General features: G+C 31.0%; 5 protein-coding genes and 1 pseudogene across 12 annotated transcripts in view; 4 read left to right on the top strand and 2 right to left on the bottom strand.

Moving 5' to 3' along the window:
* LOC133678255 (cytochrome P450 71A1-like) overlaps positions 1 to 1,332 on the top strand; it is a 2,571-nt gene extending 1,239 nt beyond the window's left edge. The window contains exons 1-3 of the mRNA XM_062100520.1: positions 1 to 36; positions 118 to 744; positions 995 to 1,332. The exon at positions 1 to 36 is cut by the window's left edge and continues 1,239 nt beyond it. Coding sequence (XP_061956504.1) covers positions 1 to 36; positions 118 to 738 — 657 coding nt within the window. The 3' untranslated portion in view covers positions 739 to 744; positions 995 to 1,332. The remainder of the gene's footprint in view (positions 37 to 117; positions 745 to 994) is intronic.
* Positions 1,333 to 18,995: 17,663 nt separating this feature from the next.
* LOC133678311 (quinolinate synthase, chloroplastic-like) lies at positions 18,996 to 21,747 on the top strand (annotated as a pseudogene).
* Positions 21,748 to 27,491: 5,744 nt separating this feature from the next.
* Positions 27,492 to 31,167, top strand: LOC133678756 (manganese-dependent ADP-ribose/CDP-alcohol diphosphatase-like). Of its 3 annotated transcripts, XM_062101244.1 has the most exons (3): positions 27,492 to 27,744; positions 27,870 to 27,950; positions 30,063 to 31,167. In XM_062101244.1, the coding sequence occupies exons 2-3, from the start codon at positions 27,939 to 27,941 to the stop codon at positions 31,044 to 31,046; spliced, it is 996 nt and encodes a 331-aa protein (XP_061957228.1). In that variant the 5' UTR covers positions 27,492 to 27,744; positions 27,870 to 27,938; the 3' UTR covers positions 31,047 to 31,167. The 3 variants fall into 3 exon arrangements, with proteins under 3 accessions (XP_061957228.1, XP_061957229.1, XP_061957227.1); XM_062101245.1 differs by lacking the exon at positions 27,870 to 27,950 and having other exon boundaries at positions 27,493 to 27,744; XM_062101243.1 differs by lacking the exon at positions 27,492 to 27,744 and having other exon boundaries at positions 27,878 to 28,015.
* Positions 31,168 to 31,720: 553 nt separating this feature from the next.
* Positions 31,721 to 33,244, bottom strand: LOC133678757 (high-affinity nitrate transporter 3.1-like). The gene is made up of 2 exons (XM_062101246.1): positions 32,858 to 33,244; positions 31,721 to 32,438 (listed from the first exon to the last, which is right to left on the bottom strand). The coding sequence occupies exons 1-2, from the start codon at positions 32,985 to 32,987 to the stop codon at positions 31,951 to 31,953; spliced, it is 618 nt and encodes a 205-aa protein (XP_061957230.1). The 5' UTR covers positions 32,988 to 33,244; the 3' UTR covers positions 31,721 to 31,950.
* A 12,959-nt stretch (positions 33,245 to 46,203) lies between these two features.
* Positions 46,204 to 47,988, bottom strand: LOC133678373 (uncharacterized). Its single transcript, XM_062100659.1, has 2 exons — positions 47,850 to 47,988; positions 46,204 to 47,723 (listed from the first exon to the last, which is right to left on the bottom strand). The coding sequence occupies exon 2, from the start codon at positions 47,648 to 47,650 to the stop codon at positions 46,661 to 46,663; it is 990 nt and encodes a 329-aa protein (XP_061956643.1). The 5' UTR covers positions 47,651 to 47,723; positions 47,850 to 47,988; the 3' UTR covers positions 46,204 to 46,660.
* Positions 47,989 to 52,060: 4,072 nt separating this feature from the next.
* Positions 52,061 to 62,830, top strand: LOC133678663 (protein MICRORCHIDIA 6-like). Of its 6 annotated transcripts, none has more exons than XM_062101082.1 (21): positions 52,061 to 52,500; positions 52,832 to 53,167; positions 53,406 to 53,480; positions 53,578 to 53,612; positions 53,808 to 53,864; positions 54,678 to 54,756; positions 54,890 to 54,979; positions 55,060 to 55,135; positions 55,585 to 55,663; positions 56,176 to 56,310; positions 57,051 to 57,149; positions 57,252 to 57,353; positions 57,567 to 57,713; positions 58,255 to 58,347; positions 59,440 to 59,491; positions 59,607 to 59,718; positions 60,237 to 60,580; positions 60,715 to 60,815; positions 61,364 to 61,440; positions 61,994 to 62,036; positions 62,542 to 62,830. In XM_062101082.1, the coding sequence occupies exons 2-21, from the start codon at positions 52,834 to 52,836 to the stop codon at positions 62,650 to 62,652; spliced, it is 2,241 nt and encodes a 746-aa protein (XP_061957066.1). In that variant the 5' UTR covers positions 52,061 to 52,500; positions 52,832 to 52,833; the 3' UTR covers positions 62,653 to 62,830. The 6 variants fall into 6 exon arrangements, with proteins under 6 accessions (XP_061957066.1, XP_061957067.1, XP_061957064.1 ...); XM_062101083.1 differs by having other exon boundaries at positions 52,061 to 52,519; XM_062101080.1 differs by lacking the exon at positions 52,061 to 52,500 and adding an exon at positions 52,529 to 52,655.
* The last annotated feature ends 9,259 nt before the right edge of the window (positions 62,831 to 72,089 follow it).

The following is a 72,089-nucleotide window of genomic DNA, read 5'->3' as shown; positions in this document are numbered from 1 at the left end:
GATCTCAGTCGAGACAACCTCAAAGCAATCCTCATGGTCTCTCCCTCTCTCCTCTCTCTGTGTGTTTTTCTGTGATTGCTCACCTTCTGCTGAAACTTGATTCTTTTTTAAATACAGGATATGTTTCTTGGAGCAACAGATACTACTGCAACCACCATGGAATGGGCAATGGCAGAACTAGTGAATAATCCAAGTGCAATGAAGAAAGTCCAAGAAGAAGTAAGAGGTGTTGTCGGAGAAAAATCCAAGGTCGAAGAAATTGATATCGATCAAATGGACTTCTTAAAGTGTATTGTGAAAGAGACTCTGAGGTTACATCCGCCTCTCTTTATTGGCCGGAGAACATCTGCAAGTCTTGAATTGGAAGGCTATCACATCCCTGCCAATTTGAAAGTGATGATCAATTCGTGGGCGATTCAACGTGACCCCAAATTATGGGATAGTCCTGAAGAGTTTATCCCAGAGAGATTTGCAAATAAATCAGTTGATTTTAAAGGCCAAAACCACCAGTTCATTCCTTTTGGTGCTGGCAGAAGGGGTTGCCCTGGAATTGCATTTGCAGTTGTAGAAGTTGAATATGTTCTAGCAAATATCTTGTATTGGTTTGACTGGGAGTTTCCTGAAGGCATCACCGCAGAGGATTTAGATATGAGTGAGGTGTTTACACCAGTTATTCGTAAGAAATCACCTCTTCGTCTTGTTCCTGTAGCCCACTTTCAAAAAACGATCAGCAACTGATACGAGGTTATGTTCTTATTATCAATCTTTCTTTCCCAATCTATGATGACTGCACAATTTATGAACCATATCGACAACTTGATGTTTTCTCTCCCAAATTTGTAAGAGGATTCTTAATAACCTGGCTGGGAACCAGAAGCCTTGTGAATTTCTCAACATTAGCTTTTAGAACAGGAAGCATTGCTATAAAACTAAGACAAGACTAATTAATCTAGAATAGGATGTTTTTTAATCCTTGCATGTCCCCTTTTTGCAGGTAGAGACATCATTTGCTTCACTGTTCCTTAAGTTTCAGTGTGCTAGTTTCCAACAAAGCGTCAGACGCAACATACGGCTTGACAAACCGATCCTAGGTGATCATTAACAAATACTCTAAATCGTAAGGCGAAAACTCTATGCAATTGCGCTGTGGAGTACATGATTTTACTTACGATGTTAAAGATGGGTGATATGATGCTCAATCCACCAAAGTTCAGGCTGGTAAGTTGAAATTTTATCATGCTGAACTATGAAAAAAATATTAATTTTAAAGTTTGTGTAAAATAATTACGAAGATATTTTATATAGTGCCTATGAACAACAAAATTTCTTGCATTTGTACTTGTGCGTATAGGCTAAGATATTGTTAAATAGTGTGTAATGGGTTAGATGCATCTTGCAAACAAAGGAATGGGGATATATTATTATATGGTGAGACTAAACGCACAAGCAAAAAAAAATAAAAAAAAAATCATGTTATAAGATCCAATAAACTCTTTAAAATCATTTTATACTAACTTCAAAATTAACATATATATAAATATATTCGCCATGATGAAATTCCAGACTTACCAGCACAAACTATGTTTTACTGAACAATGAAAAATAAGAAAAATTCTAAAACAGCAATTTTTTAGAATAATTTGGACACTATTACAACCTCGGCTAGCACTAGCTAGCTAACCTTATAAGATCCATTCAAATCACTACTGAAGCCGCGGCTCCTGCCACCACAAGAACGATTACGACCTTACTTTGAGACCGGTTGGAGGAGTTATTGCCATACGTCTACTGCTGATTTTTCTGCAGCCGAGGAGAAACACACTTGCACTGATTTTTATTTTTATTTTATCATGGATTGGGTTAATTTGCGTATATTTTGATTAATCCAATAGGTTCTGAAATTAAAAACTATATAAATCTCTAATGACCCTGAAGTTTGTCGGACTTGAACTAATAACTTCTAGAAAACAAATTCAAAATCTGATAAGTTGAGTTACATCCCTTAGAGTTACACCAGCACTAAACTTTTTTTTTATTAACATGGGTGTCTGGGTCAGTTTGCGCGTACTTCAACTAATTTCACGGGTCCTGAAATTAACGATCATATAAACCTCCAGTGACCCTGAGATTTGTAAAACTTGAATTGATGATCTCTAGAAACTAAACCTAAAACATGACTAGTTGAGCTACACCCATCAAGATTACAACTCCACTAAAAAAAAATTTTAATTTAATGTGGGTGTCTGGGCCAGTTTGCGCACATCTCGACTAATTCCACGGGCCCTGAAGTTAACGACCATGTAAGCCTTCAGTGGCTATCACATGAGCAATCACATGGCTTGAATCTAAGATCAAAATAAATTTTTTGATCCCAAACTCTTACTACTGTACCACCATATAGATGTTTACAACTCCACTAAACTTAGCAGCAGCAGTAGAAGTGGTGTGAGAAACAAAATTGACAGCCTGCTGAACCGATTATTAAAATTTCTGTGGAGACCCGTGAGTTGTATGATTGTAGAGCTGGCGACACACACTTATCTGATGGGAACTCAAGCCCGTACCCAAAGATCCATTCAAATCACGATTGAAGCCGCGGCTCCGGCCACCACAAGAACGATTGCGACCTCTATTTTGAGACCGATTGGAGGAGTTATTGCCATAGGTCTACTGCTGGTTTTTCTGCAGCCGAGGAGAAGCACACTGCACTAAACTCGCCGCACGCTGAAGATAGGCTGAAAACCTAGCCTGAGAGTCGAAATCCATCATGTCCCAGGATTCGGGTCGATTAGATTTTTTATTATGTATAAATTAAAAATAATATTATTTTGATAAAATAAATAATAACAAAAAAAATTAATAGGTGTTAATATAATTTTTTTTTCTTAACTAATCGTTTAATTTTTTTTGGTTAAAAAGTAAAAGTGGTATTATTTTGATAAAAAATAATAGAAAAAAAATTTCAATTATGATTCTTTTTTTATTGGTCTTTCTTTGATTTGGATTCTTTCTTAGATTTTTTTTTCCGGTTCATTCATTTACATTTAATTTTTTATATATTAAATTTAGTACTTATTTTCTTGATTATTAGTTTTTTTTTTTATCATTTTCTTGGCTTTTTTTCTTTTAATTTTATCCCTCAATATTTTTTTTTAGATTTAGTTCTCATTTGTTTAATTGCTTTTTTTTATTATTTTTTTAATTTTTTAATATTTTTTTAATCAAAATTTTTCTCTCATTCTATTTTTTGATTGAGTCCTTTATTATTATTTTTTTATTTGGTTCTAATTATTTTGATTACTATTTATTTTATTTTAAATTTTTTTGATAATTAAGAATATTGTTCAAGATTTTTTTTAATTTTGATTATTTTGCTTTCATGATCAAAAATACTAATTTTAAAAATTAATTTGATATAATTTGATTTTTTTATTAATTGTTTTTATTCTATCATTTAACCTCCCCCATGGCAGGGGAAGTATACTATGACATCATAGACTGTCTCCTTAGCTGTCAGTGCTTACGTAAAAGCATCAGAAATTGTCATTCAGTAAAGATAGAAATAATAAATAAATAAATAGATAAATATTCGGAAAGTGAGACGCTTTAACTTCTACTGCGAGAGGGACACTGAACATGGCAAGAAACTCAGGCCCACCTGCCCTCCAGTAGGTGCAGCAACACCAGTTTGAAAGATAAATCCAACAAACACCGCTGGGCCTACCCAATCTTAAATTATTTATTCATTAATTATTTATTGCCCTTTCTATTGCTTTCTAGTACATATAAATTATTAGATCATGATCTTAAATTAAGATCTATTTGTGAGTTCCACTAATCTAATAATCAATCTTAAAAAAATCTAACGATATTTTATTAATATCTAGAGTATATTGTTAATTAACATTAGCCACTTCATTCTTTATATTATCAAGTTGATTAAAAAACTATATATTGCTATGTTTATATGTTTACGAGTCCTGAGATATAGCGTGGTCAATGTTGTAAAATACCAGATTAATATTGGTTTTTTTTTTCTTGTTTTTTACATTGTTTTTTTTTAAATATATTAGTAAAATAACACAATTGAAAAAGAATTGATAAAATAACATAAATTTTACATGTTATAATTGAAAAACATGATTTTTATAGCTTATCGCTATTCAGAATAGCGATATCCGTTAAAAATATTAAATGTGCAGGAGAGAGGAGTGAAGAAAGAGAAAATGAAAGAAATAAATAAAGAAAAAGATTCTAGAAACACATCAAAGCTTTGATAACGATACACCGATATCATAAAAAAATCTTAACGAGATAAATCTAACAACACCAATGAAGGTTACCAAAGGTGACTCGAATGAGTCACACTTACCACCAAAGACAAGTGGGTCACCCTCCACTGATAGTGATCTTTCTTGGTGTTGTTGGATTCGTCTTATTGAGATCTTCTTAATGGTATCAGTGTGTCGTATTCGAAGTTTTGATATATATCCAAGATTTTTTTTCTTTCTCTCTCCTCTTTCTATCTTTTAAACAGATGTAATTATTTTAAATAGCAAAAAGCTATAAAAAGTACGTTTCTTAATCACGACATGTACAAACTGTATTATTTCAGTAATTTTTTTAATTGTGTTATTTCATCAATAGTTTTAATTAATTGTTCAATTTTTTTTTAAAAAAAGTTATTAATCTATGGCTAATTTTTAAGATTCGCAATAATTAACAGGAGATTTCGTGTAAGGGCCACAACTCCTCCAAGATGGCCGATGAAGGCAATAGTGGTTGCATGTCGCTTTCCATTCAACTCTCATCTTGAACAAAGAACCTCAATCAATATTGATAACTTCATAGTATCCCTTTTCTTTTGCTTCTCTCTAAGCTTTTTGCATTTGGATTTTTCTTTGATTTTGTGCTCGTTCGTCACTCATTGAAGACAAATAAAAACTTGCAAATCTAAACTTTAACTCCATGACTTATGCTCACACCAACCCAATAATATGACTTTTATATTCAATTCAATGAATCAAGGTAGGCACATGCAATGCTACCTCCAAATATATTTGTGGAGATATATGAGAGCCTTTCCTTGCGCATGAACTTGTGTTTACGAGGAGTTTTACCCATTGACGGATATGACTTTAGCCCAAGGTGTGAATCATTGAGTTAGGGTTTTTTTCCTTTTTATATTTTATAGCATTTAGCATCCACATTTGCTTCTTGCACCAAGAAGGTTAAATACAAGCACTATCGTCAAAATTGCAAGGGCTCGACCTCGATTAGTTGAATCTTGCTCTCTTGATTGGAAAAAGAAATTTGCTTTGTATATTTTTATCAAATTAATTATTTTTAATCAATAAAATTTAATTTTATTGTTCCAAATCAAATATTAACTTAATAATAGAGTGTTTATTTTTTTATATTATGAGAAACACGTATGAAAATAACCGAAACAAATTGTCAAATTTAATTTTAAATAAACTTAATATGAAATAATCAATTAAAAAAATTTTAAAGATTGAAAAAATAAAAGAAAACGAAAAAAAGGAAAACATTATTCAAGCCAAAATGCTCCTCTTCACATTTTACAATGAATCCACAAGGAGATTTAGATTTTTTACTAGATTATTAATCAGGCTACACCATAGGTCAAATCAAGTTTTTTTGGATGTAAAGAAAAATATTCAAATGTTGTTAATATGATTTTTAGTAAAAAAAAAAATTAAAATATATAGGAATTTATCTAATGTAACTTGGTTGACTTGGAAAATTCAAAGATAACTCGGACGACAAATAAAAATATAGTTTGACTAAAAAAATCAAGTGACATCTTTTTTAAAATTTTAAAACAAAAACATATTAGATCATCTCGGGTTAATCTACAAAATTCGCTACCCAGGTAAGACCCTGGTAACCCTATAGAAAACAAATAATAAATAAATAAATATAATTCCCAGTCATCCTAATATTGAAGGATGAAATTAAAAATAAAATTCAACTACAAAAATGAGCCGAGACAACCCGAGTTAATTTGTTAAACCTGGATCATGAGACTAGTATCACCTCATACGCAAATCAAACTACAAATTATGAGGCTTAATTCTCAATCAACCCAATATTAAAAGATAGAAATAAAAAAATCAATTAAAAAAGAACATAAAAAACCACCCAAGTCAACTAACCAAACTTGTGACCTCGGTAATGAGACTAAAATAACCTCATAGAATGCAAACCAAAATAAATTATGAAGGCTAATTCTCAATTAACTCAATATTAAATGATAAAATTAAAAATAATTCAACTAAAAAAAGACAAAAAAAACCTAGTCAACCGGTCTAACCCGCGACTTGAGTTATAAGAATGTGATAACCATATATAAAGAAAATAAAAAATAATTTATGAAACTCATTTCTCAACCAACCTATTGTTGAAAAATTATAAAAAATGATAAATAAAATGATCCAAATCAACCTGGATTAACCTGTTAAATTCAAGTCAGGAGACCAGAATAACTTTATAGAAAATAAACTCAATGTTGAATGATAAAATTAAAAATAAAAATATTCATTTAAAAAAAACAACAAAACCCGAGTCAACCTAGCTAACTTGTAAAACTCACGACCTGAGTCATAAGATTATGATAACCCCATAGAAAATATATAAAAAATAATTATGAAGCTTAATTCCCAATCAACTAAATGTTAAAGGATGAAATTGAGAAAAAAATTAATTAAAACATAACATGAGTTAACATAGCTAACATGTGAAGCGCACGACATAGATCATGAAATCGAGATAATTATGTGAAGAACAAATCAAAATAAATTATAAAACATAACTTCTAATAAATCTAATATTAAAAATTAAATAAAAAAATTTAAAGTTAAAAAAAAAATCCTAAAGACTTTTAAAGATAGAGTTGAAAAAAGCATAGGCATTTATTACTGCATTGAAATGAAATGCCATGGAGGTTTTATTTCAACCAAGGTTGTCAATTCCGTTTCTGTAGGTGTTTTGTTTTTTCAATTGGAACGGAATGTTTCAGTTTCGGAGTGTTTCGGCGTGCCGTTTCGGGGTTGTACTGTTCATATATATATATATATATATATATATATATATATATATATATATTCAACAAACATAATTCAAATTCAAGATAAATTAATTATAAATTATGCAATACAAACACAATGCCAAACAAATATAATTTCAAAATTTAAAATATTTCTAATAGTCAAGATTAAATAGATCTTTAACTTAAAGTAATTCAACTTAAACAAAATATCAAAATATTATGAAAGTAAAATGTTTTAACACAAATATTTTAAATATAAAGTTAGGTCAATGTTATTAAGGCTAATGAAATCTAAAGCATCCCTTGTTTTGCTCAAATTCCTACAAAGTATAAACATGAAAAAAACAACATGAATATAAACCATATATATTAGTGATAAATCTAATTTTAAAAAATTAATATCATTATTAATGAAAATAGTAATAATAATTTTTAATGTTATTATTAATATCATTGTTATAGAAAATTGTAATAAAAAAGAGCTTTTTATAATTGGGTGGTTTAATTAATTAAATTGAATAAGGTTCAATTTGATTCAATGGCTTTTCAAGAGCGGAACGGAACATGTGGAATGGAACAGGAACGTTTCGGGCGGAATTTAGCTGAAAAATCCGGAACGGACCGAGATTTAAAATGAGATGAAATTTGTTCCGTTTTGTTCCGTTTTTTGAATTGGTATGGAATGTTTCGGCCATTCCGGGCGGAACGGAACGGAATTGACAACCTTGATTTCAACTCAGTCTTTGAAAATCTCGAGGACTTTTTATTTTTTATTTTATTTCATCGAAGCATTGTAGCATATGTCAATAATATAATTATAATAATATATGCTTGTTCACGCACTTCCATTTACAAAATAATATTTTTTTCCAGTGATTAATCTTGATTATTTAATTACAGAACTTGAATAACCTAATACATGTGTTTGTCTACTCAAAAGTTGAGCTCAAGTTCAATTTGGTAAGAACTAATATATGAACAGGGTAAGGTTCGATTTTCAAGAAGATTAGGTGCCGGCTACCTACCGTGCCTTGGTCAAATAAAAATACAAGAAAAAGACAATGACTACTTTTGTTCTATTGTTACAGAAAAAGACAAATGTGGTCAAAGGCTCACGAAGGGCTTCGATCAATTGCTTACTTTTCAAAGTGACTAATCACCGTCCAATTTGTAGTTAATATTTTTGTTTTGGGGACCAAAAAAAGAGTAATAAGGAAGAATTGATTGCTACTTCATGTTTTATCGTTATGGCGATATAATTTCTCTTTTTTTTAACAACGGCAAGCATTTCTTCCTTTCAATTATTGTATATTTGAAAACAAGTTTTGACGTTTTCTAGTTGTCCGAGCTAGGTTTACTAGCGTGTGTGGATGTTTGTTTTTGTATTTTAAAAGTGTTTTTAAAATTTTTTAATTTTTTTGTTTTAAATTATTTTTTAAAGATTTTGGATCGTTTTGATATACTGATGTAAAAAATAAATTTTAAAAAATAAAAAATATATTATTTTAATGTATTTCTAAGCAAAAAACACTTTGAAAAACAACAATTACCATTATCTTAATACCATCTAAAACAAGCTCGGAACAGTAAACTATGCAAAAGTAAACAAAAAATACGAAAGGAAAGATTTTAGCATTTTGTTTTCTTTCATGGAAGGTAAAAACAAATAGAAAAAAAAATACCATTATCAAAGCTACTAGATCCATCATTCCACCTTCATTCTAATTTCCAATCTTCAATTCATCTTCACTTCTTTTCATTTTTAGTATAAATCTTCTCTTTACTCCACCTTCACTTCTTTTCATTTTCTAAATCTTTTTAATTTGAAACTATTAGACTAAATCCATCATTCCAATTTCCAATTTCCAATCTTTCTAATCAAATATAGTTTTTCAAGTTTTGTTTTTCCTAATTAAGTTATCCACTAAAGAATAGTAAAAATTATCTCTTCATTCCACCGCCACTTCTTTGCATTTTCTAAATCTTATCAATTTGAAATTATTAGACTAAATCCATCATTCTATTTCTAATCTTTAATTTTTCTAATAAAAAATAAGGCTCATGTTTTTTTTTCTTTTCTTTGTTTTTCTAATTAAGTTATCCTTGAGCAAACTTTATTGTAACAAGATGAAGTCATTACTAGGTCAAGTCTTAAACAGACTATCCATATCCATATTAATTCATTTACGAAAAAAGTTATCTTTTATAGTTTCTGGCATGGAATATATAACTGAAGAGTTCATAGACTAGCTTGACATACAAAAGTCTAAGAAAACATTATAGAAGGGCAAATGCATATTGTTGCTTTAACATATAATTTTTTATTTGGATGTTTGATTGGCACAAATTATACCAATCCAAAAGGCTTATTAAGAGGTCTATGTCATGGAAATATTCTAAAGGCCATTTGAGGATATTTTCGATGTTAAAATTCACTTAGAATGTCTATTTTTAGGCTCTTTTATGATCCGGATCTCCAAAACCACTTTAGATTATTGTTTGATTGGCACAAATTATACCAATCCAAAAGGCTTATTAAGAGGTCTATGTCATGGATATATTCTAAAGGCCATCTGAGGATATTTTCGATGTTAAAATTCACTTAGACTGTCTATTTTTAGGCTCTTTTATGATCCAGATCTCCAAAATCACTTTAGATTATTATTATTTCAGAAATTTAACTTCTCTTTTCCTTTTATTTTAGTATTAGTATTGAATTTTGTGAGTTTTCCCTATATTTTATTATGTGGTTTTTTAAGGGTTTTTGTGTGTAATAAATATCATTCCTTTTTTGTATGGTTTGTCAAGTGGTATTAGAGCCTGGTTTAACCTAACTGGTGGATAGTAATCATAACACCCATTCTAGTGATATTAATCAAGGAATGCAGGCCACAAAAGACATTATGAGAGCATTTTAAGAGGCTTTGAGAACCTAGATGATGCTTAGATTTCTAGAGAAAAGTTTTGGTTTAATGGAGAAGAAACTTAATGAGATAACAAATCGATTTGATCAGTTGCTTATAGATAACACAAATAGGGACTATACTAATGTTAGGGTTGTAGATGGAGATTTATCTTGCAATACATCTAGTGGTATACACTCTTTCATAGAAATAAACCCATATGTTTAAGATTCTTCGATGAAGAATTTTGTTAAAGAATTAGTTAGAAGAGGATATTTTACTAGGAATGATGGAGAAAATAGAGAAAGACATGATAGATTTAACCATGATTCTAATAAGTTCCATCTAAAATTTGACATAGGAACTAGTAGTAGGGATTTGAGAATAGAGAGTTCCATGGATTGGCTTGTTCATTGTGATGGGATGATGAAGTATCTAAGGATGCTAGAAGAAGAGATGGATTGGACTAAAAAGGGGGAGTTTATTCCTAGCAGAAAAGGGTTTAAGATGATTTGATCACATAAGGTAAGCCATTTGTTATATCTTGGTTTTGAATAAAGTAATTATAAAGGATTGATTTCTACACCCAAACTTTGAATAGTACTTATTTCATAAATATAAAAAATATATCAAGAATAGAAAAATAATCATGAATATACTTCTGATTTCATGAATCTAATAAGGCACAACCAATTATGAGAGATTAGGGCTAGATAATAGATAGTTATTTGGATGGTTTAAAGCTTCTTATTTGAGATAAATTAGGCATATAAATGGTATGTATGCTTAATGATGTGCGAACCTAACATTGGAAGAGAGATATTAATGTAGAAATGGTTGTATAGTACCAACATATCTAAGTCAACTTTTAGAAATTGCATAAAGACCAACATGACAAGGAATGAGAAGGGTAAAATTGTTCAATTAAACCAATAAAATTATTAATAATAAGCTATTAAGCTAAAAAGGTTAGTGGCGAGGAAGAAGAATAAAGTAGATAAGCAAGCTGACTCATATGTAACATTAATACCTAGAAATTGTTTTAAGTATGGTGAACTAGAGCATCAATCTAACGACTGTAAGAGGTTGAGATATACTGCTATAGGACTATGATGAGGATGATTATAAGGAGTGACATGTCTTAGTAGAGAAAAAGATAGTTCAAAATGGTGAGAGACCTTTATGGTGAAAAAGCTACTACCATCGTTAAAGGTGTTAGAGGATTCTTAACACCATTAGTTGTTTCATACCATGTCACTATTAATAATGGTTTATATAATTTAATTTTTTATAGTAGTAATTGTGAGAATATAACTAGGAATAAAGTTCTAAATATTGAATTTAATAGTTAAGCCTCATCAAGAACCTTATAAAACTATTTAGATTAAGCTTGTATGAGAAATTAGGTTGACTAAAAGATATAAGGTTTTGTTCCTAATAAAATAATATAAATATGAAATATACTATGATTTAGTGAATATGAATGCATATAGTCTGATTTTTTTATAGGCCTTAATAGTATGACGTAAATGCTAAACATATGGGTAGAGAGAATTTATATAAATTTTGTATATATAACTACATGGAAAAACTCAACTCATAATGTTTAAAAATGAAAGGGAAGGCTTTCTTAACTAAAATCACTTAAGAATAGGAATTGTTTACTGATATAAAGGAAACTAATGAGGTTTATGCATTGATTTTGAAAGCAATAATAATTAAAAAGGAATAATATTTAGTTAATGGTCTTGAGGCAATAAAACCACTACTTATATAATTTTAAGAGATCATGCTAGATGAGTTACTTGATAGCCTTCTACTTATGATAAGGATACAACATTGGATTGACTTTTTGGTTAGAGCTAGTTTACCAAATTTGTCATGTTATAGACTGAGTCCTAAAAATAGGGAGATATTTGGAGAGAAGGTTAAAGAGTTATTGAATAAGAGGTAGATCTAAAAGAGTATCAATTCATAAGCAGTTCCAGTATTATTAACACCCTAGAAAGATAGCAGTTGATGAATATATGTAGACAATCATTCTATTAATAAGATCATGATAGGCTACCATTTTTCTATATCTCATCTAGATGACATATTGGGTTAGTTGCATGGAACACAAGTATTTTCCAAAATTGATTTACATGGTGGATACCATTATATTCATGTATGTTTAGGAAATGAGTGGAAGATGGCTTTCAAGATAAAAGATAGGTTATTTAAGTGGTTAGTGATGTGGTTTGGTTTGTCTGATGTATCCAACACATTTATATGATTGATGAACCAAGATCTTTATTATTTCATTAATAAGTTTGTGGTTGTATACATTAATGATGTTTTGATTTATAATCAAACAAAAAGAGACCATATTAGTCATTTAAGATAGCTGCTAGAGGTGTTGAAAAAGAACAACTTGTATGTGAATTTGAAGAAATATAACTTTATAATTGACAAATCATCTTTCCTAGGATATGTTGTCAACACAAAAGACATCTATATTGATGAGGAAAAAGTTAGAGTCATCTATGATTGGCCAATCTCTAAGAATGTAAGCAAAGTACAGAGTTTCCATAACCTGACTAACTTTTATAGGAGGTTTATCTACAACTTTAGCAGTATAGTTTCTTTAATTACTAAGTTCATGATAAACGGTAAGTTTAATTAGGACGAAGAGGCTAAAAATAGCTATGCTTAATAAAAAGAATTTAAGCATTGCTTCATTTGTATCTCGTTATAAATTTGATAAGTTGTTTCTAGTACAGTATGACATTTATAAAGTGGGCATTAAAGGTGTTTTGTTCCAAGAAAAAAAAAGGTCAATTGCATATTTTAATAAGAATTTAAGTAATGCAAGATTAAAATGATTAACTTATAATAAAGAGCTTTATACATTTATCTAAATTGTTAAGCATTAGAAGCCATACCTAATAAGCAAAGAGTTCATTCTGTAATCAAATTATAAGTCATGAAATTTATTATATATTTAAAGAGATTGATAAAGGCTATTGATGTTGTTTTTTACAATATTATTGGTCATGTTTGAAGAGAAATGTGGATAGATTTGTGCATCTTTTTCTTGACTTTTAAGGTCAAACTTAAAATATAGTTTTAGACATGCACTTACTTGTTCTTGAAAATATTCAAGAGGATCTATTTATAGGTTTATTTTTTAGTTGCCTCATATCTAGTGGGGCATTGATTCTATTTTTGTTATAGTGGTTTATAGATTCTCTAAGATCGCTCACTTCATTCAATGTAAAAAGACTTCAAACGTCTTAAATATTGGTAAACAATTTTTTTATAAGGGTTATTAGATTGCATGGAGTACCAAAGTCTATTACTTCTAATTAAGATAGAAAGTTTCTTAGACACTTTTAAAGGACTTAATAGAGGATTTATGAGTCTTCTTATAAGTTTAGCAGCACAACATATTCGTGGATAAACATGTAGACTAAGTTCACCAACAAAACAAATTCAAGTTATGGGATATCTTATTTGCATAAGGTGACTTCACGTCAAACATAAATCCACTATTAAGTTTATATTTTATATTATGTATACATAAAGTTTAAGACATGTTCTTGTTCTAGATCGTAAAGGGTCTAGGTTATAGTATTGTTATGGAAAAACATATTAAGCATATGTAGACCGTTTAAATAGAGGTTAGACAGAAGTTAGAGGAAATAAATGCAAAGTACAAGGTTGTTATAGATAAACATCATAAGAGCAAAATGTTCAATGAAGGTGATATAACAATTGTGTTTCTATATAAAAAGATGTTTTTATTATGCACTTATAAAAACTTCATTCAAAGAAGTATAGATCTTACTAGATCTTAAAAAGATTAATAAAAATGCTTATATTATTGATATGTCTGATAAAACAGGTACTTCTAAAACTTTTAATGTGTTATTTATTTATTAATATTATGAAGCAGATGTTATATTATTTCTAAAGCTCAATTCTAACTCGAGGTTGAGTTTTTTATAAGTTGATGGGATTAACATAAGGTACGTGGCTAAAAAGTTCATGGACCAGTTTGATAAGAAGAAACCTAAGAAGATATCTTAAAAGTGTAAACATGTATTATTGCTTCAATGAGCCATACTTTTTTATCTGGTATTTGATTGACAAAAATTGTACCAATCTGAAAGTCTTATTCAAAATTCCATATTGAGATGAAGTGACTAAGTCCATTCAGAGCCTTTCTTATAGTCCAAAATCCACTTTGAAAACTTATTTTCAAGCCACTTTATAATCTAGATCTTTAAGACTACCCAAAATTGCTTCTATTTTAGAAGAGTAAGTTCTTTATTCATCTTTTCACTTTATTTCCATATTAGTTTAATATTTTATGATATTTTTATTTGTTATTTAGCCCATGAGTAACTAGGAAAAACTATTTAAACTCTTGTTTTGGGATTTGAAACTCAATTATTAATTTTAAAAATACAAAGACTTGTGAGTTTTCCTTGTAGTTTGTTACCATGTTTTCTTTTTAACCCTTTTTTTATCTTCAATAATTCTTACTATAAGTTGCCTTAGTTTCTCGTAATATTTGAACCCTACATTATAATATAAGAAGTATACTTACTTACCAACCTCGTCAAGACTTTAAGGTGATGTGATGTTTTCTTTTTTTATATGTATATATATATATATATATATATATATATATTAAAATGGATTAGATTTATCATTCATAACAATGCAAATTGAAGCTCATCTAAGATTGATACAATTCATAAAAAAAATCAAATTTAACACATTCAATTTATATATATTAAATAAAATATAATCTTATATACTCATAACAACTTGTCTAAAACTTAAAAACTCAGTGTTGAAAAAATTATTTTCTTGCAGTTTTTTTATTTAACTCTATTGAAGAGTAACGTGCTTATAAATAAAAAGTTAAGTCTATAAGACAATATAATATTTTTTTAATAGGTTGGTTTCATAAATCAAAATTGAATACTTTTAAAGCCTATCTCATGCAAATATAATTAAAAAAGAAAGTCGAATTCAATAAATTTAGGCCCAAACAAGTTAAATATAATACAAACTCATATGCTTAAAGTCGTTTTACTTTAATCCTAGTAACTCTACATAATATTGGAAAAAAAAAAGTTGAAAATGATTGGAACCTATACCAATTTCATCATCATGCTACCATCACAATCTAGGTATGTATATCTTAAAATCATCTCATACTCCTCATTTCATTCCAAACATTTTACTATCCCACCTAATAACAACCAAAGCCACCTCATTCGTGTCAACAATGAAGAATGATAAAATAATCTCTCCATCTCAAGTATACATTCTCTAATAACCCTATGCTACTAACTTTGTTCACATATAATGAGAAGATATTTTGAAATAGCAAAAGTAGATTATGAGCTAGTCTTTTAACATATTATTTAAGAACACTCATGTATATTCCTAACATATTAGGTTTTATTGCTTCAGATGCACACTTTTATCCAAATCACCATCATAACTCACCACTTCATGGGACCCATATATTATCATAAACCTGTTTATAATCATCTCTACCTCAAATTGACATTATCATCTAAGATACATCATCTCTAGACAATGATGACCTTAAGCACTATAAGAGAATTATTTTAAACTGTGTTTGTCAATAAAGGTAGATAGAGAAAATGATATGTAAGATAAAGTGAAATAATGACAAAAGGAAAGGACAGACGAGTAGCCATCCATCTAGTATTTTGACTAACAAAGAAGGAAGACAAGTTCATTAATCTATATTAAAAATGTGAAACTTTTTTTTTAAAAAAAAGGATAAGAATCAATCCTTCATTTCTCATTCAACTTCCCTCATATATTCTATTTTTATTACCTCTTAATACAAACACCCCCAGTCTTCAAGCAAAAGCTCTTAAAATTCAAAAACCATTTTAAAAGACATGAAAGTTAGCTCCACAACCTTAATGGGTTGGAACTATTTTAAAAGACATGAAAGTAAAAGATATGACAATAAAATAGAAATAGTTAGCTTAATAAGAAAAAAAAATTAAAGGGATCATCTCTCTTAATACAAACACCCTAGTCTTCGAGCAAAAGCTCTTAAAATTCAAAAACCATTTTAAAAGACATGAAAGTTAGCTCCACAACCTTAATGGGTTGGAACCATTTTAAAAGACATGAAAGTAAAAGATATGACAATAAAATAGAAATAGTTAGCTTAATAAGACAAAAAAAATTAAAGGGATTATCTCTCTTAAACTAAAGAGATGAAATCCAAAAATAAATAGGAAAAATTACCCCTAACATCCTATAGTTTGGTCACAATTGTCTTTTTCTACTAAGTTTTGGAAAATCACAATTTACATCCTCGGTCAACACAAATTTTCAAGTTGAAAAAAAGACCATACTACCCTTATATATAATATATGAAAAACTCAAACAAAATACATATAAAACATTTTTCTCCTCCTAACACAATTTATCTCTCTTTAAAAGCTTTGGAAAAACCTTAAATTGAAGCTTATAAATAACCCTAATTTTTTCAATCATCTCTTTAATTCTCCATAAACCCTAGATATTTAATCAATCTCATCAATAACAAAATTAATTATCTCATCCCTTATCACATGTTATGAAAACAAATCCCTTCTCATCTTATTAAACTGCAATATCAATTGTTAGATCTTCAGCAACAATTATTTTCAATCCCATTCCCAATCTTTACACCAGCAAACCCTTAGCTTGAACCCATCCCATAACTTGTCCACTAAGGTTCACTTTTCTCAATGGAACAACACCTCCTTTTTCTTAATGGAACAACAACGCCAATACCGAGAAATCAAATATGATATTCACTACTATCGTTGCACATTTGCAAGCTCTAGTTTTCCACTAAGCTGATCACTTATGTGCCTCTTTCATTTACTTATCTCAATGGAACAATGCCAAAACCAACCCTAAGATTGAAATACTGTAATGATATTTTTCTCATATCAAAACAAATCATTAGACTAGTTATTGAGGGTAATACAATCTTTTCTCAAGGTCTATTAGTCATTATCAGATTGATTAGGGACATCTCAGTCTTTTCACATTTTAACATTACATTAAAATGACTAAATTAACCTTAAAAATAAAGATTATATAATTGGTGTCTAGGGTCTTTTTTAACTTTTCACTTTTTCAAAGCATATAAAACAACTACATTACCCTTAAAAGCAAAATTTCTTTAACTGACATCTAGGAGTTTTTTCATATTTTCATCTTGGTTTTTTTTTGTTATAATCAAGTTGATTAGGGGACAATTTGGTATTTTAATAAATATAAAATATTATTTAAAAAAGCTAGTTAGCACATGCAATGCATGTGGTAGGGTGATGGATGTTTTCACTTTATTTAGACGACACATGAGGGGGCTTTCAATGGCCAAATAATGGCTTCTGAGGTGATATTTGAATCTTCTTAGAGAAACCACCATCCCTGGTGGCCCATATGGCCAATGAAACTTAGGTTTGACATCTATAACCTTTTCTTTTGTCCTTCCTTCTTTTATCTCTCCTCCTCGATTTTCATGTCTGACCCTTTAAATTTTCAAAGAAACCCTTCGATTTGTGTTTCCTTCAGATTTGCTCCTTATTCTTTTTATTACTATGTGTTTTATTTGAAATAATTTATAAAATTAGGATTTCTTTTTCAATTTCATCATTCTTTGATTTTTTCATCAGTCAAATTTGGTCCCCATTCTTTTGATTACTATTTGATTTATTTGAGATAATTTTTAAAATTGAATTTTTTTTTCCGATTTCTTCCTTCTTCAGTTTTCCTCCCTATCAGATGTAATCCTCATTCTTTTGATTACTATTTTTTTTATTTTGAATTTTTTTAAAATTGATATTTTTTACTGATTTCATCCTTCAAAATTAAATTTATTGGGAATTAAGCTTCTTGATTGAGCTCGGGTTTAGGATTTCACAGGTTGCTAGTTTGGGAGATTAGCCTTGATTTATGAGATTCGCCCGGGTAAGCTTATGTTTTCCCTTTTTTAAGCTAATATTTTTTTAGTTTTATCCTTCAATATTTATTTAACATTTATTTAATTGAGATTGAGATCTTATATTTTTTTATTTGTTTTATATAGGATTTTCACTAATTTTAAAATTGACTTGGGTTATCTCGAGTCTTTTTATTTATTGTTATTTGTTAAATTGACATTTTTTAAAAAGATTTTGTTTTTGAGTTAAATTAAATTAATTGATTAAATATAAGCATAAGATGCTCACTTCATGATATTTTGTTTGGTTTGCTTTCTCGGTTGTTGCTCTGATGACACATACAACCTCTTTCGGTGATGTCGTGTGATGTTTTGTAATAGCGTTAGAATCGTTTCGGTGAGTTCTTTTTTGTGGTGGGTCGGTGTCCAAGGTGGAGCGATGGTAAGTCTTCAATAAACTTTTTTTTCTCCTCCTCCCTAGTATGACATTGTTAGCTCATTTTTTGTAATTAATTATTGCCAACTTTTTTTATTGTTTGAATTATTTATTATCGATATCCTTTTTTAGTCATAGTATTATATTAATCAAGTTTATTGCACCTAATCGAGGAAATGACACAAGTCTCATATCTTTTTATATTAGAAAATTTTTGATAAGGCTCGTAACATAATACATACTACCTATCCAGCATGGATAAAAATTATACATAGTTGCACTTTTACGTGGGGAGGTGGGAATAAAAGCAAAGAATTTTATTAATTTATTTTATTACTATTAGTATTATTATTAATTACTCCACCACCATCTATTTCTCCTTTTTTTTTTTTAATCATCATCACAACCATTTTTATAATCACTTTTTAATATTAAAATAACAACATATTAAATTAATTTACAATTCACAATTTAACTCACCTAATCTATAACCCGAATAATTAAATTTCATTTAATGTAATATTTTTTTAAAATACAATAAAACCATAAAAACGAACACCACTAAGAGCAATCCTTTATTTGATTGCGAAGAGAAACACATGCAATGGATGTGTTCCAGACCAAACAGTGTGCTTTTTTTTTTTTTCGATCTGATAAGAAAAAATAAAAAAAATCTTGCAAGTTTCTATTTTCTCGGGGTTGATAATGTTTCGCGCCTCCTTTCATATTCTTTTCCCATCTTGGCTGTTCAGCTTCTCTCTCTGATTCTGTTTCTTGCCTTGCATTAATACTAACAGAAGACCCTTCTTTCTCTGCTTTCCATAGCCATCCCTTTTTTCTGCTTCACACACACTTCAAGAACCCACAAACACCACCACCATGTACTCCTCCGCAACTGCAACGATCTCCTCCATAAAAACAACCATCTCACCAAACCCTAAACCCACCAAGAAAAACCCATTTTTCCCCTTCGAAAAAACCAAACTTCTTTCTTTCTCCTCCTTCAAATCTCTTAAATGCATCCACTCACCACCTTCAAACCCAAAACCTTCAAATTCCTCACCTTTAACCTGCACAGCAGTCACCTTCTCTCCTTCACAGACAACTGAGCTTGTCCCAAGTAAACTTCACCATTTAATTACCGAGTTCAAGTCCCTCTCTCAACCAATCGACCGTGTTAAACGCCTCCTCCACTATGCAACCCTCCTCTCTCCACTACCAGACTCTTCCCGGGTCGATTCCAATCGGGTCATGGGCTGTACTGCCCTGGTCTGGTTGGAGGCACAGTTAGACAAATATGGTAAAATGATGTTTTGGGCTGATAGCGACTCAGAGATTACAAGAGGTTTTTGTGCTTGTTTAATTTGGGTGCTTGATGGGGCGCTGCCAGAGGAGGTTTTGAAGGTGACAACAGAGGATTTGGCAGCTTTGAATATTGGATTGCATGGTGGAGCGAGGTCGAGAGTGAATACTTGGCATAATGTTTTGGTTAGTATGCAAAAGAGAGTGAGGATATTGGTGGCTGAAAGAGATGGGAAGAAGGATTTTGATCCGTTTCCATCCCTGACTGTTAGTTCTGATGGGGTTCAGGCGAAGGGGAGTTATGCTGAGGCTCAGGTTAGGATTAAACTTTCCAAATTCTCTTCGTATTGATTGGATTTTGTGCAAAAGAGAAAGCAAGTTTGGTGTAGAATTGGACAAATGAGATTAGGATTGTAGAACAAAAGTATTGAAGAGATCAGTAGTATAATTTTTACAAATGTTGGAGACTGCTTATAGTCCCCCCCCCCCCCCCTGATAATCCTTGTAGATCTTGTAGAGTGAATTTGGAGATGATATTTTTAGAGGTTCTGTTATTAAATTTCTCTTGGACTATTCTTGTTCATGTTTAATAAAGGCTCATGATTTTCCTCTTCCTCTTCCTCTTTTTTGTTCTTAATTGTTACTATATTCTTTGTTCTTTTTTCTTTTTTGGGTGAGTCAGATTCTGCCAGGGCATGCGGTTTTCTTTTATAGGTTATAGGCATTTATAAGAGAGATATCTCTGCATTTCTATTCTGGATTAGCAACTGGGAGAGTGGGGCAAGGATTTTAGAATATAAAGATGTATTTAAATGATTTAACTTGGATTAGTTGTTTGTGCTGTTGGTGATAAAATTTCTGTCTTCATTAAAATCCGAAGTTTATTTTAGTTTGATTGCAGGCAAGAAACTTGTTCCCGGATGAATCTAAGGTTCAAGAGATTGTCAATGTATTAAAGGAGAAGAAAATTGGTGTTGTTTCTCTTTCTTACATGGATCCTGAAGTTCAAGGTATCTTGACTGCTGCACAGAAGCACTGGCCTCACATCCACGTATCTGATTCGTTGGTCATGGCAGATAGTGCTGTTGAGATGGCTGAAGGCGGGTGCAAGTTCATCACTGTTTTGGGTGTGGATTTTATGTCAGAAAATGTGCGTGCAACCCTTGATCAAGCTGGCTTTGGAGAGGTATTTCATTCTTGTTGCTCGTTTTTCTTGTGTCGGTTTCCTTTGTCATTTCTTTACTGGTATCAAGCACCCTTTGTTGTGTTTTATATGGATGATGACGCATAAAATGATGTTACTGTAAAACATTCTTGCATCGTATCATCTTTTTGAATTTTGTACACAGAATTACAGATTAACTGTGGTGATGGTGTAACATACCATCAAAGAAATTCATAATTTTCTTACCTCGTGGCATTACTACTACAGGTTGGTGTGTACAGGATGTCAAATGAGCGCATTGGTGGTTCTTTAGCAGATGCTGCATCTACTCCTGCTTAAATGAATTGTCTTGGAACCGCTTCAGGGTCTCCTCCATCTTTGCATGTTATCTACATTAACACCTCACTTGAGACAAAAGCTTACGCTCAAGAGCTTGTTCCTACTATCACTTGTACTTCTTCCAAAGCTGTGCAAAGTATCCTGCAGGTTTGTGGCTGTTACAAGCGTGCTTTTACCTTCCGAATCTTGTAATCCGGTGTTGAGCACCTAAAAAGGTTACCTTTGTTTCTTCTGTTTTTTCTTCTATCCCATTCATCCACAGGCTTTTGCTCAAATTCCAGATTTGAACATACATGGGTGCCAATATTGCAAAATTGTTCCTGCAAATGACTGCGATGACTGATGAAGAAATTGCCAAGATACATCCAGCGCAAAGTGGAGATTCCATTAGATTACTGCTTCCTCGTTTACATTTGAAAGTCCCTTTTTTCTGTTTACTACATGTTAACAAATGATATGATAATATTTTGTAAATACTAATCAGTAACCGAACAAAAAAAAAACAAAAAACTTAAATGCACAAGATACTTGGTCATGAAACAATTATAATCCATCTATAGTTTGTACTTCTTGCATATTGTTCATATAGCTGCACAATAGTTTTTCCTTCGTTCATATGTGATTATATTTATATTATCTATTCTCTCTCCTTTTATCATCGGCGAAAAAAAGAGAAACAATTAAAAAATAGAAAAAATAAATATGAAATCATTATATAATCTTCGAAAGTTTTAAAATCTATTAAAAATTGGAAAGAGAAAGTACAAAAGGCATTAAAAATATGAAAAACATAAAAACAATGTAGATGCTAGTATAAGATCTAGGGAGGTGGATACCGAGAAAGTAGATTAGCCATCATATCTATTATATTTGTTTGTGTGTTGCGTATATGATACAGTCATCATATCTATTATATTTGTTTGTGTGTTGCGTATATGATACACATCCTCTCGTATATGGTGCATTTCACTTTTAATATTGTTCTTCAATTAATCTTCCACCCTAGACATTCGAGTACTTGTACCAGCTTTTTCAGGAGAGAAAGTCATTGATGGAGTTTTACATTAGTGGTGTTTTAAACATTGTTTCAAACTCATCATCACTACTAATAAGTTGTGCTTCACCCTTTTCATGCTCTTCATCAGCATGTATAACCATTTGATCTCTAGACACTCATTCATCATCCTTGTTTAAAGCATATCCCATCTTGACGAGGGTTATAGTGCTTATTTCCATGTTCTTGGAGTACGGGTTCCTATTCCTACCCATGAGCAAAAGATCTTAAAATACTAAAAAAATTATGGTTAGACAAAAATCATAGGGCAAAGACTTTTGCTTTTGATCAATTGCCATAATAAAATTCCTCATCATGATATAGGGCTGGTTAATTTGATGACCTTTATAAAAGTTACTTCATCAAAATGCTTTTTCTAGGGCAAAATATCATGTGCAATGATACGATGAAATAATGTAGGTTGTAAGAGAAACTCCTAGCTTTTATTTTTTACTTTAGGAGCAAAGTCATGCCTACTAGTGTGCATGATCACAACCTCATCATACCCAAAAATCATCAATAGTAGGTATAATTTTAACCTCAAATACTTTAGGTTCTTCCTTACTTATTCCCAAATTACCTAGAGTTTCACAATCAAATTCAATATGTTTGTTCAATAAACTATTTACAATCATAGGTTCCACATTGATCCTCATGTTTGTATAAAAAATCCTAATTAATTTTGAATATGTGGTATTCTTCAAATGAAATAATGCACTTCAACCCATATATTCAAAGATTGTGTCTATACTAAAGCAATTAAATTATTACTTAATCATATCTATAACAATAAATCTATTTGCAAAAGTACTCATAAATCTCTAAATATCATCACCTTGATATGATGTAGATCACTGGCACTTTTTCTTCATGATTTCACATCCCATATATGTTTATTGGATGCTATTGAGCTTTAATCTCTAAGTAATTGACTCCAAATAGGCTTAATTTTATGGATTTTAGGTGAATTTAGGAGAAGAGTCACAATTAAGGTTAAGGTTCCTCTATTTAGAAATTTGGGCTTTTGATGGAAAGTAACAGTTCTATATATACTATCGAGCAATCAGTCTACCGGTTGCTTTGGGTTAAATTCAATTGGTCAACTGGTTGAAACCCAAACTTGAAATTTCCCAATTTTCTCTTTTGATCCTTTCTTTGCACTTAAAATGAGTCATTTTCATATTAAAGTTATAACCAAAAAGCAGAGAAATCAAGGGGTGAAAATATGAAAATTTAAGCAGTAGTTTCATTGCCAATGCTCTAGCTTAACCGGTTAATCCAATTGTGTGAACCAATTGACTGGTTTACATAAAATCAAGATTTTCTTAATTATCTCTTTTACAAGTGTTTTATGAGTCGAAATATATATTTTTGTCCAACTTGTAGACTCAAAAACTAAACCCAACTCAAAACTAAAAATCTTATAAATTTGGTCATCATTTATTTCTCTGACTTAACCAGTCGGCCGGTTAAATTGGTATAATGAACTAGTCGATTGGTTTGTTATTGTCAACGAATTGTTTTTTTAGTAGAATAGATATTTCATGCTAAGAGGGTATGTATTTTATCATTTAAATATGTTTCCAATAATATATACACATATAAATAATATATATCTCAAATATCTTTAGCATCAATAAAGTCTAAATTTCTTAGAATTTTGCAAAAACAATCCTTATTTAAAGGCTTATAAAAATCAATATGTTAATCAATGAACGCACCCAAATAGCTAATCAAATTCAACTTGCTTCCTTTAGATACCACAATTATAAACCAATTATACCATGCAATTTGAAACAAAAAATTTATAGCACTAACATGTAATTTTCTAGGGCAAACTTAAAAAAATGCACAGACACAAAGTATAATATCGAGTCTATTTGCAATTAATTAGAAAAGAAACGATAATACCTTGAAATTTGGTGATTTTTATATTTTTACTATTTTCGTTCATATCAAACTTAATTGATGTGCTATATCTTAACTATGTGGAAGATTTTAATGTACCTATTTTGATTGATGAAATATCATTTATCTCTTGTTGAGCAATCATTATCAAAAAACCATTCTTCATACTTTCTTGATTCCTACACATAAAAATCAAGAAGATATTTTTAGAACTCATACATTTTTTACTCCTTTGTGATTAATGAGGGTTCCTTTTAGAACCCAAGTCAAACCATAAACTTTGTCCTTCTTAACAAGACATGCATAAATCAAATAACCAATAGCTTTACAATAATTTCATTTATGGTTAGGGTCATATGATTGTTTGGCTTTAACAAAATAGTTTTTGAAATACTTTTGATTCTTTTTATATTGATAACCTAAACCTCTTTTGTTAAAAACATATCTTTGAATTGAAAGCATGATTTCTAAAATCTTAGAACCTTGTGTAAATTTAATCAAGGTAGTATTACTATCAATTCAAATAAACATTATTTTCATTTATTTAAAACCTTATTTTCATCTTCAAGTCGGTTAATTATTTTACTATCATCAATTATAATGTATGTTCTCTTTTCCGATATATCTTTTTTAACAAATAAACATATATGAATCTTTTTCAATGAAAAATATTTAGAACTTAGCTTTCTAAATTCATCATACAAAGATTCAAAAGCATCATGCAGCTCATTGTAAGAAAGGTCAGATTCATCATTCAAAAAATATATTTTATTCTCACTTTTGATGGTTATGAAGCACATATTTGTTATATGCTCTTCATCACTTGAGCTAGAGTCTGAATCGTCAGTCCATGCAACTTTTATTACTTTTATGATGATGACTTTTCCTTTTATTTTGAAGAAATGGATAATCCCCTATTATGTGTCCTGTCTTGTTGTATTTGAAGCACTTTAGAAGTTCCTTGCTAGAATCTTCCCTAGTCCTATATTTCATGAAGTTTGAGAATCTTTTGTTTCTTAGTTTCTTCCTCATAAAGCTTTAAAGTTAGCTTATAATTAGTGCAATGTCTTCTTCAATTTCTTTTTTTTATCTTCATCATCATCTTTAATTTGATGAACAATTTTGAATGCCAAATTTCTTTTTTGATTTAATTCTCATTCTTGTTCCTTCATGGCAATTTCATGAGTCATTAGAGAACCAATAAGCTCTTCCAATGAAAGTTTAGTGAGATCCTTAGCTTCTTCAATAGTCGTCACATTTGCTTTCCAAGTCTTCAATAAAGACTTAATAATTTTGCTCACAATATCAGCATTAGTATAAGTCCCTACCAAAAGCATCCAAACTTTTGGTTATATTTATCATTTTATTAAACATATTAGTTATAGATTTATTTGAAAGCATTTTGAATAACAAATTATGAATTCAATTTTCAATAAATTTAATGTTTAAGGATAATATTGAAAAAAATTAATTTAAAAATTACAATAAAATGACATGAGTCAATTCAGGTTAATCTGTCTAACTCATAACTCGAATCATAAGATTATGATAACTCAAGAGAAAGTAAATCGAAACAAATTATGAAGCCAAATTCTCAATCAACTTAGTGTTGAAAGCTAAAATTGAAAAAAAAAATCAATTAAAAAAAACAAAAAAAATTACTCGAGTAAACCTAGGTTAACCCATCAAATTCGTGATCCTAGTCATGAGGCGAGTATAGCCTCATAGAAAATAAACTAAAACAAATTATAAAACCTAATTCTTAATCAATCTAATATCAAATGATGAAATTGAGAAAAATTAATTAGAAAAAGAAAAAAAAACTCGAATCAACCAAGTTAACTCGTCAAACCAGTGGTTTGGATCATGAAACTGGAATAAACTCATAAAATTAAATTGAAAAATAGTTATGAAGCTTAATCATTAATAAATCTAATGTTTAAGGATGAAGTTGAAATTTAAAAATCTTTTAAAAAGATAACATAAAAAAATAACTCAAGTCATCCCAAGTTAACCCGTCAAATTCGGTACTCAAGTAAAAAGATAGATATAACCTTATAAAAAGTAAACTAAAACAAATCACAAGGTCTAGTTCCTAATTAACTCAATGTTGAAGGATGAAATTGATAAAAACAAAAGTCAATTGGTAAAAAAAAAAAGCTCGAGTCATCCGAATTAACATGTCAAATCCGCAATTCAGGTCATAAAACTAAAATAACCTTATAAAAAGTAAATTAAAAAAATTATAAAGTTCAATCTCCAATAAATCTAATATTGAAAGATTGAATTGAAATTAAAAAAAAAAACATAAATTGGAAAAAAACTACCATTCAAGTAAATAATGTCTTGTGAGGATGAGTATAGTATAAATACCTTATATTGTAGGGATTTTATTTTTGTTAACAATATCACCGTTTAATGCGTTGATATATATATATAGTAAAACAATAACTCTCTCTTTAAATACATGAAACGCGGTCATCTCGTCTAATTTATTTTTAATGACAAGTGTGTATTTTTTTTTTAATCGTTTTTTTCTTTGCTCCAACCTCCATGTAAGATTCTCAAAATAAATGCATTTTAAAGTGATGCTATGATTATGATAAATGAATTGTTTATGTGTAAATGACATTTATAAATCACTCATATACTCAGGAATGCAGATAAATATTAAAATCACAATTTCTTGAAATAAATTTATGATAAATTATTTTTTTAAGTAATTAGAAAACTCATATTATAAGCTTAATTTAATAATGCATATTGAATATTTTGTTATAAGATAGAAAAGCAATAAATAAATAAATAAATATCATTTCAAGGTCTTTCAAATTATTCAAAAGTTTATAGCAGTATAGAAGTTCATTTATATATTATTTGATTTCTTATTATTTTTCAATTAACTTCCTTTTTTCCCATAAAATTATGAAACCAAATTATACACTAGTATTTAAAAACAAAAAACAAAAAAAATTAAGAATATTTAAATTTAATATGCATCAATAAAATAAAATATATCATATACCTTCTTTTAAAAAATATTAATTTCTTACTTTATTTTTAAGATAGAAATTTTAAAATTCAATTTTTAATCAATAAAAGAAATTTAAAAATAGGTACCAAGTTGAGAAAAAAAAATTTAGATTAGATATTTTACACATACAATATTTGTTAATATTTCTATTTACATAGACATAATTATTATGATTACAATTACACACAAATAAACTATTAAATGAATGATTATATATAAATAAATCGAATAACTAAAATTATTGCGAGACATGAGACTGGCTTCTAACGAAAGCTATATACAGGAGGCTGAGACTAAACCATTTGTCACGTTAACAATGGTGGATTCTCCTTGGACAATTGCCCACGTAGTCACAAATCACAATTGTCGGTCAAATTAATCCAAGCAACCACAGGAAGGTCACCGCCCTTTTCCAAACAAACCTGAGACTTCATGTCCAAATCCAACTAGAACACTGTTGTGACTTGTCGTTCCAAACAAACTAACCTTCCTCGTTCCATCACTGCTCTGTATCTGTCTTTGTCGCTGTCATCGACAAACAAACGTAAGCAACAAACAACGTCATATCTCTTTCCTTTTAGTTTGTTTTTAATCTATCTATGAATGAATCTATATGTTCTTGACTTTCTGTGATTTTGTTTTTGAGTTTTGTTTACTTTGATGAAACAGGAAGCCAATACTGTTTCTGGGTTCTCATAGTTATCGAAAGAATTTTTGTTTTTCTCATTAATTACTGCTATGGTGAATAGCGTAAGCAACATTAAATTCTGGGTTTATTTATCTTAAGTCGGTGGATGCTGTTTATAATGGATCAGGTCGAACATATTATGGCGTAATTGTTATTAATTTATGATTTTTTTTTTTGTTTTGATTTGGGATTTCAGTGTAGTTTATGGATGGTTAGAATTTTCATGGAAATAGCATCATATGTGAGTCCCAAATCTGCTCTTGATTCTTTTTGGTATTGACAAAGAATGGGTTTTTTATTTGATTAGAGTCTTGGTGCAGTTCAGCTCTTATGTCATTAATTCCATTCAAAAACTTTGTCATTATAAATCTCTGTCTGTCTGATTGCTATCGAGTATGCAGTTAGATATTATAAATTTTAGTGTGTGTTGGATCAGGTAATCTAGGCGAAACTTTAAATTTGTCCTTAACTGCTGTTATTGCTCATCATTTTCATTCAGGCTCTGTTTGAAGAAAGATGAAAGAAAATTAAAGAATGGGAAAATTGTTAGTTTAATTAGGGGCCTTAATCGTAAAACCTGCAAAGTTCTTCTAAGAAAACTTGCATTGGGTAGTAGCCTTAGTTAGAGGATCAATTCAGTGGTTTCATATGGATCCCTTGCAGTTAATAGTGTATTATTTTATGTATCTACCGGTGTTAAATCCTGCATTATGCAGAGTTCAGTGACTCATAACTGGCTCCTCTAGTTCAAAGGTCCAATCTCCTTCATCTGTTTATATTCTCACTATTCATCTTATGGTTAGGCTTAGGGGGTGTGTGGTTGTGGTGCCTGTTTTTCTTTAAGCACAAATTCTACGGTATTATCATTAATTGTGTAGGTGTATATAATCCTCTAGATTCTTTTTATTCAATATTTGAGAGCTGTGAACAGGATTTAGTTTAGTTTATAACATATTGATCATACCATATTTGGCTTCTGTTCAGATGTTAGTAAAAAGAGAGTGCTTGCTGTAATGTGTGTAGTTAATAATGTGTGGGCTTGTGGTATAAAATTACAAGTTAATCAGCAGTTTTTCCTCTACTGGAACTTTTTATTACTCTCAATTAGAGTAAATTATTTGAGAACCATTTAGCTGTATGAGAGGTCATAAAATTGTGTTCGCAGGGTGCATTTTTGTATTTCCATTAAAAACATGTAGCTTTTCCTGAGGGATATAATGGTCTTTTATTCCTGATTTAAGCATTTGAATGCCCTTCAAAGAAAGAAAAAAAAAGCTAAATGCATGCCCCAATTTTGTGTTTTAGATTTTTAGGCATATGACATTTTATATCTAATGGAATTGATTTCTTATACTATGATGTATCTCTAGAAAATCTATGCAGGATAGAAAATTCCTTGATCAGATTATTATTGATTCTATAATATTTTCCATCATACTGTTTATCTGGATATTATGTTTATATAAAACTTTGACTATGTAGTCATATTTTCCTTTGGCACTGGAAAAATGATTTGACAAATTAGTTTTTATATGTTCTGGACATGTGGTTTTTTTAGTTTTTGATTCTGCATACCTGAAAACCTTTAAAACAGCAGTCTGCATTGCTAATTTTTGCAAGATTCAAGAGTGTTGCCTGGTTCTGTATAAGTTTTTTCTTTTGAGTTCTAATGACCCACAGAAGGAAAAAAAAAATCAAGTAAAAGATCACCTACATCTCTATTGTCTGTGACATCCTGAATTCTCTTACAATGATCACAATGGTGGACTCAAGTCATGGTGAACGTGCTTTAGCTATACTGGTTTTTGTATATGCAGCTATGATGGTTCAATTCTTTTGCTTCTTTACCTTTGAGAATTCCCTTAGGGATAGAATTAACTCTCATTATGTATTAAACATGTTTTTTTCTTTATAAATCCATCATAAAAGTTCATGGATAGGATAAGCATATACCACTTGATTTGATGGTTGGATTATATATTTCATGGTTGACCACTGCCCAAAATATATTCTAAGCCTGTGTCATTTTGATCCTGTGGAAAACACACACACCACAACCCTGATGAGTAGAGCATTTACTATGAGATTCCTCCTTACCCATACTGATTCCATTCTCTCTTAATCAATTACTTGGAAGACCTTGGCTGATGATCTATCATCTTTTCCTCTGACAGGGTATCTGTGCTGGGGATGCAATGGGGTCAATAAATGGATTGGTAAATCCACCTGGGAAGCGACCTCTTTTTTCATTTGGTGTAATCTCTGATGTCCAGTATGCTGATATTCCTGATGGTCATTCATTCCTTGGTGTTCCCCGGTATTATCGACATAGCATCCATGTATTGCAAAGGGCAGTACAAAAGTGGAATAACCGCCAGAATCTTAACTTTGTGATCAACTTTGGGGATATTGTGGATGGGAAATGTCCTCCAGGCCAATCTCTAGATGCTGTAAAGAAAGTAAATAATGAATTCCAGAAAATCAATGGTCCTGTTTATCACTTGATTGGCAATCACTGTCTCTACAATCTTCCCCGTGACAAATTACTACCACTATTGAAGATCCAAGGTCTCAATGGCCTTGCCTACTATGATTTTTCACCTAGTCCAGAATACAGAATCGTCGTGCTGGATGGCTATGATATCAGTGCAATTGGATGGCCACAAGGTCATTCTAAAACTTTACAAGCACTAGAATTTCTTGAAAAGAAGAACCCAAATTCAGATAAAAACAGCCCATCAGGATTGCTGGGCCTTGATAGGAGGTTTGTAATGTTCAATGGAGCTGTTGGGAGAGAGCAACTTGAATGGTTGGATGGCACACTTCAGGATGCAACAAAGCTGAAGCAGAAAGTGATCGTTTGTTGTCATCTGCCTTTGGATGTTGTTGCATCATCTCAAGAAGCACTTCTATGGAACTATGATGAAGTAATGAACGTAATCCACCAGTACAATTGTGTCAAGGCTTGCCTTTCTGGACATGATCACAAAGGTGGGTATTCAGTTGATTCCCACGGAGTACACCACAGGTCCTTTGAAGCAGCCCTAGAGTGTCCTCCTGACACAGATGCATACGGACACATCGATGTTTATGACGACAGGCTACTGCTTTTTGGTACCGATAGGATTCAGAGCACCGAAATGTGTTTTAATCCTTAACCTGACTTGTAAGTTTAACATTTTATTTGGTTAAACTGCCATACATTTGTACATTATATTATCCGCATTGGAATAAATAAATAAATTAACAAGCCATGGAAGAGCTCATCATTAAACTCAACTCGGCAATTGTGTTGTGCCTTTCTCCTCCCAAAAGAGGTATGGATGCAACTGTTGATTTCTATCAGTGTCCAAGATTGAATACCCTACACATTTGCGATTAGGGGATGGCTTACTCTTGATGGTCTCTGTTGCTTGTTCTCATTTGTTTATGTTTATTTGTCATGATCGCGCATGCCTGTTGTTACTCCATTGGTGCTTATTTTCAGAACTCAACGTCCTTTATCATCTCCAGACTTGTTGGAGGTATTAGCAGAATAAATAGAGTAATATTTTGGATGATGCCAGAGATGTTTCATTGCGTGCAGATAGAAAATGTGATCACCATCATCCACATCTTCATCATGACGCTTTGTTATTTTTGGTCCACCCTACATGATGTCTTGTCTGCTTTATCTTCAAAATTATGCTAAGCTGTCATGATCATATTCATGTTGTAATTCTTTCTTTATGCTGCTGTTTTTTTTGTTTTTTTATTTTTTAATCTTTCTGGAAATGAAGTGGAAGTCAATGGTTCTCGTAGAGCTATAAAAAATCTGAAGGACTTGTCAAGATAAAATAACCCAGCTGACTCAAACTATCCATTTCAGATATCAGCTGCTCAGTTTTTCATAATAAAGCCACTTTCTTTTCCTTGTTTCCCCACTACAAAGTCCAGATTTCCTACGAGTTCATGAAAATATAAAAAGCTCAACACAAATTTAAGAAAATAAAACATGGCAACAACTACTTGCAATACTATACGGGCTTATTGTCTGATACGATATCTGCTACCCTGTTCACTTCACTGAGACCTCTTGGACTTTCTCTTCTCGATGTAGAAGAAAACAAGCAAGGACACAACAGAGAAGACACTAAAGCAAATTGAGCAAACATCCATTGCCATGTGGCGGCCGGTGATTGATTCCACTTGAAACAGATTTGTGGTCTTGTGTGCATCTGTTGTTTGCCCGTAAGCCACCTCGCTCTCATCGGCGTCATAGGCATAGGCACGTATGAAGTACGTGGCAGTGGGCACGTCACGTTGAACAGTCCACTCGAGGGATTGGAAGGTCTTGTTGGCAGAGTTGTAAGGCCTGGCGACGATCTTATGCTGGCAAGTCCTGTCCTTCTTTATGCGGTCTACAGTTTTTCTCCAGGCGCGGTCTACTTGGCTAATGGGCGCGTAGCATAGTTTGACCTTGATCGTCTTGTAGGTCGAGTCAGTCCCGGCTGCGAGGGTTTGGTTTAGCCCCCATGTCACAGTGATCTTGTCTACACCACCTTTCAACACTGCAAATTTTATTTATAATGAGTTATTTATTATCATGATTAAGATAAGAAAAAACGATAAACTTCAAGAAAAAACAGGAAAAAAAGAGTAAATTTAAGAACATACATAAACTCGTGGATTATGATTTTAAAAGGAAACCCGATTATGAACTCTACAAACCCAACAATTTAAATATATTGTTGAAGTTTTATTATTATTTTTTCCTTAATTTTTGACATGATGAATATCCAATGAAGCACGCGGCCATCAAACGCGTAAACGCTGACAAAATCTGACCTTGTTAATTAATAAAACCTACAAGATGGTGTTCTATGGCTATTTATCTAAATCAGACAGAGAAAGAAGATGGGCTGTGAGAACTGAGGAGTTGCAAAACAGAAAGAGCAAAGAAGAAGACAGTTTTTTGGGGTTGCGTTACCTTGTCCTGATGTTGGTGAAGCCGTGACTGCAAGAGTTTTTTGCAGAGAGGAGAAGAGAACAGCTTCATAGCAAGGCAGTAGAGAGCAAGAGAGAACAAGGGATGCCAAGAGAAGACGACGTGCTGCCATTGGTATAGAACTGAAGATACTCTTTTCTTGTACAAAAGCAGCAAAAGTGGCTACGATCCCACTAAAACAGAAGGTATGATACTATAAAGTGGAGACTGCTCGGCTTCCTTATATAATACAAGGCCAGACAAAATACAGTAAGATCTTTTTTCTTCATGGGAATAGAAAAGAGTTTTACTTATTAGACAGATGACCCTTAACACCAGGAAAGGGTGGGGTTAACGAAAGAGTTCTTGGGATGGATATGTTATGAATATTTTTGTTCATGCAGAGTTTATATTCTTCAACATGCTCTTAATTCTTTTAAAATGTATGCTTTTCATTAGAAAAAACATTCAAATAATTTCTTTTTATTTTTTAAAATTCATTCTTGACATCATTATAAATATACCGCCAAGCAAGGAGTAATTTAGAGGGTGGAAATCCATGGTGGATGGTGAGAAGATTGGTATACGTATGCAGGACTTTTCATTCTTCGTAGACTTTTTGTAAATGGACAATTTCTACGGTCTGGGTTGCCCCCTAGCTTCTCGAAGAGATTAGACGAATCAAGGAAAGTTGCTGATCGAGGGAAAAGCCAAATAGAATGGATGTGGAAAGGAAGAGGAAACTGGTAAAGCTCAGTTATTATACGAGATGGCCTTCTTGTCCCTGGAATTTTATATTATATAATTGCTGTTTTTTTCTAAGTATTTTTTATTTGTAAAATATATAAAAATAATATTTTTTATTTTTAAAAAATTATTTTTAACATTAACACATTAAAACAATAAAAATATATATAAAACATTAATTTTAAATAAAAAATAAAACATAAAACACGGTTTCTAGTCTCGATGCGCCCGATACTAATTTTCCCTGTAGTATGAATCAAAAATTAATTTTAACATAAAAAAAATACGTTGCTATTTTTAATTTTAAAAAAAAACTATGAAAAATCTCATATTTAAATTGAAAACTTGAAATGCATGTTTAATAATTAAACTAATTAATAATCATAAGCATTAATAAATACTAAAAAAATCATTGAAGATAACCAAAGAGTATACATAAAGTTGACTTGGCTCTATGATGTTGCCTCATGTATTGGTGTTGCCTCAATGTTATAATCCCATTAAATAATCAAAGTAAAAATTGAATTAGATTTTATAAAATAATATATAATATACGAGTTTTTGTTTTTGGAAAATAAATATTTTTATTAGTTAATTTATTGTTCTCTTTTTTTATTTTTTTATTATGTATTATTATGCTTCTCTATTTTTTTAAGGAGTGGTTTTCCTATTTTATATTTCATATTAAATATTACGAGAATTTTATAGTTTTTTTTTTTAAGGAATGGTTTTCCTATTTCACGTTTGTGCGACGGGATGTTTATCTCATTGCACTACTACAGCTGTGTTTGTTTTAAATTAATTTTTTTATATTTTTAAATTATTTTAATATATTAATATTAAAAATAATTTTTAAAAATTAAAAAAATATATATATTATTTTAAAATATTTTTTAATAAAAAATACTTTAAAAAATAACTTTTATCATGATATCAAATATACTCTTCACAAATATATATACATGTGTGTGTGTGTAAAATTGGGTTTAAAAGGACCGACTGCAAAAAAACTAAACTTGACCCCAAAATTCTTTTCTTGACCCAAGAAAAAGTGCTTAAGCTTGCCCCCAGTAAATCATTTTGACAAATTTTAATGTGGTGCACCTGATTTTGACTTGAAAATGATGGTCTAAGCCAATTTTATTAGGAAGTTTGATTTTAACTGTAAAAAGATGATTTTGACCGTGTTAGACTGATTTTAATCACTTTTGATTCTATAAATCTGATTTTAGGCTGTTTATTTCTTGAAAAGTAATTTTTAAAAAATTACTTTTTAAATTTTTCAGTTAAAGAAAAATTTAACTTGATTTCTAGGAAAGTGTTTTTCTTTTATTTTGGGCAGAAAACACTTTCCGAAAGTTGTGAAAATTTTAAAAATATCATATTATTTGCTGATTATATTAAATTTGATCCTCAAACTTTTAATTGATATATATATATATATATATATTGTTTTGAATATTTGTTTTTCAATTTCATCACTTAGAATTTAATTTTTATATTAATTTTGGTCCTCATTTTTCTAATTGTTATTTTCTTTTCCCTTATCATTTTTTAATTGAAATTTTTTATCTATCAAATTTGGTCCTCACTCTTTTGATTGTTACTTATTTTATTTGAAATAATTTATGAAATTTTTATTATTATTATTTTAATTTCTTCATCTTTCAATTTTTTTATTATTTAGATTTGATCTCTATTATTTTAATTATTATTTATTTTATTTGAGATAATTTATGAAATTATATTATTTTTCAATTTTATTCTCATTCAGCTTTTTAATTTGTAAGATTTGTTCCTCATTATTTTAATAAACTTAAAAAAATAAAAATTAATAAGTTATTTTTCAGTTTATTTTTCATGATATAACCAAATACTGGAAAGTGTTTTTCAACTTATTTTACATTACACTACCAAACATCAGAAAATAATTTACTTTTCCGGAATTCATTTTCCCGGAATTCACTTTCCAAAAAAAAACTATTTTTCAGCAAACAAACAGGGCTTTGGTGTTGTGGTTAAGTTTTTTACGGGAATCTCAATTTTTGACCTGACAACTCTGTTTTTTATGGAAAAAAAATTACTTTAAAAAAATCAATTTTTTTTTTATGGGTGTGGAAAAAATTATTATTTTTCTTTTGGGGTAAAAAACAGGTTACTTAGAGACATGTGTTATTTATGTTTTTTTTTTTTTGTAAGGGTATAAAAATTGATTTCATTTCCGCTTGAGATAAAAATGAGTTTTTATTTTTATTTCTTACTATCTCACATAGATTCCTTCTTCAGTTGTCTCCGTCAAACCAAACATTACCATAATAAACGTATTAATGGATGGAGCAAATGTTCCATGGCTTGGTGGTTTGGTGTGGTATTCTAGCTAGCTGCAATTGGTACCAACAACAGCAGCTCCAACGAATGAATGGGACCATATTAGCGATGTAACGTCATCAAAATAATAATAATAATAATAATAAAAGAAAAAACCCTCAAAGTATAGTTTTAGTTAAGAGTTTAGCAATTTAATCTTAAGTAAATGGTTTTAAATAGGCAGCAATTAATATATTTAATCTTTAACTTCACTCAAAGATTAAATTTGATGGACCCATTTATAAATAATATGTGTATAATTTTTTGTGTAAACTCAAACATTGCCTAACAATTTAAAAGAAGAAATACACATGTTTCTCTTTTACAAGCCCTGCTCAAGTTTCTTCTTTTTTCTTAGCTATTAGCCTTGCAAAAACAAAAACAAAACGAAAACGAAGAAAGTTTAGAAAGAAAAAAATAAAAGGGCAAGGAAGCAACATACTTTGCAAGACAACCTAGTAATATTTTTTGGCCATCTTATTGATTTTATATTCAATTGAAGTCGGGGCTAGCATATTGTAGTTTTTCTTCTCATCCGAGCTCAATTGAGGCTTGATGTTTACTTCATAGGGAGGAACCCTCCAATAATAAAAGCAGCTCTAGATTGGCTACAACCCTTCTTTAGGATTGAATGTTTCATTCAATCTTACAACCAGCTATCTCCTCCTCCACTTTTTGACAAGCGTTGGCTTCCTAGACAATGTGTTTTTCATGGCATCACTGTTTCTGTTGGTAAAGGTAAAAAAACCAATACATGTTATTGCTACCATTGATGTCAGCAACCAATTAGTAGCAATTTCTAAAGACATTAACTATAGGTTCGAGCCCGATGTTGCTACTCTTGTGCACAGGAACTAGTGCTGGAAGAGATCCCGGTTGCGCACTTATCTGCTCCAATCTCCATCCATGCACCGATGTCCTCCGCCTTGGCTTCTTGGTCGGTGCCCCCTCTTTCAAATGTTGTCACGGTCTTCGAATAGTCAAAAAGGTTAAGATCATCCTTGGGAAAGAAACAACATGTCATTGTGTCAGAGACTGCATTGCGGTTCATATACTCGGAAAGAATGCACCAACTCTGAGCAATTCTGAAACTTCGGAGCCTTCAGATAAAACTTCGGATGCAGACCTTTTTATCCAACTCTAGAAGAAGTGCAATGCAACATTAGGCTTCGGTATTGATGAAAACACTCCCTGTAATTAGGAGGAGATGTTTGTTGCACAAGCTATTTTCACTGTAGAGTACCAATAAAAAAAAAAGAGAAAATGTTTGGAATAAGAGTATGGCGTGGAGTAGCTCGCCTTGTAACTCTAGGACGGGTTCTCCTATACACTGCATGTTGTTTATGACTGTGTTTTAATGTGGTAATAAATAATATGGGGGCAAAAGAAAATGGTGGTGTAGTTTACTTTTTTTTTTTTTTTGAAAATTGAGAGACAATACATGGAAGAAGGCAAATTCTACTATACTTTTGCTACATTTCAACGTATTTGTTTTTTCTATGGATGACACATGGCTAAACAATTTATGTTTTATATTTTCATGTGCTAGTCTACAACCCAAATATTTCATGGATTAGTCCTTAAGCTTTACTTCCTTCCCTTCATTAGAAAAAGGGAGAAAACTGGCAACCACTTCTTGCGATGATCGGTGGAACCCGACCATTATGATGAATTAGGTCTAAACTAGGTAATTTTAAAACTAAAAGATAGATGGATTTGGAGTTTTAAGCTTGGAAAAGTATATACAAATCTTGGATTTAAAAGCATGCGGAAATGAGTCCTTAGCATAAGAGTGGTGGGAAGTATTTGGCCGGAATCTGGCAAGGTTGCCTAGAGCTGTAGCAAGAGTTTACTGTTAAAACCAGTCAGCTCTTCTAGCAATTTTGAAAGGAGAATCCGCTGGAACTCTCATTTGTAGTCGGAGAGCTAGAGGCATGGGTCCGTCTATTAGGTAGCTTTACCGGTGCTTCTTTCTAAATCTCAATAACAAATTTATTTCAGACTCATGCAAGGCTTGAGTAGATAGGAAGAGGTGGTTCAAGAATTTGATATGTTTCCTACACAACGGAAGTGCGATGGAAGATCTAGGTGAGGTAGCGGTTTCAAGCAAATTGTGAAGGAGACAAAGATAATCCTTTGGATTTAAGCAATTAGATCTACTACAAAAGTATACTTAAGAATATGAAAAACAAAATTTACACAATCCTAGCCACTAGCCTTACAATTCTCATCTTTCCCTCGGTTTTCATGTTGTTGTTCTAGGACTACATCTTTCCCTGTAACCTTAATTGCAAACCACTCCAATAGCCATCCTTATTTCTAACACCATAAAGCTCCAATCTTTCAAATCTAACCCAAATTTGATTTTGGGTTTTTGTTCAATTTGATGTCATCTTTAACTACATAGTCATATTAGTGTTATAGATGCAACCCTTTCACTCAGGATTGGAGACAAAATTCTGTAATTTGCCTAAAACATGAATCTGAGTTCATTGAAGAAATTAAAAACCCATGATTAATCAAACAAAAACATCTCATGATCGGTTTTGGTCGATGTAAGGTGGTGGGGGTTTGAGCTTTATTATAATGATGATGGTGGGTCCAAAATCATTAGAAAGATGATTTTCTTTTTAATTTTTTTTATCTCTGGTTTTGTCTCTTTTTTTTTTAAGAAAGTCATTATGACCAAGAAATTATTTGCGATCCAAGACTTTTTTAATACTCCTCTACTTTAATGGGTGATGTTAGAGACATCTATTTTTTTTTTGTTGTTAGAAACCAAATAACTTACCTGCCCAAACTATGTTCTTAAAAGCAGACCCATGTAATAGGAGTGAAACCTCCTTTAATTTGGCTAGAAATCTCAACGTTCTTTATTCATCATGGTGAGATGGGAAACTGGATTTTCCCACATAAATATTGTTGTAAAAGCAATGAGCTTGGTTTTTGATTCATCTCTTAAGTTGTTTGTATTGATCTTCATTTAAGCAATGATTATCTAACATTTGTCATCAATACTTGTGATTGAGATGTCAAAACTACATAGAAAAGGGGAGAAGAGGAGGTGGTTAGGTTAGAAAAAAGGGAGAAGATTTGTGGTGCTTGTGTTATATTATATATAAGGATAATTTGATAATTTTATTAGATTTGAAAAATTAGGTTGACTTACGAGAGAGAAAGTGAAAAAAAGAGTAAACTATATAAGGTTTTTTGTTATTATCCCAAGCTTTGATCTTGTTTTGTTGTTTTAATCTTTCTTTAAGGTAGGGTTAGGAGCCTATGTACGTGTAGACCTGAGTTTATTGATAGACTTAGTAGTTCTAAGCTCTTTTCTTATTATTTTTTATGTTTAAGATTTTTCTAAAACACATTTGATTTACTTTTAGAAAGGGAATATTTTTAAATTTCTTTGACTTATTACCTACTACATCTAAAAAGTTAGGGGTGTTAACTCAACTTTGTTACTGTTTACATGAACATTAAAGGAGATGATCTTTTTTTTGCACCTGTTGTTTTTTTGCATTTCCACTTCTTTTTCTTCTATCATTTTCTTTATTATTCTTTCAATTTTATCATTCAACATTTACTTGATTTAAAATATTTTTTCATATATTATTTTAGTTAGCTTTTTATGAGGTTATCATAGTCTAAAATAAATATCCCAACATTTGGTTTGTACTCAATTTCACAAGTGTTTATTTTTGTTATCTATAATTAATTAAACATTAAATGAATTTAAGTCCCTTTTAAAAGTTATCCACCCATGTTTAACAAGTAGACCAACCCATTTCTTGAATGAATTGCTACGACTCTGTTTGTTTTTGCGTTTCAAAAGCGCTTTTGAAAAAATTTAAATTTTTTTTATTTTTTTCTTTGCTTCAAATTAATATTTTTTTGGTGTTTCTAGATCATTTTGATGCGCATCGTCAAAAATAATTTTTAAAAAATAAAAAATATATTATTTTGATATATTTCTGAGTGAAAAATACTTTGAAAAGCAACCACACACTCAAACACGTTAATGCTACAACCTATCACCCTCAAGATGGTAATCACATTTCTCTTTTGACTTGTACCAATATGGGTAAGGTGGTTGTAAGGGACTATAAGGCTTATGGAAGATTTGTTATAGCTTGATCAAGTGTTGGTATAACTCTTTTAGGGGCATGAAAATAGGTGGTAACTAATCTTGGTATTTTTTTTGTGTTTTGAGTATGTGGTTGATTATTTTAGTAAGATCGAGTATTTTGAAAGTAGGGTCATTGATGTGAATTCCGTGGATATAAAGACACAAAAATTCATAATCAAATAATCATTTCCATAGAAAGCTAAATTGAGGCTTTGAGCTTAACACAACAATAATCTGTACCGAGAAACCAAGACTATAAGTAACCAAAAACCCCCCACCTAAAGCCTATGAAGAGATGTGAATGTGAAGTATGGAAGACGCCACGAAACTTGGTTGATTCTTAGATAAGTCATGGTAGTTTAATAAAAAACCGAATTAAGAGAATTTTCCCTCTCACACACAATGATATGTGACAAGATGTATTTCCATTCTAATAAATTATTTTCTAACAAAAATAATACTTATACTTGAAATAAAATAAACCCTAGTTGATCTAATGGGCTAACATCAACCCAAATTAAAATAAGATCCAAAGTATTTCAAATAAGGCCCAAAACAAAAAAAAATTAAAAAATATTTTTCTAAAATTAAACTTAAGTTGCCGCACTCTAGAGATTTAAATAAACAAGTATTGAATAAATTCCTTGCTTAAAGAAACCCCTTGACTGAATAGATATTATTGTCGCCCCTTGGAATCCTGAACAAATAAGGAAATTAACTCTTCCTTAGCCCCAGATGTTCACACATAATAAGGAATCCTCCAATAACTTGGAATCCATAAAACACATGAAAAAAAAATTAAAATTGTTGAAACTAAGTATCTCATGAAGTAGATGAATCAAACTTCTTTTGAACATAGATTAGATTAACTAAATTCTGATCATTACTTGTTAAAGATATAGACTTCTTAAAATTCATCATAACCCAAATACTTTGAATAAGCCCATTATATGTATATTTGAGATTCTTTGTCCTTAATTTGGTGATTAGCCCATTTAAAACTTCTAATAGGTTCTTTAGTGTAGTTCGGATCCTATCATCCCCTCCCTTCTCTAAAGAATTTGATAAACTCATGAAATTCATATCAAAATAAATTAGGAAGCCTATTTCTAATGAACCATTTATTGAAGATCGAAAGTGAAAAAAAAAAGTTAGTTTAAAAATAAGACCTAACAAAAGTGACTCTAGTAAACTTATATTGGTGGTTGGCACTAAGCCACGGGCCGAACCAAAGTTTTCTGAACACAAAAAAAAAATCATTTAAGGTGACGCTAGAGTTTTTAAGGAATCAAAAAAAGAAAATCAAGATTCCAGTCATTGAGACAACTGAGTTTAATAAACTCAATTAATTTAATAATATTAAGAAAATAGACAATAGTAATTTAATAATATGAAAAACAAAGTAAACCTAAGTGAGTCTTCTAAACTTGGGCTAATCATCTAAATTCATGACCCATGAAATCCTACACCCGGATTCAATCAAGAAGGTCAATTACCAACCAAATTAATATTGAAGGATGAAATCGAAAAAAAACAACCAATTAAGAAAATATACCAAAGCAAAATAAAAAATAGCAATTGAAAGAATGAGATTCAAACCTGGAAAAAAATTTAAAGGGGATGAAATCATAAAAAAAATCAATTTTAAAATCATCTCAATTAAAAAAAATAAGCAATCAAAAGAATATCAATCAAATTTGAGACATGAAAAAAATTAGAGAATGAAATTGAAAACAATTTTTAAATTGAAATAATTTATTCAAATAAAAAAAATTACAACTAAAAGAACAAGGACTTATATATGACATAAAAACAAATTAAAGGGCTATTGTGAAGTTTTTTAGTGGCAGCATGCAATTCGAGAAAAAGAGAGAGAAAAGAAAAAGAAAAAAAATAGAACGGGCGATGACTAAAATAAACGCGCCACTCAAAGAGGTAGGCACCACAATGACAAATCTGAAAACATCAAGGAGGGCTATTTTTTTGCCATCATAAGTCTTTGCATGAGCCACTTAAGGATGGTGAGGCGGCTTACACACTAACGCATGTGTTGCGCTCGCATGCCACTTTTATATATATATTAAAATTCTAAATTGCCCCTAAACCCACCTAATAATAATAAAAAAAAAAACCAATGTGAAAGTACAAAAAAAACCCCTTGAGTCTTGTTTTAAATTTAATTTAAGGGTAACATGGTAATTTTAATGTGCTTTGAAAAATGAAATCCCAAAAAAAGCCTTTTTAAGGCTATTGAATTTTTTTTTCTTTTAGGGGTATTTAAGTCATTTCATTATGTAAAAAAATACAAAAAATTGAACTTCCCTCAATCAATCGAAGAATGGCTAATGAACCCCTTGAAAAGATTCATTTACACCTCTAGACCACTTCATTGATTTTCTTGGTTAAGGGTAAAGATATAATTTTATTGCTTTAATCTATAGTGAATTATACCTTGTCTATGGTATTTTTACCAAAGTAATTAGGTCATGTTAATGAACCCCGTGAAAATACCCATTTATCCTCCAAGGTTAGTTAATTGATTTTCTTTATCAAGGGAAAATATGTAATTTTAGTGTTCCAATCCACCGTGAATTACGTATGCCTTGTCTATATTATTTTTCTTACTGCAATTAGTTTTTTGCTAATTCTAATAACTTGAGAAATGGAAAACCTAAAGTGAATACAACAAAGTCAGGTAATGCATTATTGATCCATCTAAGTATTTATGATCATTTTTTGTTCTACGAAAGTTTGGGAGAAGAAAAGAATATATAATGCCAAACTTCAATTGACTTTTTAGTTCTTTTATAATCCTAAAAATATTAGCATTCATCCTTCAAACTCTAATGTTGTTTAACACCATTTTAATAATCTTGTAGCTCTTGTGTCTGCATCGACATAAGCAACCCTTGATGCCTCTCGCGGAAAGAACAAGTTCTTCCTGGCAGAGTGGTTTGGTGTTGGTAAATGAAGATCGTAAAATTTTCACTACTAAATTTAACAGTTTTATTGAAGAAAATTTCTTTTGGTATTTACATTAACAGTTTGTCTGTGATTATTTTACCGTCAAGATCATGGACGGAAAATGTTCGTCACAAAAATGCTCATCGGTAATTTTTGGTATGTCGGCAAGTCCATCGTTAATAAATTTACCGATGACTTTATAGACAAAACATACGTGATAAAAAAATAACCGTTTCATTCCATCAGTAATTCTCTCGATATGATTTAACATATCATCGATAAGAGAACTGTATGTAATTTTATCGGTGAGTTAATAGTTGCAACGAAATTTGTAGTAATTCTTTTCTAACTTTGTAGAATATACCAACATATTTATTCTGTTTGTATTTGCTAATTTTATTGTAGTGTTTTTAACTTGTGACAAGGTTAGAATTTTTTTATTATTATTATTATTGAGCAGCTGGTTTTACTGAAGAAAAATGTCTATTAAGCCTGATTTATTATTATTTTTTGTTTTAAACAATAATGTTAGAAAGCACATCTCATTGGCAACATCATCTCATTGTCATCAAAAGCAAGTATTTTGTCATCTATATTCTGCAACATAAATACAACTATTAATATTAAATCTTTAGACATGATCTTGTAATTAATTATGTTAAACACAGTTTACCATTCTATAATGATAAACCGCTCCTCAGATATATATTGGGTTCAATTCTAAGCCAACATTTGTTTTTCAGAGCTATATATATAATCTGTTTAATTTATGTGATGCATATTGAGCCAGAAAAAACAATGTCTCATAATATAAGGAGCTGATTAATTTTATTATAAATTCTAAGAGTGGATCTCATTTATTTGTTTATGTTTATAACTACTTTGCTCGAGTGTTTCTAGTTAGAAGTACCTTACAAGAGTGTTTCTCTCTGATTTAAGCATGAGAAGACATCATTTTAACGATCATAAGAATGACCAAAAATATATATGTGGGCTCAAATCTGTTTTGCAATCGACTTAAACTTGTAGCATTAAAAGATAGATGATTGAAATGTAAAACATGACAATAATATATAGCTAACCCTAAATTTACAATAAATATTATTTTTGTATACAAATTCATTTTGTTCAATTTTAAATCTCTAGGTTTGAGAAATGAGAGAAATTCACCAGAAAACAGCGATAGAGAGAGAAAAGTTTCAATTATCACTATTTTAACAATAAAAACAACCAAGATTGGTGTTAGATGATTTCATTCGATGAGAGGAATTCGATGATGATGGTTTCTTACCTTCATCACCTAAAAAAAGTACATTAGGCTCGAGAGAGAATTCTTTTTTGTTTGATTTTATGTTTTTTGAACCAATTTAGGGGTGTTTTGAGTTGAAAGATTGATTTATTGAGATTACTATGGTGTTTCTTTGTTTTTTTGTGTGTGAAATAGGTTAAAAAAACATACTTTTGAACCCAAAAACACCCCAACTGGATTTTCCTACCGCTCTCATATTATTGGAATCTAGATTTGTAAACGACATGCACATCATATAAATATGATGTCTATAAATCTTTTCTTAAAAAAATTCCCTATAAAATAAGGAATTTCATCAAAATTGAAAATGCATCTACGAAAGGATGACTGTAAACCAAGTCTTCAGTGCATTGTCTTTTATAAACATCACTCTATATATAAATATGATGTTTATATAGGCTTGCGAGAATATATTTGGGGTTTGTTTTACCTCGAGATAAGTCTCTAGACACATCCCTCTTCTCATTACAATCTATGTTTTCTTGTTTGCTTAACAAATGATGCAACCTATAAAATCTTTTCAATAGAGTTCTTTATGCTACCTTTCAAGCCTTTGTAGGGCTTCAAATAGACTCCACTCTTTGATTTGTCTTGTGAGATGAGATGATGTTGTCAATACCATCATCCATCAAATTAAATATGTCAACCTGCTCTATACAAACTGACACAATATATAAAAAAAAATAAAAGGTTATGCTATCTCAAGCTCTAAAAATTATAGTCCTAAATTATAGAGAAATTACAATCCTTAAACTATATATAAAACTCTAAACTAAAAACTTTTGATTAAATCTTTTAATATGTTTAATTTGATGATTTATTCAAAAAGTAACTAGATATTCTTATTTATACTAGTTATAGACCTGAATCTTTATAAAAAAAAATAATTAATGAAAGTTGCATCGCTAATAGAATTTAATTATCATTAGGATTCATAAATTAAATAAGAAAATAAAATCACTGAGAAAACTAAAGAATTCTTTTTTAACAATTTCTAAATCTAATTTGTGCATGAAAACAAACTCAATTGTTTATAGCTAGTTGATCCTTATGTGGAATTCGGCTTATAGAATGCTTTTTAATGTCAATTATTACACGTCCCATGTCAAATTTGTATGGTTGAGATTCAAACATCGAACACTATGAAAAACGAATCAATGGTGTGGTTTTTTTTTTTTAATTTTTAATTTTTTGAGACTTCAAAACAGCCAAAAACCCCTGACTTCCTAGAATATTATGCCCACTTGATCACCACTCTCAATGACTTCAATCACAAATAAACTGGAACTAACAGGAAAACTTGTATCAATTTGGAAGCCTTGCCACAGGTTAAAATTCTTACCTTGGATGCACTGATCATGTCAGATATGAATCTGAGTCCGAGCAATATATATATATATATATATATATATATATATATATATATATATGGGATTAAAACGCATTTACCTTGTATCTTCGAATACGCTTTTACGTAATCTGATGTATACATGTGTATTCTAATAGAATTGGCACCTTGAAAAGGTTTTATTTTTCAATTCACCAGGCCAGTTTATCTCTAGTTTCCATTGAAAGAATACTAGTCAAGGTATCAGGGCCGGATCTTAGTTTCCCGGAAAGATTATGAACAGAAAAACCTACGCGTTCGTATAAGAATAAATGGGAGAGTGAATATGAGAAGGCAAAAGAGAAGAGAGCAAATCAAGTGAAAATGTCATGTATATGCATAGAAACGTGCATGTGTCTCTTCATCATCATCCATAGCCCGCTAAATCCTCCCCTATGCTCATCATCACACGCATTTGCCTTGTTTTGCCTGATACAGACATTCAGTAGCCTACTGAAAACATGTTATATTTTTTCTCTATATATAAAATTAAGGAAGCATACACCATTGGTACTATAATCTGAAAGCAAACTGCTCGTTTTTCAAGACCAGATCAAGTGAGAGAGAGAGAGAGAGAGAGGAAGAGATGATTTTGAGAAGATAGACAGGCAGATGCCTCTAGATGTGAAAAATTAATATTGGCCATGTTATGTGATGCTATCTGTCTTGTCCAATTATGCCCACTTGCTCAACCCCAGCTGTAGCTAACTCCCAACCTCAGTATTGGACCCCATTTCCTTTCTCAACCAAATCATCTGTCACTGTCTTAACCCAATCTGTATCCTCACTACCTCATGCTGCTGGCCCATCCCATGAACACCGCATTTTTCCTTTCCTTTTTACAACCTTATTCTCTTGGGTGTTATGAATATGATATAACGTTGGTGCTTCTGTATATCCCTGTCATTCAGCTTTCCAAGCATAGAGAAACAAGCAAAAATCAAATGACCCACCACCTCCATCAAGCCTCTCTAGTGAACCAGAACCAGGTCCTGTCTGAGAGGATAGTGGTGTCAATGTCGATGAAGATAACGGTGGTGATGAAGATGACGTCGATAGTGATGATAGAGATGTGCATGACATTATTGGCTTAAAAATAAACAAAGCATGCCTTAAACCAGGACTAAATAGCCAGTCATGGACATCCCAATATACTTCTACTCTTAGTTTATGAAGGTTAATATACTCGTTACCTCTAAATTTCCATTGGAGATGCTTCACATGAATGACCAAGTCTCCATCGATCCTTATGTCCATTTCTGGTTCATCCCGGTTAATAGAATTCCCATTACTAGCATTGCCACTGTAATTACATATATTCCTGCACTCGATTGAGATCTCATGAAACATACCTTTCTCATGGAACTTGATTCTTGTAGCGAACTTCTTCTTGCCAAATATGTGCTCCTTTCTTGAAACCAAAATGGGATCAATAAGACCAGGCCTGCACCCAGTTTTCCTATAAGCATCTTTCTTTAGATCACCAAGAAGAAGCACAACCTCTTCATCGCAAACAACAGCAACATAGTACTCAGAATTAGGCTCAGTTTCACCATTGAATCTTGCAGTCTTGAGGTCCCAGAAGATATCCACAGCTTTACCCTCCACTACAAACCGTTTGGAGCCTTGTTTCCTCCAAATATACCAAGGCTTCAGCTCCACTTTGCAGGTGTAGTGGCTCTCTCCCTCAGGACCTTCAACCGATACTGATAGACCATGGAGCAACAGATTCTTGCACCATCTTATTGTAATCAAACGACACTGATCAGCAATCTTTGTACGATAAACAGACACGAAAACACTCTGCCCTGACCTGGTTACTGTGGCAGGATCATCAGTTACCTTGTCACTGGATGTAAAGCAAGCAGGGATCCCAATTGGATGGTCTAGCATTGTACTTAACTTCAAGATTTGCTCTATTAATTCAATGGAAATACTTGGTAGTTTAGCCTAGTATAGAGCAGAACTGAACAACAAATAGAAGTACGACAACAAGATGAGAACGAGTCATGAGCTGGATAAAAACTGATCTTGCTTGCATAATTAGAGAGAGAGAGAGAGAGAGAGAGAGAGAGAGAGAGAGAGATCTTACTGGTTACAGGATGTATTGTATGAAGTCACAGATAGTGCCAGAGGTTTTCTTGGCAGCATTAATGGAAATAAAGAAATACATAGTGAACTGTGAAAGTGAGTGAAGGAGAACACCCCTTTTATATTCAATCATTCAATTATGCTTTAACTTCTCTTACCTGGATTTTGTATTTTATAAACTTGTTTTGTTTCCTTTGTTTTCATGACTTTTTCTTTTTTTTTCTTCTTCTTTTCTTTTTAGCAAGACAACTTTAATGAATCCAAGGTGTTTTTGCTTATTCTACACACACACACACACACTTAAAATACGCATTCCCATGCATGGTTAAAAGAAGAGAAGGCCATTATCACCAGATTGGGAGTATAGATTTCTACGTACGTAGGTAGAATCCTTGGAAGCATGACAGCACATGAGATAGGAGTAAAAGATATGACCAGTCAAAACTTTAAAAAATTGAATCATCAAGAAGTTGGCTTTCCAATGTGGGTCTTACAGGATTTTTTTTATCATTTGATAAAAAAATTAATATAGTTTGATTTGTGGGTGGTCAAGTTTCAGCACTTTCTTAGTTTCTTGGTGTAGGAGAGGAATCTAGGGACAGCTGAAAAGGTCTGTGAAATCTATGGTTGCCATTTTGGGTCTTAGGACAGAGAGGTTTTGCAGTCTTCACGAGCCAGCAAGCCTAGTATTTGCAGTTTGACAGAGATGGAAAAGAAAATTAAAAAGAACAAAGTAAACATGTCTCTTATACAAGCATATGTCTAGCTTACTTTAATGGTATTTGTACAATATAATAAATACAATAAAATAATATAACAGATAATTGGCCTATGACTATGTTAGATTAGATTGCTTCAATACACCCATGTAAGTTGAATGTGCCACATTCAACTTGGATGATAGAAGCATAAACCATGGCGAGAAAAGAGGCTTGGTGAATATATCTGCAATTAATCATTGGAGGCAATAAATTGAACTTCAAGATCGATCTTTACGAGCTACCATGTCATGGATGAAGTGGGAATCAATATCCATATGCTCCATGCAAGCATGAAAGATTGGATTTGCTTCTGAGTTATGCAATCAAAGAAAATGAGGAATTATACCCGAATCACCAGGATCATGACAAGAAATTGAACCCATTATAATTCAGCAGTAGCATTAGCAATAGCTTTTTATTTAACCCGTGTAGAAAAGGAAATCAAGTTGCGACCAAAAAAATAGCATAGAATTTTTATCATCAACGCTAGCATAAGCTAAGAGATTGGTTAGTCAATTAAGGGATTTGACTGACTTTTGTATAACTATAAATAAGGACTTGTGCACACAGCAAACAACAGCTTGGCAGAAAGAACATCCATGTTCTTTTCTTTCAAGTTATTATGGCATCAGAGCCTGGGAGGATTTAGAATTTTTGTTTTAGTATTTTTGCAATATTGATTGTTGCTCGTAGCTAGTCATCTCTCAGTCTAAATTGCTCTTTTCTGTTCACGATGAGGCTTGCAGATTGTTTAGAGAATTATTCAGTCTCTCTGTGTTTGTGAACAATTATCTCTTGCCAAGAACTCACTTTTCTCTGTGTTCGTGAATCTCGATGATCAAGTTTGATGAATTTCAAATAATGCTCAATTTATCAGTTGGGACTTGGGAGAAGTTGAATCACATATAACACTGAATCTACAACGTTATCAATGCTTTTGACATGTGAAACTACCTAAAAACGGTTTATCATTTAAAAGATGATGCGAGAGGATTTCAACATGAACATGATCTTCAAGAATATATATGCAGAGGATGATAAACTGTTCAAGACTACTATTCTGGCTTTATACATGTGCATATTTTGAATATGATAATGTCTTTATAGATGCAATTTCCTTAGTGGGAAAGTTTCATGATAAATCCTAACAACATCATTCTGCTTCGATTTTTCCTTCTTTTTATATCCTATTATATTCTATCTTTATTTGAATCACTTAAGGCCATTTCCCAGATTTTTAAACCTAAATTTGTTAATTAACAATGATATTATATGATTGATTGCTCTTCCATGGAGGAACCCTCTTCATCCCTAATTCTAGTTCTTATTCATCATTCTTTTATCAGACATGTCCTCTAGATTGATTTGTATATTCTCCCTCTTCTTTCTATGTCTTTTAATGCATTTTCCACATCCTCAATTCTTTTAAATATGTAGTAAGACACCACCTCTATTAGAGAATAAGGATGATCCATCTAGATAGTAGTTCAGTGATAAGAATTTGAGATCAAGAGGTTTGTTTTTTCCGTAATTTCAGGTTTGAGAAATTGGCTATATATATATATAAAGACTAAGGATGAAAGACTAGAAGCTCTTGCTGAAATCAAAATATTTAGGATCTTACATCATGTTTCTTTTATGTTAAACACATTAAGGCTGCGTTTGTTTTGCAATATTTTTGTGTTTGCAGTGAAAAAAATACAGCAAAGTGTTTGGTAATCATAAAAACTGTATTTTATATTGCGGGACCCACTAAAAAATTGAGTTTGAAACATAGTTTTTGTGAAGCAGTTTTTACATGCTTTTGTAACTGAGTTTCGTAAAACATTGTTTGTTTTAGTGTTTTAAAAGCGCTTTTGAAAATATTTAAAAACTTTTAATTATTTTCTTTACTTCAAATTAATATTTTTTAATGTTTTTAGATCATTTTGATGCGCTGATATCAAAAATAATTTTTTAAAAAATAAAATACATTATTTTAATGTATTTTCAAGTAAAAAACACTTTGAAAAGCAACCGCAATCATATAACTACCAAACATTTTATATATGTTTTTTACTGGATATAAACTTCAATTATAATTTTTACCAAACACGTATATCCTCGTGCTAGCTCCAAACATGCTTGTTAATTAAGAAAATCTCTATATGGATACAAACAAGGCCTATGTGTATGGTTTGATAAATTTAAATATTTTTTCATCGAACCACTTTAATAATAATATTTTTTTTGGTTAATGTTAATGGCATTTTAATTAAAATCTAAATTCACTATTTGAAGATAACTTTACACCAATATTTCTATAGGAAGGATCTTGATCCATTGATATATTTTCTAGGGCTTGAGATCTCTCATTTTAAATCTAGTGTTTTTGTCGATCAATATAAATATGTTCAAGATCTTATTGATCTTGCCCAAGTTCAAAGATTTTGTCATATTTGATACTCCTATAAAGCTCAAAGTTAAACTTTATTTTGATGTTAAGGGTGTTCTTGATGATTCAACTTACTTTCTAGAAAATCTTTAAAAATCTTAACCACATGTCACTTTTCTTTTCTAAAAAGATATCTCCTTTATTTATAGTTTTATCTAATAATATTTTTATTTCTTATTCTAGGAATATTCTACACCATCTGAGAATATCTTTATTCTATATTTTTTTTGTCCTTTAATTCTTACTTGATTATTATTATGTCCACTAAAGCTTTTTTTATTCTTAGTTATTGATTTTCCCTTCTTTATTTTTTTATTCTTTTGAATTTTTGAGTTTCAAGAAATCGTTAGCATGAATACGACAAATAAAATGATAAAAAATTAGTTAAATTAGGTTGAAAATGCATATTTTTGAAACTTTTGTATTGTTTAAAAATATATTCCAAAACACAGGGAAATAAAAATGAGTTATCACAAATATCACCAAATTACTTTTTAGCCTAATAACAAATTAGCACTTGAGTCACCTATTACGGGTAAATCTGTTTGTTTTTGTTTTTTAAAAATATTTTTGAAAAAAATTAAATTTTATTTTATGTTTTTTTTAATTATTATTTTTTTGTACTTTTTAAATCATTTTGATGCTTTGATATAAAAAATAATTATTAAAAAATAAAAAAAATATTATTTTGATGCATTTCCGAGTGAAAAGCATTTTGAAAAGTAATCACAACTACACTTCTAAACATATTAACAATGATTGAATGACTTCAGCTGCAAGTCATCACTCCACCTTTTAATATTAAAATTTAAACATATAAATTCAAAAAATAATTAAATTAAGAGATTAAAATTAAAAAAATGCAATAATTAAATTACAAAAATAATATGCTGGACTTTTTCTATCATTAGATTATAAAAAGGATATCTGAGTGTATGAATTCATTTTGGTCCTTCAAGTCCTTTCCTTTTTTGAACAAAACTTAATTACGATATAAATACATAATAATGGAGTTTCAACTTTCATTTCTACAGAAGGGTCTCAGGAGAGGAGTTTGTGGAGCTCTACTTTCTTTTTTCTCCTGTAAGAGTTTGGAAAATCTTTAATCAAACACTTCAATAGAAAAATTATAAAATTTATAAACCAAATTTGCAGTTTGGTTAACATCAAACCAAACCATCCTTCCATTTCCATTCACTAACAGCAAACATCGAAACAGACCCGAAAACATTCCGGACCACCTGCAACCAACTAACTGCCACTCTCGCCACCATCCGACAACCACCTCCGCAGCGCAGCCGACACAGAAATCTACATTCTTAAGCTGAAACCCAACCTGAAAAGGTGGGGGGGAAGATGAGAAGGGAAGGAAGCGAGAACCCTCAGGGGAGTCGCCAAATCTGGTTTCAGCAGAAAAAGAACGAGTAGATCTACAAAGGGAGAAAAAGGAACTTGCTGTGAGAACCCTCATTTTTGGTCTATCTCTATCCTCTTCCTTGTCTCAATTTGTTGACATCAAAGAAGTTATTGTCAAAGGAACTTGTTATATTGTGAAAATTCATCTCCCAACACTCACTAGACTACTACTAGTTGAATTGCAGTCTTGGGCTTAGTAAGATTTTCTCCGTAGATATTGGCGTTACTTGATGTCTTCCCATGTTCATATTATTCTGATTATGCTGTTGCATCATGTTTTCAACTTTCTTTGTTCTGAGTGTTTTCCGTAGTAGCATAATCTGCTCAATTATTTATTTATTTGTTTGAGATGAAGCATTGTTCACTTTGTAGTGATGGTGGGCTTGGAAAAGGTTGATTTGAAAGCTATTAAGTTGGAGAAAGGATATGTCGGGGAAGGAGTGCAAGAGGAAAACCGCCGTAAGGCCCAACAAGCAGAGGTTCGGAAGTCTGGCACTCAATCTAAAAGACAAGAATCTGAAGAAACTAGAAGCTTGAATGCCTTAAGTACTGGCCAGAGTAATTCAATTGTATTGGAGCATGGGCAGCCTCCAGTGGATGACAGTGGCATTTCTTTTGCATCTACAATATGTCCAGCACCACTTTGTCGTCAATTTTGGAAAGCTGGGAATTATGATGACGGGCTCAATTCCGAGACCACACTTCAAAGTATGCAGCTATCAATTCTTTCATCTTAATTTCATGACTGTCACTTATTATTGAAAATCTCTACCTTGTTGTGCAATCTATCATATATGTTGTGGTGTTGCTTTACTCCTTGTTTTGTCTTATAACTTGGATTATAGAATCTTTTGCCATTCGCGGAAGTATCTCTTTTCAGTGTGTGTTTGTACTCGATAAGCCATTCTCCAAGTTGCTCCTTTTAATTTTCTTTATGGTATAACAGATGGCAAGAGTTATCTCCATGTCCACCCCATGTTTCTTCATTCAAATGCCACTTCTCATAAGTGGGCTTTTGGTGGTATGTCCAGCTAATACAGTATTCTATTCCACCTGTACTTTGGTGATGATAAATTTAAGAGTAGAGTTTGCATCTAACGACCTTTTCTTGTTTGCAGCCATAGCAGAACTGATTGACAATGCAGTTGATGAGGTAAGTAGCCAGTTTTCTTTTTCTTTTTTAACTGGCTTATACAAGTTTGATTGTCATGTAGTCTATTGTTGAAAGTACAAAATAATGTGGTGTGGTGTTTTTGAGATCATTGTTAGTGGGCCTATAAGCCTATACATGTCATGTCGTCACACTTGTACGTTCTTGCTTAGATGTTCTCTTGACTGGACAGAGCAGTGTCTGAAACCCAGACAAGATGTGCATATCAGGGAACTGGTTGGGACACCTGTCCAGGTGATCTGCTGAACCTGGAGGTCGTAATTTTTTTTTTGGTTGATATTAATAGCAGGTTGTACAATTTTTCATTTCTAATGATTTTTCCAAAATGTGACAAGAGATTACTGCCTGCTTTAACACACACACATGTATGTGCATGTGCACGTGTGCATTCCCAAAAATAAGCAATAAGAAAAGTGAATAACTTCTCAGTAGACATTTGAATGCTTAAACCACTATTTATAGAACTTTTACCATTTCTCAACCGTAGCAAGCTGAATCTAAAGTTTATGAAAATCTTATCACATCAATCATAATTTTTTCTAAAATAATTTACTTAAAACTACTAATTTAAAAGGAAAAGGCCACATATTAATTTAATCTCATTGTATGTTCATAGGCTAAATAATTCCACTTTTAGTAGGTGGATGTGTATGGATTTTATTTTTAATTCATTAATTAAACCTATACATGTGAATGATATCACGATAACAATGTAGTTTACCTATTGACTTTGTCCATTTTCTGATTCAATGTGATGCTTGGTTCTTGAAACATTTTGGATGATGTTATGACTGCACAAGTCTTGATACCTGTGCTCCTATGTGCTTTCTTCTTTGGAAAAACGCATGTGGGTCTGTTAAGTGGTAATCCTAAGGCAAATCAGCTTTTATTTCACTAATAGCCTTTCTTTTGTCTATTGCTATCAAATGTATGCCATGGTCACTCTTATGTGTTAGAATCTCTTTACCATTTATTTCTGTTATCATATGGTGACATCTTCAAGCTGTGAATTTCACTTTTCATATCCTTTTTTTTTTCACTTGATAGATCCAAAACGGGGCCACTTTTGTAATTGTAGATAAAACCTTAAATCCAAGAGATCAAAGTCCAGCATTGTTAATTCAAGGTGTGTTTATCTTGTCAAACATAAAGACTTGTTGTCAAGTTGTTTTGTAGTCTTTGTTGATGAAATATTTATCTTGAAAAAAAACTGAATGCTTCCTGATTTTGGTCTTTGCATGTTGGTACTATATGACTAGATAATGGTGGTGGAATGGATCCTGAAGCAATCCGGCGATGCATGAGTTTTGGATTTTCTGATAAAAAGTCCAAAGCAGCAATTGGACAATGTAAAGAACTTGTCTGTGCTTTTACTGAATTCTATGATTATTTCCTTCCATATTTATTGCTTGAGCTGTGGTCCTTTCAGATGGTAATGGCTTCAAGACCAGCACCATGAGACTTGGGGCAGATGTTATTGTCTTCAGCTGCCACTTGGGTGATAGGTTTGATTATGATTCTAAAACTTTCACTGACTTGTTCATCTGAATTTAAATGTTTACAATTCTTATACAAACCATGCACAAGTGAAGTGATAGCCACTGCTGGCTAGTTATATATTTTCAAATATGCGTGCAAAAACATTCGATGATTTCCTAGTTCATTTATTAATCTTCAACATATTTCTTACCTCTGCCATCACAATTGTTTCTTCCCTATCTTTGATGGTGAAACTGTATAGATGACAGTAATAGGTGAGCCAAATTACGCATGATTTCACTGCATACATTAAGAACAGATAACAGGTCAAAAAAGAAAAAGATAAAGAACAATCTCAGGTCAAAAAGAAAAATAAAAGAAAAAAAAAAAACCGTGCTCCTTTTGTTTTCTAATATTGTGTAATATGTAATTACCCATTCAATCTTGTTTTCTTATTAGTTTATATAATGAGCAGGGTAATGACACAAAGCATTGGTCTCCTCTCTTATACATTTTTGACACAAACAGGGCACGACAGAATAGTGGTGCCAATGGTGAGTTTCACTTCCCCACTTAATTATGTTAGCTGAATTTCTTTCTGATTTTCTTCTATCTTGGGAATTGTTTTTTGGAAAGTTAATAATTGCAATTTTTTAGATGGCATTTTGTTGCTTTTTATAGCATGTATATGTAGTGTACCACACGCATGCCACAACAGCTTGAGTTGAGGTTCTGATTATTAGTCTTTTGGATGGTATCCTGATTTGATAATGCAACATCATGAAGGATATTTTCATCCAAAGGAATGAGAAGATCCCAAAAAAATTGTGGGATTTAAAGGGAGGAGGTTATATGATCCCAAATATTAGGCTCTTGGGTCAGACCTCAGCAGATGCTAGTGAACCACAGGTCTTAAATCCTGTTATTATATAGCTGACTTAGCTGTTGACCTTTTGGTTTCCAAGACGTGGCAAACTGCTGCTTCTATGTTTTATCCCTGCTTTCCATTTTTGTTTACAAGCTTGTATTTCTGGAGTCTATTTTAAGAACTTGTTTCTATATGCAGGTGGATTATGAGCTTAACACGATTACTGGTAATATGGAAATTGCACATCGGTATGATAAAGAATACTTTATGTCTAACCTTTCCATGCTGTTGCAATGGTCTCCCTATTCAACAGAAGCTGAGCTGCTGAAACAAGTAAATTCCTATCCTATATCTTTTCCTCTACTTGCCATCATTCATTGCATTTTATGTTGCTCCTTCATATGTGTATAGATTTGTTTTACCAGTTGATGTAGCTAATTACACAATAGTCTTTCTTTAAGTTTAGTAATGATATCCTGATGGTTCATTTTACTCCTATACAACTTCTGAGCTATTTAACACAGAGGTACATGTGTACAGGCATGTAAAAATCTAAATGTTATTTTTGCCCCAAGATTACCTTCCCTTCTTTTTAGAGTTGGGTTAAAAATCAAATGGTACAAAAGCGGATACATCTTGAAGTGTTTGTTTAAGTGATCGTTCCATTTTCAATAGATACTGCACATAAATTCAGAAAGAATGTGACGTAGGGCTATAGAATAGAGAAAATTCTCATGGTTGTTCAATGTCGAGCTGGGGGTGTTATGAGTAGGCCAGACATATTTTCTGCCACAATTTTGCTAGAATTGGAAGCTGAAATTTTTGTTTAGCTGTTGGAATGAGATTTGGATGGTAGTAGTATTAGAACGACAAGCACCAAGGTGCACCTTGAAATCTTTTCAAAAAGTTCAATTATTCTTTGTAGTCATAATAAGTAAAACGCTACTAAATGGTACAAAACTTCCAGATACACCATGATTCTTGATAAAAGCTAGAATTTGGAAATGCTTTGTTGATACTGTCTTTCTCCCTTGCAAGCTCATTTCTTAAAATAACTCCAATTTGATTTGCAGTTTGATGACATTGGATCGCATGGCACAAAAGTTATTATCTATAATTTGTGGTTCAGTGATGATGGGAATGTGGAGCTAGACTTTGATACAGATCCCGAGGTTGGAACTTCTTTCTGTCTCTTTGTAGTTGTTTTCTCCTCTAAACTTTATTATATACTACGATCACTCCCAGTTAGCTGCTTTGTTGTGGCATGGTTGCAGGATATTCGTATTGGTGGGGATGTAAAAAAAGTACAGGCAAATCCTGCTTGGAGGACAGTCAATGAACAACATATTGCCAATCGATTACATTATTCACTCCGTGTAAGTTCTTTTTTTATTTTTATCTGTCTCTTCATGCAAGTTTACAGTTGAGGTAATAGTTCATAGACAGTGCCTCCTTTTTTGTGATAAGCCTCTTCACCTAAGTTCATGGTGGAGACATCATAACTCACTCATGCATGCTCGCTCATGTGCAATCACATCTAAGGAATATATGAAAATGATTTTCACTGTCTGATATCTTATGCTCCTCAGGCTTATTTGTCCATACTGTACCTGAAAATACCAGAAACTTTCACAATAGTGCTGCGGGGGCAATTTGTGGAGCATCGTAATCTCGTCCTTGATCTCAAATTTCAAGAATTCATTGTGTACAGGCCTCAAACTGGTGGATGTAAAGAGGTATTACTTGCAAACTTTCTCCTTGTTCAGTTACTCTCTGCATTGCATTAAAAAAATATTGAGTGATTGAATGTCTCATTTCTCAAATTGCATCTAGTTTTAACTACCAGGCCATTTAAACGATGTTTTCTCAACAATTTTTGTTGTTTCTGTTATAACTATGAGTCAACTGCTGGAGGTTCAAGTATCATATTGGTGGGTAGTGCCACCCTTGCTCTCTCTTCTAGTGGGAAATGGGATCTCAGAAAACCATGTGTGCGTGTGTGTGTGTGATTCTATTGTGCCTTAGTGTGTGCTGCTAAGATTCATGACAAATATATTATTCCTGCATATCTCTCGACATTTTTTTTCATATCTTACTGCCCATCATTGTCCAAGTTTTCGAGCGTCAATACGATACTCATTTGTAAAAGTAGTTCGTGTCTTCCTACCTTTCTTTGTCTAAGTTTAGCATGTTAATCTAATGCTTATTTTGTAAAATGCACATGATTCTGATTTTCAGTGATTGTAATTCCTGTTCCTACCTGGTTTAATTTTGCAGGCTGAAGTCTTAACTACAATTGGGTTTTTAAAAGAAGCTCCACATGTCACTGCCCATGGTTTCAATATCTACCACAAGAACCGTCTTATTCTGGCAAGTGTCTTTTAACTAGGAGGTTTTACCTTTGCATTGGCAGATATGAGAACAAACCATTGACCCATTGGAATTATGCATTCTTCCTTGGTTTTGGCCCTTTAGTCCATTGTGTAGTATTTATAAATGCTGTTATGATGTACAACCATTTTATGACTGAAAAAAACACAAATTCAAATTCTCTAGAAGACTATTTTATTTAATAACCATCGCATCATAACATAACTTGAGTGCTATTTATAGGCCCCAAAGCAGATAGAATTAGAAAAACTAAACAATTAGAAAATTTACTAAGTAAGAAATATAGCTAGGTTACTTATAAGCCAGCTTTAAATAATAATATAAATTTGGAAGGAACAAGATGGTCATCACTTTGAGATAAAGGAGTTAAAACAATGGACTTTGTACAGGAAAAACTAGAAGAGTGGCACATTGAAGGTTCCATCATTGTGAAGTTTAAACAAGATTTCAATCACATTGACTTTATCATTCTTTCCAAACTTAATTTTTAGAAGACTATATCGTATTGTCATCATTACTGCCACTGTTGAAGAAAAGTGATAGGTATCAGAAGCAAAATTGTTATGTTAATTGTTGATGTCATAGAAGTTCATGGAGCTTTTGCTCCCTCGTTGCTCTGAAATCTAAGGTCTAGAACCAGGAAAGAGTAAGGGTAAGGAAGGACTACTTTGGAAATTAATTTTCAAGTATTCTAAACTTTTAGTAGTTTGTAGGAATTTCGCTACTATTTAATAATTGTTAAGTAGATTTAATAAACCACCTTATTAAATATCAATTAGCATGGGGACAAGACCACAGAATCTTACTTGTTGACTTCCTTCTATGCATCTCCAAAATAAACCACCTTATTTCAATAGAATGTTTAGATGCCTTCTTTGTGAAGTTTAGATGCCATGTGATTGTGTGTTGCTGTGGTTCTTTTCCTTCACGGTAAAGTTTGCATGGAGCCTTGACCATTTCTTTTACCTTGGTAATGTAAAAGGTTTAGTGGTAGCTTTATCTTGCTCAGTTTTGTTCTGAAGAAAATGATGGCAATCTTCTGAGAGGTCTCTTCTTTCTCTTGCAATGCAGCCATTTTGGCCTGTTGTGAGCTATGCAGACAGTAGGGGAAGAGGGGTGGTTGGTGAGAAGCTTCTAAAAATCTTTTCTAGTTTTTTGCCCTTTTCCTATGGTGTTGAGGTGAATTTTGTTCAGAATTGTAATTAATGCTTGACACTAATCTAGTATTACTTCCATAGGTGTTCTGGAAGCAAATTTTGTTGAGCCCACTCATAACAAACAAGATTTTGAGAGAACTTCCCTGTTTCAGAAGCTTGAAGGTCGATTGAAGGAGATGACATGGGAGTACTGGTACACTTTTCAATTTCTACTCAAAAAGAAATCTTTGTTTGAGTAATTTGAAAGTTTATGTCATGTTGCTCTCTATTTTGAGTAAAGAATCCTTTATTTAGAGTAATTTGGAAGTTTTTGTCATGTTGCTGTTTCTGAGGCTCTTCACTTGGTTTTTCTAATTCTATTTTGCAACTTCCAAAAATTGCCTGGTCTATGTGTCCACAGACTGTCTATGGTTGTTCAAAGTTACTAAAAAGATTATCGCACAATCTCAAGCTTCCATATTCTTTTTCCCTTTTTCTAAATTGATTACTTGATTTGTTGTTAAATGGATTTGCATGGGATTTGTACACCTAATTGATAAATTGAAATGATTCCTTGTGGTGAAAAATGCCCCTTATTTGCTTTGGATCTGTGCAGCTAATTGATTAATAGAAATGATTCTTTGTAGTGACAAATGCCCCTTACAGTGAGCATCTAATTTATGTTCTTATATATCGATGACTTAAGTCATGCTGGTTATTGACTTTTGTCAGGGATTACCACTGTGGACTGATTGGTTACCAGGTCAAGAAAAAGCTTCCACCAATAGAGCCTCCACGAGATTCATCCCCTGACATGCCAAATAGTGGTAAAATGAAACCTGTCACTTTGAATCATGGTATGCCAAGTGGTGGCCAGACAAAACCTGTCACATTGAATCATGGTATGCCAAATGGTGGAAAGACAAAACCTGTCACGTTGAATCATGGTATGCCAAATGGTGGCAAGACAAAACCTGTCACGTTGAATCATGGTATGCCAAATGGTGGCAAAACAAAACCTGTCACATTGAATCAAAATCACCATTCTGTTAGTGTGAAAGCAGCATCTGCTGCAGGTACACCCTTTCAATATGAAAAAGTTGTGCTTGAATAATACTAGATAATTGTCTTTTATTCCCATGTGCTTGATTAAAATAAATTTTTTCATATCTCGGAGCTTTCTTTGGAAAAATTCCTATTGTTGGGACAGGACTATCATCAAAGAGGAAGGACCGTGGTGATTTAAACACATTTGAAAGAATGAAACGGCAGGCAGGGACAAGGGCAGATGCTCACAATTTGGAAATACAGGTCTGAGTAAGGAGCATGAATCTGAATATCTTATTGAAGTGAAGCAGTGCATGCAGATTACCCAATTCCCTTGAAAGCCTTGACCTTAATTCATCTCCCACAAATTTTATTTGGTCTATGCTTCTGCTATCACAACTATATGTGTCCAGGCCTAAATCTGTCTCTTCCATGCTTCTTACTTCTGATGTTGAATTCATTGTCTATGGTGAAAGTAGGAGAACAATAGTTAGTATGGTATGCTAACCAGAAATTTCTAATATAGTAGCATTCAAGACACAGAGAGGTGATTCTCAGGTTGCTTTTCTGCAAAAACTCTAATTTGATATAATTTAGCATGCACGCATGCACGCATAAAAGATAGCTTCTTTACTGTGGGATTATTTTCATTACATAGCTTGCTTTTGCTCTCTATTTCTTGACCAAAATGGGTGATTTCTCTGTGCTTTTTGCAGTTCATTTTCTTGTTCTGATTTATTCATTTGTTTGCTTCCTGTCATGTTGTTTTTTCTAAGAAATCTGTTGCTAATTTGGCCTGCAATCTTTTGTAGTCTTTGAGTACTGCGAATCAGTTGATGGATAAGGAGACTGTGAACTTGATTCAAGAAAACAAGAAACTTCATGCAAAGTAAGTATTATCATAACATTCCCGGTACATCAGTTTTGTTCAATATATAGGTTGAGTTAAACTAGGGTTGCTTGGTGTCCATACAAGCAACCCTATTCTATCAATTATGATGAAATCATATTGAAATTGAGAAGTATTTTCTTTAAATACTCGTCCAACCCTCTGTTGTAGGGTTTTCTAGCCAATTCTTAGCCTTTCCTACAGGGTTTTCTTTTATATCCCTCAGCTCCCTTCCAGAGGAGCTCTCTTTTTGTAGGTTTTATTCTCCCTCAATCAACTTATTCCTCTAGGATAGGGAGTTCTGCAACCCTTTATCTTCTTTCTTCCCCCTGTTCTGTATCAATTGGATTCTGTATATTGATCTTTTGTGATTAGAGATAGCTAGTGTCATGAAGTTAAAAGATTAGACTGGCACTTGATGAACAGCATCAAAATGCAGTTCAGGAGAATTCTGTATTGACTGACTGTAAACATTTGGCCCTAATTGGAGGAACTTGCATTGTTTTAAGCTTGGCATCCGTGAAAATTTGCTAGTGTTTATTTTATTTTTCAGATGCTTGGAACATGAGAAAAGGAGGGAAGACCTTGATCTGAAGGTATTTTATACGCCACGGTTAATAATTACATGCATATTCTATGTTTTCCTTCTTTTTGAAATTTAATAAGCATCTTTATCACGCTTGAAAGTGTATAGCAGTCCATTGGAGATGTTACACACATAACTACTCATCTCAGTATATATGTGTGTATGCTGCCTGTCTGTATTAATCAGTGGAATGGTATAATCATGGACTTTGTGTTTTTAATTCCTTCATTCTAGAAAGGCCTTATTTATTTTTGTTAAATAACTACAATACGGGATTTGAGTTCAATACACTAGAAAATGATCTTATTTTGAAGTGGTGGAATTCTGCCAATTCTAGAAACCCTGAACTCTTGCCAGTAAGTGCAACCAAGTTTTGTTGATTTCCATTTGGCATCCAAACAGATGCAAATAGTAACAAAATCACACTTGAGGACAAGCTCTCTTGCATTTGAAATGACGAGTTAAGTTTCAATGATTGATCAAATATCAAGCTGATGATGTTCATATTGGTGCAGGTGAGGCAGCTAAGAAGGGAACTAGGAGATGTTCAACAGGAGTATGATCGGCTTATGGTTGAATTAACATCATTAGACACGGTCAAGGAGGAAGAGCACGTACGTACGTAGATTTTTTTGGGTACTATTTTGAACCCTCTTATCGTAGAACACCTTTGTTGTTGTATCATATTCTGGGAAAGAGGGAGGGAGCTCAGTGTATCGGATTCTCAGCATGTTTAGTGTGGATGATACTAATTGAGAATCAACAGCGCTGATGCATTTATAGGAATCGATTTATGCTTCAGTACGAGTCGATTATCTATGTTTACACGCCAGCCATGGACCTGCAATATATTAGCTGTAAAAATTATTATCTAATATTAGAAATTATCCCTGTGATTACATCTCTGAAGATTAAAAAAAAAGAAAAGAAAATTGGGTGTCTGCAATTAATATTAACGTACAGCACAATGAATTTAGACTCTTGGTGTTTTATTGATTATATAAATAGTGAATTAATATTGTGTCTTAGCCTAAGTGGTGGTTAGCGTGTGTATCAAACTTAGAGCTCACAGGTTCAATAGTTGAAAATGACAATATTGTTTTTAAGGAACTAGAAGACATTTTCTTTTTAAAAAAAAGATGGAAAACATGTTTATTTTTTTAATTAAAAAAACTAAAATAAAATTAGGCCCACGCATGCCTAGTTTGCTATTGATGGACCAGATGCTAGCCATTACACTTTTATGTCTTACCTCAAGTAGCTTAGAGGTCGCATGTTTAATAGTTGAAAATGACAATATTGTTTTTAAAGAACTAGAAAATATATATACATATTTTAAAGATGGAAGACATGTTTATTTTTTTAATAAAAAAACTAAAAAAAAATTAGATCCGCACATGCCTAGTTTGCTATTGGTGGGCCAGATGCTAGCCCTTACACTTTATGTCTTTTCTTTTTTTGTCTTTAGTTTTTTTTTGTTTTTGTTTTTAAATAGATTTTGATCATGATTTAATTATATTTATGATTTGATTGTATTCATGTACTTTTTAGTTTTAGTTTGAATATAGTTCTTCAATATTATTATAAATTTTAAGTTCAATTTTAATAATTTGCTTCTTAGTTATTATGTAATTGATATGAAAATAATAATGCTAACATTAAATTATTCATGAAAATTCAATTCAAATTTTTTTAAAAAAAAAATTTAAATAGATTTTGATCATGATTTAATTATATTTACGATTTTTTTTCTTTTAATCACACAAAGCATGGACATACTAGTTTGATATTTTTTTTATTAACTTACTTTAACAATTATAAAATATATTTTTTTCACAAAAATAATAATTTCAATTAAAAACTTTGTATTCACTAATGTAAATAAGAGATATATTAATAAAAAAATTTATCTTGATAGACAAAAAATTTTAAAACAACTGTATTTTTTAGTTTAATAATAATGCTAAAGAATTCCATACATGAAACATGAATCTTTTTTTTATGTTTAGAAAAATTATGATCTTCCCACAATGTAATGTAGCTTGAACATAGGAACTAGTGATTTATAATATGGTTGTTAAATTATGTCTCGTTTCATGTGGTCTTGAGTACAAGGAGTTGTACATGCTTTAAAATTGAATCATATAGCTTAGATATCATTTGGTTCATTAGTGTGGTTTATTTTTGGAAAAATAATGTTATTAAATCTAGTTGGTTTTATAAATCATGTCGTATAAGTTAGGGGCGGAGGAAGAAAAACAAATTATGAAGGTCAAATTAAAAGAATTATTTTAAAAATATTAAAATTTCAGTTATTTTATACAAGAAAAGGGTAGAGAAAAACATTTGTCAGTCCCTCTGCCTTCGTCACTGTTGTAACAAGTTAGTTAAAATTAGCTTTAGTCAGTCAAAGATTTCAAAAAAAAAAAAAATTACTTTATATATATTAAGTTTTAATTTCATGATCAAAATTTTACTTGTAAATAGAAAATATATTATTAATATATGCACATTTTCTTACATTTGTTTTTGTATGACCGGCAAGATGAAGTAAATTTTTGGGAATGAAGTTTGAACTTTTAATTGATAATGTTGAGAGTGATGCATGATATATACACCCGTGAATGCGTGTAAAGAGAGAAAAAGATTCTAAGGTTTTTTTTTTAATTAAAAGGTGACATCTTAATTTAAAAATTAAATTGTTAAATGAAATTTTAAAAAAAATCTTATAAATTTTTAATATATAAATAAATAAAAATTAATTAGTTTGATAAAACTTACAAAAGCTTATCTGATTTTTTTATTATAAAGCTTAGATGTTATATAAAATAATTATTTTAACTTAAGACTTTAAATTATTAAATAAATTTATAAAATTAGTTTTCAACACAACTATTGAGTCGTGGTAGGTAGCATGCTAGCCGGCTGTGAGTCTAGAAACTCACCCACTTGTTATTTGCAAGTTGCACTGTAAGGGATAAGCAAAACGACAACTTGCATGGAAATTAATATTTGTTTAATATCAGGGCAACTGCCCCCAACACCTACCTTCTAGATTTGAATATGCCCGCTGCCCAGAAACCCTATAATAACTTAGCATAAAACCTTGCCAAACCCCTCTCCTTTGCGTAGCCTCTTCTTTTCTTCCTCCTCGCCACCCTCTCCCCCCCCCCCCGGCCTTCCTTCCTTCCTAGTTTTTATCATGTTGGTTTTCTTTTATACATGGGAAGGTTATCCACCTACCTGTGTGTGGTGATCGTTTTTTTTTTTGAAGGGTCATGCATGATATTGACATTTGAGGGAGATTAATTTTGAGCATGCATGTTTTTTTCTCTGTTTTTTTCCTTGATCTTGTGAAATGAGGTTCAAATCCAAAATATGTGCAAAAAACTTCCATCCGCATGCGACTCTTTGTGGGCAAAGCGGCCATATTTTGCACAAATTGACTGAAAAGAAATTACCGATATATATGTGTATAGATATATATGGGTACTCTTGCAGTTTCTAAGAGGTCTTGTATTGCAAGGTATACATAAACCTTATAGATTAGCATACAATTCGTGAGCCAAATCATTTTCAATAATCCTCTATTGTTGCGAGCTTCTGATAATGTACCTTCTCATTGTGTATAACTCATTTTGTTGGATCTTAGGCAGTAAATTGAAATAATTCAATATATCGTTAGATTCAAGTAAAGAACTTATTGTTTAATTTCTGAGAAGCCATCAAATTAATGCATATGACAAAACAATTTTCAAGAAAAAAACTAATTTGTCCTTTTAATCGCTGAAAAAGCAAAACTGATATGATCAAAATCATCCCTCCAATTCATTCTTATGCAACTCTACCTCCTTCATTTTACAGCTTTGCGCCTCATTCCTTGAGTCTTGCCAAGCCGAATGCTGTGAAAATCCATGATTTCTCATCTATTTTTTTCACAAATTTTCAAAATCAGGATTCTTAAAGAGTGCGAAGATTTTAAATCCAAGTGGTAGAATAAATTGTTCATCAACAATTTATTATTAAAGAGTATTCTTCATCAAAACTTTGTTATTAAAGATCTTAAGAGTATTCTTCATTACCAATCTTAAGAGTATTCTTCATCAACAATTTGTTATTAAAGATCTTGGAGTTCTTAAATATTTTCTTGGCATAAAAATAACTACTTCTCATAAAGGATTGTTTTTTAATCAAAGCAAATATGTGCTAGGTTTGTTGCGTGAAGATGATATGTTTGAATGCAAACCTGCAAAGACACATCTAGATAACATACTACAATTAACTTTGGATGGGGAGTCTTTTGATCAACCTTAGCTTTATAAAAAAATTGGTGGGAAAACTTATTTATCTTACAATTACACGGCCTGGTATAAGTCATTCGATTAGTATGGTAAGTCATAGTATGGTAAGTCAATTCATACACTCACCTACAGATTCTGTGATATCTCAAAAGAACTATTGGACATGAAATCCTTATGCGAAACCATGGTCACATAGATACTTAGTTACACTGACATAGATTGGGAAAAAAATAATCTTGATGTGAGGTCAACTAATTGTTAACTCGCAAATCTACTAAAGGGTATTGTATCTTTGTTGGAGGAAATATGGTTTTGTGGAAAAGTAAAAAATAATTAGTTGTTGCTCGTTCTAACACAGAAGCTGAATATTGTGTCATGGCCACTACTGCCTCTGAACTTATATGGCTAAAAGCATTGCTTGCTGATTTGGGTGTCTCTCACCTTCAACAAATGTTTCTTTAATGTGATAATCAAGCTGCAATGCAAATTGCTTCTCATATAATATTTATTAAACGAACCAAACACATTGAAGTTGATTGTCATTATATTCAAGAACAAGATCAGTCTTAAATGGTTGTTACATAATATACTCGGAGCCAGGATCAACTCGTAAACATATTCACCAAAGCCTTGTCCTCTACTCTATTTCATCTACTGCTTTCCAAGCTTGGATTAATCAATCTTCTTGACCCAACTTGAGGGAGAGTATTGGTTGATGAATCTAATATGATCTATTACCAATATGATATGATTTTATTCTTATCTATTCTTACCTTTATGAGTTGTTAATTAGATATTCTTAAGCTTTATCCTAGGAGAAATATCAATGACATAGCTAGAATTACTTCTGCATACATGTAGTGTGTGTGTGTGATAGACTATAATACAAAAGGCATGAATAAAGCAAAAAATCTTTCTTTATTATTTCTTTTCTTCTTCAAAACTACTTAGAAATTAAGATATCATATAACTCATAAGCTTCCTCACTGGATATTTGGACATTTATTTTTCAATTACCTATTTTTTTATTTACTTTCCCTTACATAAAAGACTATATATTTGGAAATTATAGGTAACAATGGTTGAGAGGCAATTATGATATTTCATATAATTTGATATATAATAATAATAATAATAATAATAATAATAATAATTAGGTTTTATACTGTGCCATTTTTATTAATTAAGAGTATTATAAGTAATAGTGTATATATTAATTATTACATAATAATTTAGAGAATAAAAAAAATAAAACTCTAGAGTAACTTACATTCTATTTTGTTAGACGATCAAAACCTATATAAAATGAGAGAAGAAGCAGAAGATCAATGATGAGATTTGATATAGGGCCATAATATTTTTTATTTTTTTATCAATTTAAGGTGTATGTTCTTTATCCTTTCCTTTTAATTGAATTTTTGCATGCATGTTAGGGTTATTGAAAAAGATTTAAGAATTAGGGTTTTTATGATATTTTATTTTTAATCACTTTTAAAGAGTGAGTATTATACTAATAGAATCTTGGATTGATAAGAAGCAATTGGAAGTGATTTTAATATATATATTTTTTAAAGTAATTTGAAGTAATAGTGAAATTAAAGAATTGAAAGAAAAAACGATGATGAGTTGGTAACTTTAGGCCACCGAAATATGGTCTTTCAATGAGTGTTATGATCAGAATTTTATAGTATGTCATGAGTTTTTTTATTTGATATGTCATTTACCTAAATCAGAGTTATGGATTATGGATTAAGAGTTATGATAATTGAAAGAGTAACTTACTTGAATATATAATTTATAGGTTTATGAGAACATGAATTTTTTGAAGCCCGCTCTAGATTAATTAGAAAGTGCAATTCACCTTGAATATTTTATGGGCTCAAAGTTTGTTGTTTTAATACATTACCAGAGAGTTTGTGTGTGTGTGTGTGTGTTTTTAATATTTTATTATGTATTTATATAAAAAAAATTGTTTCTAATTATTGAGATATAGTAATTATTAACTGAAATTCATTTTGGAGAGTGAATGACTTTTATAATTTGGTTTTAATTATCTCAATATACAAAAATTAATTGATTTTTATATAGAATTTTAATACATGAAAGGTGTTTCATAAAAAAAAATTTATTTTTATACGAATTAATTTATTTTCTTTATAAATAATTTTCTAAAAATAGATATAGTTAATAATTTTTTACAACTGCACTTTAATTATTCTTAGAATACTGCTTTATTTGAAAAAACATTATTTCTTAGCCATTTCTGATCATATTTTATAATGTTATTATTTTTAGACCATAATTGCCATATGTTTTACATAATTATTTTTGGTATTTAATTATTAAAAATAGATATTTTATAAGTAAAATAGAGGGATGTAATAATATGGTTCAAGTGTTTGGTGATTTTTGGGAGGAATTTTAGGATCATTTAAGCTAGTGATATATTTATGTTTTGATTAAATTAGAAATTAGAAAAAAAACTCATGCATTGAATTGGATATTAATGCACATATAATTTACGGTGATTGTTATTATTAGGTTGTTAAAAGTGTTTGGTTGTCTCTAAGGTTAATCTTGAACTTGCATATCAGTTAAGTAATTATTTATCTCTTTCGTTAGTTATTTTGAATAAGAAAATATATATTTATGTACTAAATGAGTTTTTCTTATTAAAATATGTATTGTTTTATAAATTAGGAGGATTAGACATGATAAATGATTGCAAAAGTGTTTAAATATGATTTTGAAAATGTTTTGCTTTTATGAACTCATTTGTGGATTGAGTATGAATTTGAATTTGATTGACTATGCTTTCGATCCAATCTTTGGGGTTAAACACTTATAGACATATCTATTTAGAATTTGATGCCTAGTTATATGGCAAAATATGACTCATTGTTATTGTTGTTAGAGTAATCGCATACATTTGACTCAAAATTTGACTTTAAATATGAATGTGCAATCCACTTTTGTGTTCAAAATGATTGATTTGAGTTTTTTTAAGTTTGTGAATGATTTAAAAATATGCTTTTGATCTTTTAAATCTTTGAAATTACTAATATTTTAGTGTAATAAATTAATTGAATTTAAGCTTAATATATATTAGTAGGTTTTGGCATGCTTGGTCCAACTAGAAAGATGAATTGTTATTTATTGAATGTATGATATTTAGCTTTTTTTAATTTATTTTTCAGATGGTTTGGAAGATGTATAGGATATCAAGTGGTTTCTTCAAAACTTTATAGTTGATTTCTATACTTTAATATTTCAATTATTAGATCAATTTATGATCTTAGACTTGTTGTACATTTGTTTTTATTGGATTTTGAAGTTAAGTTATTTGGTGTGAGATGATTTATATTTGGTTTATTTAATTTATGATGCAAAGTATTTTCTTTTAATGGAGTATTATTTTGAGTATAACTTTTTAATTGGAGTTAAGATGTCTTGCATGTCTATAAAGCATGTAGTGTTTTCATGCAAAAAGAGTATTTTTATGGTTTTTAGATTGATAATGATCAACATAATAAAATACTACAATTTTTTTAACAAACATTATTACAATATTTTTTTATATATAAATATCATGCTATTTTAAGAAAAAATATTATTATTATTATTATTATTATTATATATTTTAAAAAAGTATGATTTGTTTCGGAAGAAAAAACAAAAATCACCTGGAAAATATTGGGCCATTAGCTAGTTATAACATATATCAAAATTAAAGTTGAAGAAATTCATAATACTTGACCAATAAAAGTGGCCTAAAACTAAAAGATGATGTTTCTTCCTCTTTTACGTTTCTTTTATTGTCCCCAAATATAAAAGGTTTATTGAGATAAAAATATAACAAAAACAATAATTTTATTTTTTTTTATTTTTTTATAGGAATACTAAGGACTTCGTTAAATAATTTGATATCATTTAGTGTTTATACAAAGATTACCTGAAGAACAATATTTTTTTCTAAGGTTTGATCTAGTCTTTAAGGTTGAGTTATCACAAACAATAAATCATCCAATTATCTACTCTCTAACAGTAATTCACATGAACTGCAAGATTTGAAAAACTCCTAAAACTCTTTTAGAATAGATGAAATGTTATGCTTTGAGTGCTAGCTCTTTCTTTTCTACTAAGACTATCTATATAAGTGTATATCATGTGTATAATGTGTTTTTCTTATAATTTTATCATTAAAAAAATATAAGGCATAATATTCTATTTATAGAAAAAACAAGATAAAATATCATTTTGCCTTTTGAAAAATAACAATTATATTATTTCAGGATAGTTTTATATATTTATGTAATAAAGTGCTTACTTGATTTGTAGGTCTAGAAATGCAATCTCTTTTATTAGTTACATTTAAGTCCTTAATTGATAAACATATTTATAATCAAATCCTACTTAATTAATCATTCCATTTTAATTTTTTATAATAATTCTATTGTAATTCTAAGAATTTTGATTGGAAATGGAAAAACATAATAAGATGATCTCATCAGACATTACATAGAAGTTTTGGGAAGAAAAAGGAAGGGATAAAAGTAGATAGTTGAAAATGAATGGAAAGGATTACACCACAACCAAATGGATTTTCCAAGTACAACAAGCCATCATATAATGACACAAGAGGCAACCCTAGATCTTTCTAAAATGAAATCATATTGTTAATAGTCTAGTCAAATAGAAATTGATCTAGTTTAAATTTTAAATCAGTCTAAATTAAAATTTAAACTATTTCCCGTAATCATATTTTAGCTATTTAAAAAGAATAAGGTAGAATGAGATTTTCATCTTAAAAAATTCAAAATTCAATTTTAGTCTTTGAAGGCCCAAACTATCTCGAATCTATCCATAATAGTTTTAATTTATTTTTAATTAGTCATTATAATTGTCTAATTTTTTTTAATTAAACAATAGTAATTACCTTTTTATTATTTTCAAATCTTGAGAATTGCTTATTAGAACCTGACAAGTTATGCCAATTTACACTGTTTGATGAGACTGGTGTGAGTTGGTCTGTTTTCCTTGTTTTGATGGGACTAGTGTCCTATTCTGGGTTAAGTTGACTAATTTAATTTTTCTTGTGTAATGAGATTAATGCAAGATGGTGAGTTTGTCCTATGTAATGGGACTAATGCCTCGTTCTAAGTGATTGGATGGATGAATTCCTTAGTTTTTAGGAATGCGCCTGGGTTTGGACAGTGAGTTTTGGAGCCCAGATTGAGGGTTGCCAGTTAAGGTTGGATCGTAAGAATTTTGCTTGTTCAAAAAGAAAGTGAATTAAGTTATTCAATAACTTAATTATAAATGAAAATAGTAGTTTGGTTAAATTGGTATTTGTTATGTTGTCACTTTATTTGCCATACAAATTAATTTACCTTAATATTAAATTAATTTGTATGGCAAATAAAGTGACAACATTTCAAGTTCAGCAAGACTTGACAAGACTTAATAGATTTGATACCTTACTTTTTGTATAAGATTAATATATATAATCATGATAAAATTAACATGTAACTTTGGAAAGGAATATAATTGTAAATTTTATTCCATTCTTCTGTTACGTAAGGGTATTTTATATGAATTGTTAAAGTCATGTAACGAAGGAATTTAAATATTATGATGGATTTAATTTAGTCACTTTTGTAAATGAAGGGATTTTTTACCATATTGAATTTAATTTAGTTACATATATTTTATGTTAGGTAATATTAAATTTCTATCATGCTATTTTAATTATTTGGATGAGG

Source organism: Populus nigra, chromosome 18, assembly GCF_951802175.1.
Source record: "Populus nigra chromosome 18, ddPopNigr1.1, whole genome shotgun sequence".
Taxonomy (NCBI): domain Eukaryota; kingdom Viridiplantae; phylum Streptophyta; class Magnoliopsida; order Malpighiales; family Salicaceae; genus Populus; species Populus nigra.
Note: the sequence above shows the minus strand (reverse complement) of the source record. Positions and strands in the feature narration are given on the sequence as shown.

Coding starts and splice junctions, on each gene's coding strand:
- LOC133678756 (XM_062101243.1), top strand. CDS start 27,995: ATGCTGTTTATAATGGATCAG. Junction 28,016..30,062: donor TGCTGTTTATAATGGATCAG/GTCGAACATATT, acceptor TTCCTCTGACAG/GGTATCTGTGCTGGGGATGC.
- LOC133678757 (XM_062101246.1), bottom strand. CDS start 32,987: ATGGCAGCACGTCGTCTTCTCTTGGCATCCCTTGTTCTCTCTTGCTCT. Junction 32,439..32,857: donor TTCACCAACATCAGGACAAG/GTAACGCAACCC, acceptor TAAAATTTGCAG/TGTTGAAAGGTGGTGTAGAC.
- LOC133678373 (XM_062100659.1), bottom strand. CDS start 47,650: ATGCTAGACCATCCAATTGGGATCCCTGCTTGCTTTACATCCAGTGAC.
- LOC133678663 (XM_062101080.1), top strand. Junction 53,865..54,677: donor TGGTTGGGACACCTGTCCAG/GTGATCTGCTGA, acceptor TTCACTTGATAG/ATCCAAAACGGGGCCACTTT. Junction 60,581..60,714: donor GAAAGCAGCATCTGCTGCAG/GTACACCCTTTC, acceptor TTGTTGGGACAG/GACTATCATCAAAGAGGAAG.